A 72089-nucleotide genomic window follows, 5' to 3' on the forward strand; every position below is an offset into this window, starting at 1 on the left:
GGCACATAGTAGACTCAATAATTATTTATTGAATGCATTCTGATGGGAGTTTTCTTAATTAATGGGCAGATTATTTGGTAACAGTTACGGTTGTATGTGTGTTTGTGTGCATGCACATGTATGTGCCTGCAGGTTTGAAGTTGCCTGCCCAGACTTTTCTCTTTTTTCCTAGTTCATGCCTAGCATAATTAGGTTCTTTAATCTTATTTGCATTTGGCGCCACAGAATAATACAAACGCCCAATAGAGCTTCATATGGTGAATGGCTTGTCAGGACCCAACACTGTTGATCTGTAGTAAATAAAGCCTGCTTTAATTGGTGTTTTATTAGGCTACAAAAAGAAGTGGTGCCCAGGCTTGTCTGTGCATCTCATCATAATCACGTTGGGTGATTCAAAGCCTTAATGCTGGCTCTTTCCACAGAGAGGCTTACTCTTCTAGGTCAGCGCTGGGGCACAGATGCTTAAGTTGCTCTGAAGAGTGTGATGTGTTTCTAAGGGAAAAAACTGCCGCTCTACAGAGTCTTTCCTCCCAGAACATCCCTGCTATAGGTTAAGGATAAGAAGCGTCTCCTGACTTGTTCTCCTGCCTCACAGGCTGTAATTCCCCCGACCTTGCCGTTGGTTGCAGCTCTATCCTCCAGCTCTGGTTTGAACATCTGCTTTCAATCTTGCTTTGTTCTCTGGTTGACTCGAATGCCTTTATGATTGGTTTCCAAGCAGAATGTCCAAAGGATCTTGAAGAAGTTCACTTCCTGTGTATCTGAAGCACACATTATTTGTGTTAAAGTTGAAAATGCAGTTGCTAAATAACTAAAAGCACATGACTTTATGACATAAGGAAAATCTAAGGAATTAAGCTGTCAGTTTTCTCATAAACTTGTGTGCTGTTTTTATTAGGGAAACCGTCATTGAGAAAGCAGAGGCTGTCTCACTGGAAAGACAGACTGTAATGACTGGGGAGAGGCCCAGAGAGCTTTAAATTAGAGGCCTCGGCTGCTCACTTCACATAGCTCCTGTCCAACACGTCTGTCCCTTCAGGACTCAGGTAAGTTCTCCCTCAGGTTCAGCTTAAGAGCCTGTGCTTTGAGAATAAGAATGTTTGCTGGTTTGAAATAAATATGTTTTATTGTGTATAGACTCTTCTTGCGGCGATTTTATTTACTTCAGTGCCCCAATGGCCAATGTAGTTTATCTTCTCCATCTTATTTGCTAGTGATTTAAATCCTCTTATTTCTGAGTAAGGACTCCCTACAGAGAACTGAGACTGAGTCTTCAACAGTGAATGTAGGCTTGTGGATTTCACATCAGAAGTGAGACTTAGAGTATAAGGCTCTCAGGAGCTTTATTCATTGTATTTTGCTTTGGGTTTCTTTAAAAGACTTTATGAAATAAATGTTGAAGAAAACATAAAGCTTATTTATACTCCACTTCTTTATTTTTGGTGAATATTAACTTCTCTTTGAAAATTATTTTTTATGTGAATTAATAACAGTAAGGTTAGCTCATTGAGTAAATCAAAAACAATGCAGAAAAGAAAAGTATTGAATGTATTAAGAAAAGAAAACCACATTCACCTAACAATCCCCACCTTACTCCACGGCCCTTTAGGAGAAAATTCAGTCCATAGTATACTTTTTGTGGGGGTAGGAATCAGGACATATTAGGGAACTTAATATGTTCTGCTCTGGACTAGACTTTGATCTGTTCAGAAACAGGAAATGTCAGATAAGAATACAACTGTTGTCGTATGAATGAATCCGGTTTGGACAACAGTGCTTGAATGTGAGGCCAGTGAGGATGCCTGTGCTTTGAGAACTCTGTTTTACCACAAGCTGGGTGCTTGGGTAAGGTGCAAATCAGCAAGTCAAGGGCGGGTCTGTTCAGAGAGCTTATCATAAGATGTGGAGGTGGGAAGCAGACTCCGACTGTGGCTAAACAAGAGGAGAAAACCATTAAGGCATTACCTACCTCCTGGGGAAATGAGAACTGAAAACCACTGAATGAAGCTTAGAGTCCAGCTGATTTATGTCTTCTGTTATGGGAGCAGAGGTAGGGATTAGGTAGCAGTTCTGAATCTCAGTGTTCTGGATAGGTGATCATAGCATAAAGCAGCCCAGTCCGGATGCTGTGTTGATTGTTATTGCTGTTCTAGATAGTTTGGAAACCATCATGGACTCACTAGACGCAGCAACGACACAGTTTGGGTTTGATCTTTTCAAAGAACTGGATAAAACAAACGATGGCAACGTCTTCTTTTCCCCCTTGGGCATCTCCACAGCCATTGGCATGATCCTCCTGGGGACCCGAGGAGCCACTGCAGCCGAGCTACAGAAGGTCTGGAACTTCCTTTGCTCTTGTCAAGTTTCCAACCAAGTGGAAACTTGGTTTTGGGGTTGAAAATGTGCTCATCTTGACTTGTTGGCCAGAAACTAGATGAGGATGTAGAAGAGTTTCAGGTCTCTCCGAGAAGCCCTCTTCCCTCTCTAGATAGCACAGTATCATTTTCTTTGGGTGGGAGGTGTGGTGAGTGGCCTTGTCAAAAGCCACTATTCTTATATATAAAGAGAGAATATGAAATTCCAAAGCCACTGGGATCAGCTTTTTAATTTCTGTTTGGTCTACCTGACATATCGAAGTTGACTAGGCTCCTCTGGAGATTAGTGGGCAACCTAGACATTTTCCTGACTCATCAAGGAGATGATACCTGGGTACCCTTGAAAAGACTTTGCCAGCCTTCCCTCGGCTATGTGAATTTTTTCCTATATTCTGATAATAATGACAGAGTTTTCTTTCTATCAGGTACTTTACTCTGAAAAAGGCACAGGAAGCTCCAGAATAAAGTCTGCAGAAAATGAGGTGGGACATGTTTCTATATCCTTTGGTGTGATTACTTTTTAGGTGTAGGATCAATGTAGGAAGTACTAGAAAAAACATACCTCATTTACTATCAAGCAGTAGTCACTAGAGTCAAATATTTCTAGGCATGTGCAACTGAGACATGTGGTAACTTCCAGAGAACTTCTCCACACAATAGTTCCTCAGACTACACAGGTACCTCATCTGGGGCAGATGCCGTTATCCTGGGTGGAGAGATTCATGACTGGGTGCAAGTGTCCTTACAGTCCATATACCTGCCCTCTTCCAGCATGAGCCAGTTCTGCCCCTTCCCTAGGAGTTTTTGGGAGCCGAGGAAATGAAGAGTAGAGGTACTGACCGTGACAAAGACATTGGGGATGCAGCATATTCCAGAGGCAGCTGGCTCAATCTCCTTATTAGTAGATGAATAAACATGAGTGAAGTCCAGTGGAAGGCTTGACATGTACTACTAGTATGGCATGGATTCAGAATGTTCTAAACCCTTCTGCTCCAAAGTGATGTTAAAGTCTCAAGATGGTGTAGGAAGGTAGAAGGATAATGCAGTGAGTACCTGTATGAGGCACTCACTGCATTTCTATGAGAAAATGACCATTACCAATCCTTGATTCCCTTCCCTGAACATAAACCTCTTTCTTGAATGTGGAAACTCTATTCTCTTGTATTAGGAATTTATTATCTTAATGCACTTCTTATTTTGCTACGAATGGCATCTTTTGCCATCATATTGCAGTCCTAATGGGTTCATTTTTAGAGCTATTTCTTTATTTGTTGTGTTAATGGGCCTGCTAGAATTTCTAGTGGTAAATATTTTATTTGTATAATATTATACTTAGTCATGATACTTTAAAATTGAACACATTTGGTTTACTAATATTATGTTAGTTTAAAAAATGTTATAAATGATGTCAAAATGTTTTTCTTGAACATTTCTTTCAAGTTTTAGTATCAAATTAACACTAGGCTCTTAAAATGAGTTTATTATGTATTTTAAGTATATAATATTTTATCAGCTCCTTAAAAGTTTTACGCACGTATAAAATTTGTTTAATTGCTTTCATCTTCCCTCTCTACATCTTTAAATTTTTGTCCCAGTTCTTAGTTTTGCCCCTAGTTTCATGTACTTTAAAAAATGCAACTAAGCCCCAGCGTCCACTTTGTGCTGCCCATACACTCATGAATATGGTGCCATCCACTGGAAATTCGTGACTCTAGAGAAGGCTGATGCTCCCTTCCCTAGAATCGGTCAACTGTCAGTAGTTTCTGAGTTAGGGCTTAAGGTTCTTGAGCCCCTCCCAACCCTGTGCTGGAACCCCAACAGGCTTAACCTCTTGTGACTCTTGTGAGCAGACAACCACAAAAATTGTGGGTTCATGAGAACAGAGGTCTTGTCATTTCCTGAAGACACTTTTGTCAAGGTCCTTACCAACCTCTGGCTCTTTCAATCTTCTGTGGGCCCTGGGCCCTGGGAGGAGACAATGTGATATAGATGTCCATTTATGACTGAGCACTTATTCTCTGTACTTTGATCAGTCATTTGTTAAAATTTTTAAAGTGTGGATGTATTTGTATAATTCAGAAACTCACCTAATTCATTGGGTAGAATTTGGATTAAAACTATTTTTACCTTTGCTATTTCTATTTTTATGTGGTTAAGGTTTATTTACTTAGTGGATTTCTTATTAAAGAGTTGTTTTGATTCCATTCTCATTTCCTTTAGTGTCTAGTCTCATTTCATTTTGTGTCTAGTCTATGAACAAAACATCTTACCCTTAATATCAGTCTGATATTTGAAATTGATGATCATCTAACATCTATCACATATAACGCTCTACTCCTGTCTGCCTTCCCTTTATGTACCAAAACACAGTTTAACCTCTTTTTAGATTATATATTCATATGCTTAAAAATCCCCTACCAGATTTTAAAGTGATTTTTGAACTGTAGGATTCTATGTTTTCTGTATAATTACTGTTATAAGACAATTTTATATTTTCATGTGATTTTATGTAGTTACTTGTCATCTTTTCTTCTTATCAGACCCCCTACTTTTATTTAACTGGGAAAGTATTAATTTCTCCCTTGCTTTTGAAGGACAGTTTTACTGGATATGGTATTCTTGATGTATTCTACAGTATTCTTTTCTTTCAGTATATTTTAAATAGCATATCAATCCTTTCACAACATTTTTTTCTGAGAAATCTGTCAGTATGATAGATGCTCCCTTGTATGTAACAAATGTAACAAGTTGTGTACACTGGTTCTGGTTCTCGCTAGATTTTTTTCTTTTCTTTTTCTTTTTTTTTTTTTTTTTTACTTTTTACAGTTTAGTTATGGTGTGTGGCTTCAGAGGTCTTTGTAGCTTTGTCTTGCATGGAGATCTTTGAGCTTCTGAATGTCAATTCTTGTTGAGAGCCAGGCCAATCCAAGACTTTCTCAGAGGCCCCTATGAAAAGGTAGCTAGTTCTGTTTCATTCTTTACTTTCTCCTCCTGGTCTCCATCTTTTTTTCTTTTTCCCCTTTCTTCTCTCCCTTTCCTTCTTCTGTTCTTTTGTTGAGACAGGGTATCACTATATATTCCTAGTTGGCCTGGAACTTGCTATATAGACATGCTGGCTTTGAACTCACAGAGATCTGCCTACTTCTGCCTTCTGAGTGCTGAGGTTTAAGACATGTACCACTATGCCCAGTCTGGGATATACATTTCAATAAAATTATTGAATTGCACAAAATATACTAAACAAACAAGTAAACAAAAACACTTTTCTGGGGATTGTCTGTGCGAAGCTTGTTCATGTAACACAATCAGAGATTTCTTAGTTGCTACTTAGGCATTCTTCCTGTTGATTTCTAGCGCACTGCAGGCTCAGCGCAGGGTACCTTGTTTGTTTCATAGCTTAAATTTAGATGAGACTGAGTCCAGTCCTTCCTGTGCTTCCCTAGAAGTCAGAATACTTGGCATGTTTCCCTCTCTCTTTCTCTCTTCTCCTTGGGTCAGAGTCAGAAGCAGGCTCAGCTCTGCAGTATCCATGCTGTGCTGCTGGAAGGTGCTGTGGATGTGAGTTCCAAGGATTTCCCTGTTGTTCTCAGCTTTACACTCACTTTCAGATTACAGGGACCTTTGAATTAGTTTGAAAATTTCCCAAGGTGACTCTGTTAGCATGAAGTCTCTTTGTCAGAGGCTTGGGCCATGTATTCTTCCATATGGCTGGTGTTATTCCTTTGTGGTTTCCTTAGTAACGATTTACATATGGTGGATGTCGTCAGACTGTATTCAACTCTGCTATGCTTTAATGACTGTAGAAAATTCTAGGTTTATATTTCTGGTAGCCATTGAAAGATTCTCTTCTCATATTCTAATATTACTATTGGCAAGCTGGCTTAGTTGACATCCTTGACAGTGATCTACCAAATAATTTTCCATTTTAAAAAATTTACCAGTATTTGTCTAATCATGGACTTCTTTTATTTACTATAACTTTGACTCACTGTAATTTCTGATTAAAATGTTTATGCATTTCATGGTGCTCTTTCAGGAGTCACTTATGCTTCACCCACTGTGTGGGTCCCGTGATTGAACTCAGGGCGTCGGGCTTGCTGGGGGGGGGCAGCCACCTTCAGCTGAATCATCATGCAGTGCTTTCGTGAGCTTTGACATAAAACAAGACATAAAAATGATTCTGCACAATTTCTAATATTCTGTTGATAAGCTCAGCAAAGACTTTTGTTTTCTCTTTCTAATTTAACTGTTTTTCTCCTCAAAATTCAGCATTCACAGCTAATTAAGATTTTTATATTAAAAGAACTCATACTTTTCATTATTTGTGAAAATTCTCAATCACTTAATTTTTGAATAACATAGCTTCCCCATTTTCTTCTTCATTGCCTTTTAGAAAATGCTGAAACTATTCTATTACTCAGATTTCTTAATGTCAGGCCTATTTTCATCATTTTTGTCTTCTGTGGAACTTGAAGACAGTTGTTTGGAGCCATCCTCGGGTCACCAATTGGCACGAATGAACAGCACTGACAAGCTGTCTAACCGTGTGGTGCACTTTAAATGAGAATCAAATATTGATTTATAGGAGTTGTAGTTAATCCAAGCTGAAAGCTATACACCATTACTTGTTTCTTGAGTATATTTTTCCCCTCCCTTTTATTGAAAATAGACTCTTTTCTCATACAATATAGCTTAATTACAATTTCCCCTCCTCTACTCCTTCCAGTGCCTTTATATCTACTCTTCCATCTGGGTCCATGTCTTTCAGTCTCCTACCAGAAAAGAACAGGCTAAAAGATAATAACAAAGCATAACAAAATAAAATATAGTAAAATAAAACAAAATCATCAGTCTAAGTCAAACAAAGCAAACAGAAGGAAAAGAGTCCCAACAGAAAGCACAGGAATCTGAGATCTAGTTGTGCACACACCCAAGAGTTCCATAACAATACTAAACTGAAAGCCGTAATATATATGCAGAAGACCTGGGGTAGACCATGTTGTCCCTAAGTTTGCTGTTTCAGTCTCTGTGAGTTCAGGTGGGCCTTGCTCAGTTGATTCAGAGGGCTTTGTTCTCATGCTATCCTCCATCCTCTCTGTCTCTTACACTCTTTCCATCTCTTCTTCCCAGGGCTCTTTGAGCTCTGAGGAGAAGGATTTTTTTTGGAGACATCCCATTAGGTGCTGAGTGCTCCAAAGACTCTCTCTCTCTCTGCACATTGTTTAGCCAAGGGTCTCTGTATCTGTTGTCATGTGCTACAGTAGGAAGCCTGCTTCTCCAATAATGAATAAGGAACTGATATATGTGTATAGTAGAATGCTATTAGGAGCCATTTTACTGTTTCTCTTTTAGACCAGTAGTATTTGGTTTTATCCTAGGTCTCTGGGCTATCTAGTTTCTGTTTTTCGGATCTCCCAAGTGTCAGCTATGGCTTCCATTTTGTAGAGTGGGCCTGAAGTCAAATCAGACATTGGTTGGCTACTTCTATAAGGTCTGTGCCACCATTACCCTAGCATATCTTCCAGGCAGGTTAGATTGTAGGTCAAAGGTTTTGTGGCTGTGTTTGTGTTTATGCTTCTCTTTCGGTAGCATACACAGTACCTTCCCACACTAAGGACATTAGAATGCAGGGGTGAAGTTTCCATGTAGGCACCAGCTCTACTTCTCCACGTTCAATGATTTGTATGGGTGTTGTCCCTGCCAATTGGACCCAATGTCAGTCAGTGTGCAGAGAGTGCTCCATTGTTTTGGCAACAATCTATGTTCCTTTGGGATTTCCACAGGACACCCTTAGCCAACGACTGAACTGAATGCAACCGAGTGCTGATACTGGAAGCCTTGTTTGGTGACAAGAGATGGCCAGTTGGGACTCTGTCTCTCCTATTATTAGCAGACCTCATTAGGATATCCTTCACATATTTTAAGGAGTTTCCGCCGCACTAGGTTTCCATATCATCCCTCAAATGCCCCTCAATTCCATCTGCCTCTTCCTGCATCCCCTCCCTCAATCCTATTTTGTTGTAGCGAGAGCGGGGCCCTTTGTTCCATCCCTCCCGGCTAGCTTACACCTGAAATAATAACACAGAAGCTGTATTCGTTTAAACATTTCCTGGCCCATTACTATTTTCTCCCTTTGCACCTGATCCTTCTGTTCCTGTCCACACCCACATCCACTACACTTGTAAAATCTGTTCAATTTTTCCATCCCAGGGTGATCCATGTGCTCCCCTAGCTCCTTCTTCTATACGTAACCTCTCCCAGTCTTTCTATTGTAGGATTATACGTTGCTTATCATTTATTTAATGGCTAATAGTCATATATAAATGATTACTTGCAATATTTATATTTCTGGATCTAGGTTACTTTACTTAGGGTAAATTTTCTAGTTCCATCCATTTGTGTGCAATTTTCATGATGTCATTTTTTTAAACAGCTGAGGAATACCTTATTGTGTAAATGTACCAAATTTTCTTTATCCATGTTTCAGTTGAGGGAATCTAGGTTGTTTCCAGTTTCTGGATATTTCTTCTTTTCCCTTATTTGCATGTCAGTTTAGTCATAAATGACTCACTAGGAAAATAGTGCACAATCAATTCTTAATTCCCAAAGGGTGTGATGCACATGACCTGCTCACTGCTTGCCCCGATCAACCCAGGCAGCAAGAAACTGATTGCTAGTCACCTAGCCTTTCATAACAGTAAGGAGGCAGCAAAGGTCAGCCCCATAGAGACTGCCAGAATGGTGGGGATATGTATTTTCAAGTCAAATGCAAAATTTAGCTATCTATTACTTTTTCTGGTATAGTTGTAGACAGTTGGGGTGTGAGCAATGAAAATAAGAGACACCATAAAGAATTAAATAAATATTTATGCATAATTTTGTACAAGAAAATGACTTTTTAGTTCTCATGTGGAACCAGGAATAAATCCCCCTTTAAAGCTAAACTGTACCTCTCTGCATCCTCTGTGAACTAAAGCAACCAGAGCCCACACGAGAAGCCAGGAGACAATGATCTGCTCTGGTCTAAGAAACTGTTCTGGCTTACCCGGCTTTGCCACACAGTGCCTACAGCACACAGTCAGAAAGCTGGTACACCCTACAGAAGATAGCCAGAAGGTTTTGATAATTATTTTTAAAAAAACAGTGACAAATTTCATTTTACTTTGGTTTGCAGCTCTCATAAATGATCACTTTCTTCATGAAAAATTATTTTAATATCCTAGTGTCAGTGGAGAGGAATTATCTAGGGAATCCTTTACATTTCTCAAGTATTTAGAGTCTGTGAGCAGATAAAAACAAATGTACGAAACACTTAGTGAGCTGTTACATTTGAGACCCAAAGTAATAGCTGGATCAGAAAACATAGATTAGTGGTAATGGAAGCTTCTAGAGGCTTTTCATGAAGCTCAGGTTGGGTTTGACTTGCATGTATGTTTGTAGGGAGCCAGATATCCAGAGATCAATGGACATTTATATTTCTCTGTCAAATTTTCTCATAGAGGAAGGACTCTAGCCAAATCCTTTTGGAAGAGAATCTAGGCTTGCTTTTGGCAAGATAACACACTGAGTTTTTGTTTTGATTTTGAAGATTGAGAAGACAGAAGAAATACATGACCAATTCCAAAAGCTTTTGACTGAAATAAGCAAATTCCCTAATGATTATGAACTGAACATAAGCAACAGGCTGTTTGGAGAGAAAACATACCTCTTCCTTCAAGTAAGTTCTGTTATGCATGCCACATCTATGTGTGATAGCAACAAATGGCCAATATCCTGTTTAGGACTGAGTTCTGGGGCCATGCTGACAAGTTGGCTGTTGCCATGGTCCTATTTTACTAGTCTGTCTGGACTGCTCCCCAGACATGCAGTTCCTTTTGGAGTCCAGAAAGCCTATACTTGGCTTTTGCTTTAATCACATGGCACCTGAATGATAGTATGTGGAAGTGATAAGAACCATCTTCCCAGGACCTAAACATTAACATTTTGACATCAGTTTTCCTAATCAACAGACACATTTATTAAGAGGTATTTGTACTTGACAAATTCTTCAATCTCTTTCTATTTCTTCCCCATCTCTCCTAAAGAAATACATAGATTATGTTGAAAAATATTACCATGCATCTCTGGAGCCTGTTGATTTTATAAATGCTGCAGATGAAAGTCGAAAGAAGATTAATTCCTGGGTTGAAAGCCAAACAAATGGTAGAGTATGGATGGGTTTTTCACCAAAAAGCACACTTCTTGATTACCAGCTATGATGAAAGTCTTGGGCTTCAGGCTGCATAGATGCCAGATGAATGAACTTTGGGAGGAGCTAAAGATGGGTACAGGCAAGGATAGGCATAAAGTTTGGATGGGGTACTGCAGGGGATGGGATGGTCTTAGCATATATAGAGAGATGCAACAGTGGAAAATTGTTCGCACAAGCTGTGAGTCACACTTTCCAGGGCTGGCATCATGTTTATCATTACTTTATTCTTTGTATTTACCATTACTTTGTTCTTCCTTTCTGAGTCTGGAGTCCCAACTGTGAATGGCATTGAGCTCCTACTCTCTCTGTTAAGTGAGGCATACATAACTTTTTCACCAAGACTTGTCTGTACCTACAGCTAGGATTACTCAGGCCTCTTGCCTACTTAAGCGTCTGATAGGGATGATTAAATCTTCAGACATCTCCACTGTGAAGATTTGATGACTATCTTTTCCATCCTTCTTTTATCATTTTCAATTATAAATAAAATAGATTAGAAATATTAGAAAAACATTGAGGGAGAAATAGGGAGTGCCTACCATTTTCTAGTACCACTGTTAATGAGATTTGCCGTGATGATGAATTTTTTTCTTTGTATTTTATTTAAAGAAAGAAATTAAACAACCAGAAAACAAGGGTATATTGAAAGGTTGGCTGAACAGAATTTTTCAGTATTTAGTGTAATGTGAACTGAATAAAATGCAAGTTTCTGGGACTGAGGAGATGCTCAAACAGCATGAATACTACACTTTGGATTCCCAGAGCCTTTGTATGTAGTCGGAGACTGCTTGTTTGTTTCTCGGCCTCCTAGACCTGAATATTCCCATAGAAACTATATTAATTACGGCACTGTTTGGCTGGTGTCTCAGGTGTATTCCTAGCTAGCTCTTACATCTTAAATGAACCCATTTCTATTATTTTATATTTTACTCCTAGGCTCATGGTTTGCTAACTCTTGCTTCTTGGGCAGCTACATGGCATATGCCTTCTTTGGCAGTGACATGTCATCTCCTTGACTCCACCTACTCTCTCTCTCTATCTCTTCCAGCCTGGCTGTATTCTGCCCTGCCATAGACCTAAGCATATTTGTTTATTAACCGATAAGAGCAACATATATACAGAAGGACATCCCACATCATATGTAAAAGCTGAGCATAGTGGGATGTGTCTGCAACTAGCATTGGGAGTTACAGGGTGGAGAGAGGTGAGCCCTTGCTGGCCAGCTAACCACTTGAATTGGTGAGTTTCTAGTTCAGGGATCACCTTTGTCAAGGTGGAGTGTGATAGAAGAAGACAATTTAATGTTGAACTTGGGGTGCACAGGTCAGAACTCCCTCTCATACATGCACTTTAAATCTGTTTCTTTTAAATAATTTCTGAACCACAGGTGAGGATTCTGTTGAATAGATAAGAATAATAGCTAAAACAGAATGCTTAAAATATGCCAGGTAGTGATAATAGGTCCATATTAAACCATGTTTTCATTTCAGCAATACCGTGAGGCATGTTCTATTTCTGTTTGATAAACATGGAAACTTAGGCACTCACAGTGTAAACAAGTTGCCTAAGATTCCTTAGCTGATAATAAGTACAACTGCACGGGAACAGAGACAATATGAGGATTTCCCTGCTGACTCTGCCAGCAAATCCTTGGCGCACAAGGCCCCCGGGTGCTGACGTGGCTGCAGTGCCAATGGTCCTCCAAGTCCACCCGCATCCATATCTATGATTTGCAGGACAGACCACTCTTTTCTGTTTTTCTGTTTTCAGAAAAAGTCAAGGACCTATTTCCAGAAGGCTCCTTCAGCAGTTCCACCAAGCTGGTGCTCATTAATACAGTTTATTTTAAAGGCCTCTGGGACAGGGAGTTTAAGAAAGAACATACCAAGGAGGAGGAATTCTGGCTGAATAAGGTATGGTTCTTTATATATGTGTCTGCTTACTTCTGGCACGTACAGTCTAAAGTCATTTGGCCAAACGCCTATTCAGTAGCTCAGACTTTGTGCTTATACTATTTTCAAGAGCTATATGATTTTCTTACTGTTTTTATTTCTGATTATTTGCTGCAGAACACAAGTAAACCTGTTCAGATGATGGCTCAATGCAGCTCCTTCAGTTTCACCCTCTTAGAGGACCTTCAGGCCAAAATTGTGGGGATTCCATATAAAAACAATGATCTCAGCATGTTCGTGCTCCTGCCCAATGACATAGATGGTCTGGAGAAGGTAAACCTTGACACCTCCTGGCCTATATCATGTTTTTAAGACTCTGTATTGCATCTCTTGTACCTGGGAAGCCTGGGAACATGGCTTCTGAACAAAGTTTGATGCCTGGCTGTGTCACTTTGGAAGTATTTCTCACTTTGTGCAGTGACTACCCACTGATCTCTATTGAGAAACAGACTTGTTGAGAATAACTAGAATGCAATTGTGTTGAGATGAGCTAAATGAATATTTTAAGTTATATGGGAGTGGTTCTAAAGAGTCTCAACCATTCTGAGTAGTCATTAGTCTCTATGAAGTCTTTGCCTGGAAAAAACCATACATGCATGAATACAAAGCTTTTGCATGGAGTTCAATAAATCCCTTGGATTTTGTATTTCTTCTTTTGATACTTATTCTTGACGTAGGTCTATCCACTTTCTTTTCAAAACAATGGCATGGCTAGTGTTTTGTATCCTGGACACCAGGAATGTGTAGCTTCAAATACTTATTCTTTAAGTTGTTTCCCAACCGTAAATTCTCCAAACTGTCTGTTTCTCAGCATTCACACCTACAGCACTGACTCCGTGGGACTTGATCTGTGGCATTTTGTTGTGTATGGAAGTGCAGCCCAGATGTGTGGAGGACACAGAAACACTCAGGAAAATTACAAATTGAAAATACTTTGAAATAATGTGAAACATGTATTGAAGCTTTGCACACATGCAGTCGCGCGCGTGTGCGTGCGGACACACACACACACACACACACACACACACACACACACACACTAATACAAAAGCCCCTCTCTGGGCAATGCTGAAACGAAGTGAATCAGAAGGAGAAAATTGGCTTTGCTAGCTAAATCAGTAGTTTCAACATTGAATACAGTAGTGTGCCTAGTTTGAAATTTATAATAAATGTTAATTTTCTATCTTTAGAATTTATAAGCATGTATTAGAATGCTTTATATATATTAGAAGTCTGTAAGGGAAATGGATAATGTTGACTATTGTTAAAACATAGCAACTTGACATAAGTGTTATCTAACTTTATCAATTTATGAGAGACGTGGTGTGAAGTTAAATACATATAAAATAGACATCCACTGTGAGTAATTACATTTGTACACATAGAAACTAGAAGGGAGCAGAAATTGAAATGCAGAATTTTAAATACCTTGCTTTTAGTTTGAAAAAAATCACTTCATGCTATTTATAGGTAACACAATACAGGAAAATATACTAGAGAATATAAGACCACAGTCTTTTTCGTAGACAACAGACAAATGAAAATTCTGTTTGTTATTAAAAGTAGTGCTTTCTGTCTTTCTGGAGCCAGTGTGAGGTTTTTAAAATGTTCTTGGATTTACCCTTCATACTCTAGATAATCGATAAACTGTCTCCTGAGAAGTTGGTAGAATTGACTAGCCCTGGACACCTGGAGCAAAGGAAAGTGGACCTGCGCCTGCCCCGCATGCAGGTGGAGGAGAGTTATGAACTGGAGCCCGTGCTGAAAGGTATGGGCCTGTTCACTGCCTTCAGCGAGCATGCGGACTACTCAGGAATGTCTGCACGCTCAGGGCTGCAGGCCCAGAACTTTCTGCACAGATCCTTCTTGGTGGTGACCGAGGAAGGTGTCGAGGCCACTGCGGGCACCGGCATGGGCTTCATGGTCTTGTCAGATGGAGGCTGCGAACTTGTGCACTGTAACCACCCGTTCTTGTTCTTCATCAGGCACAGAGAGTCGGACAGCGTCCTCTTTTTCGGCAGGTTTTCTTCTCCTTGAGACGATCATCCTAGGACATGGCTCCATCAAGCGGCACTCGAGGTTGACAGACCGTGGGATTCATTCACGTTCTCCAACCTCAGGCACAATAGCAGCGACAGCGTATTTTCATGTTTTGTTTAAAAGTGACCTCATCGTGTGTGCTACGCAGGAAGTCCAGCGTAGTTCTCCCCTGATTTCCTTCGAAGGTCCATGAGTACCAGGAACATTTTTTTTTTTGATAAAAAGTGTGGACTCTATGGGGAAAATTCAGGGTTCATCCAGTTCTAGTATTTTGTCTTATTATAATACATAAGTAAAATAAAGTAATAACTTACTCAACTAACGTGTTTCTTTTTTCCTTTCCTGATAGATACTAAGGCCTTGTACTCAGAAAACAGAATTTAGAAACATGTCAATGAATATACCTCAAATGCTGGAACAAATGAAGCAACAGTATGCCAGACAGAGAGATTTCCTTATTTTCATCCTCCATGATAACACTATATCCCCCACATTCATCTCAGAATCATTTTAGTATTAGAAATAATTGCGAAGGTAAATGTACCTGATCAATACTGCTACCCAGTCATTCTTTCAAGCTTTGGAAAGTGAGTATTTGGACTATTCTTTAGAAGAGTAGCCCTTTCATTTTCTTTGTCTTCTTAAATTTTTCTGTTGGATTCTTGAGTGAGGGATGGCTCTGGCCAGATGATATCTCCTTAAATTTTTTTTCTTCTTTAATTCTTGAGATTATAATTTAGTATGTCTCCCTCTCTTCCCTCCCTCCAAATACTTAGATATACCACTTCTTACTCTTTTTCAATTCTATGGCCTCCTTTTTCATTAATTGTTGAATACATATATGTGCATGCACATAAATGCACATTCCTAAATACAATCTGCTTGGTCTTTATAACGCTACTCACGTATGTTTTCATGGTTGTCCCTTGGGTGTTGGGTCATCAGTTGGTGGGCTGATTATTTCTAGCTCTCCAAGCATCCATCCTTTGACTGGAGTTCTTTAGGACTGAGACCTCATGGGCTTCTCCAGTCCACTTTGATGTGTTTATTGGTAACCAGACGCCATTTTCTTAAAGCTGCTGTTGAAAACGTTTTATGTATTTTGCTAACACCACATTTCAAATATGCTTCAGGCTTAAACTTTATCAGTTTTTAGTAAGACCACATTGCTGGCTTATTTTAAACATTTTTCTTGAGCTATCATTACACATTGATTTTTTTGGTCAGTTCTTAGAGTTGCTCAGGAATCATTATAAGCCAGTTTTAGAATATTTCCTTGATCTAAAAAGCTTCTATGTAGCTGCCTTCACCTCTAATCACAGGAAATCACTCCCTTCTCTGGCTTTGTAGCTTCTCAATTTCTATGTCTCATATAAACAGACTCACAACAGATATATTTCATGCCTGGTTTCTTTCATCTTGTAGAATGCTTTGTAGTTCATATTTTTGTAATACTGCTGATTATTAATTTTATTCTATTGCTGAATGGTATTCTGTTTCAAGGAAAAGATTCATTTTATTTATCTATTTGCCAGTCAATAACTTGCTTATTTCCACTTTTGCAATGAATATTCATATTAAGGTGTTAGCATGTATACATTGTTTTTTAACTTCTCTTGAGTAGATTGTAAGAGTAGATTTCCTGGGTTCCACAATAAGATGTTCGGCTGTTTCCCAGCGTCAGCATCATTTCCCATTCCCAACAGAAGAGTATGAAGCTCCTGTGTTTCCCAGCGTCAGCATCATTTCACATTCCCACCAGAGAGTGTAAACTCCCAGTGTCTTCACATGTTTTCTAGCATCAGTATTTTGTCTTGATAGTTGGAGTCTTTCCTTTGGGTGTGAAATGTTCCACAGTGATTTTTCCTTGCATTTCTCTAATGATTAAAGTGAGCATCCCCTCAGCATGTACATTTGACTATTTGTATGACTTCTTTGCTGAAATGTATAGTGAAATTATTTGGTTATTTTAAAAGGTAGCTTACCTTCTTGTCGTATTTTGGAGTTGATAAACTTCTCATATTCGGGATGTACGTTCTTTATTAAATACATAATAGGTGGGTATCACCAAACCCTATGGTTTCTTTTAATTTTCTCATCGATGCCCTTTAAAATATATACAATCTTTAAAAGAAATAATTTAACATAAAATTATGCAAACACATTCATTAATTTCAAATCATTTTAATATCCCACAAAGAAACTCCAAACACAATTAACAGACTCTATTTCTTTTTTCTATTTTTTCCTTTTCTTTTTCTTTTTTTTTTTCGAGACAGGGTTTCTATGTAGCTTTGGAGCCTGTCCTGGAATTAGCTCTTATAGACCAGGTTGGTCTCGAACTCACAGAGATCCGTCTGCCTCGCCTCCCGAGTGCTGGGATTAAATGCATGCACCACGACTGCCTCGTGACTCTTTCTATTTCTTTGTCCATTAACTAACAGAAGCAATCGTTCTTTGTCTATTCTATGTATTTGTCTGTTCTAGATATGCAACATAACACTGTATAATAGATGGTCTTTTGCTATATGATACTTTGTTGTTTACCACAACAATTTAAGATTCTCCCAAGTCATTGCACATATCAGTGCTCAGTTCTTTATTATGTTTAAAATTTTATACAGATGTATTAGGCTTTGTTTAGCCATTCATCAGTTAATAATCACTCATTTTGAGTTATTAGCCATTATTAATAATACGGATAGGGACATTTTGTGTATACTTTTTCCCTCATGGACATATATTTCCATTTCTCTTGGATTATGCTAGGCCATATGTTATCTTTATGTTTACCTTTCTGAGAAAATGCTGAATTACTCTACTTTACAATCCTGAAACAAATAATAGATATAATCTAGGCATGGTGGTGCACATCTTTAATCTCAACATTGGGTAGGCCAAGGCAGGTGGATCACTGAGAGTCACAGCCAGCCTGATCTATAAGTAAGTTCCAGGCCAGTGGGACACTATCTAAAGAAACAAAAATACAAAATAATTTAGTTTTCCTACAATACTTACAATCTTTAAATTTTAACAAGTCTATTTCAGTGAGTGTGACATTGTATCTCACTACAGTTTTGTTCCGTCCTTCCTTCCTTCCTCCCTTCTTCCTTCCATCCCTCCTCCCTTCATCCCTCCTTCCTTCCTTTCTTCCTCCCTTCTTTCTTCCATCCCTCCTCCATCCATCCCTCCCTCCCTTCTCCTTCCTTCCTTCCTTCCTTCCTTCCTTCCTTCCTTCCTTCCTTCCTTCCTTCCTTCTTTCTTTCCTTTTTGTCCTTTCTTCTTTCATCCTATTTTGAGACAGGGTCTCTCTACATAGTGCTGGCTGTCCCAGAACTCACATGTACTGGGATTGAAGGGATGTACCACCATTCCTGGCCTGTGGTTTCAGGTGTGATCAAAGACCAGCTCATCAGTCTTATTGCTTGAGATTACTTGTTTGGTATCACATCTAAGGAATCTTTTCCTAACCAAACAATGAAACATTTCTTTTTGCTTTATTCCAGAAGTTTTGGTTTTAGTTCTTCAATCTAGGTCCAGAGTTGATTTGTAGTTTTTGTATATGTGCTGTAGGGGGTGGGATTAGGGCCTCAGCTTGCTTTATTTGTTGCATATAGATGTGAAATTGTTCATTTTTAAAAAGGTAACCACATTGACATGGAATTTATTTTATAAATCAACTGCTTAAATATAAATTTTTTGCTTTAGTTCTATTCCGTTGATTTATATTGCTACTTGTCAGTAGTGAGTCTACTAATCCATGAATGTGAAATAGTTTTTTGTTTATTTAGTACTTTTATTTCTTTGATGAATATTTATAAGGAATAAATATGTGTATTCAGCACACATATCTTCTGATACTGTCAGAGGTGACATTTCTTAATTTCTCTCAATTGTTTATTGTTAACTTGTAGAATTATGAAAATTTCACAAATTGCTTTTGTCCTTCAATGTTGATGTACTCATGCACTGTTATAATTGGTTTTTTGTGGGTTTCAGAAGATTGAAAATTACTTTTCTAAGTGCTCCTCATTATTTTCTTTGCTACCCCTATTTTGTGGGGATTTTAATGACGTTTTGTAAAATATTTTCCCCCCCTCTATTTATATGTACATTAGATGTTAAATAAAGCACCTGCTTCTGGGAAAATACACTTGATCATGGTGTGTAATGTTATTGGATTCACTTAACTACTACCTGTTGGTGGATATTTGCATTTATGCTCGTAAGGGATGAATGCTCTACTTATATAAGGTTCTGAATCACTGGGACCAGGCATCTTAGGCTAAGCACGAGAAGGTTAAACCAGGTCTGCTGCTTCTACCATCCACAGGGTAACCTCTTCCTAGCCTATTAAAAAAGGCAGGGAGGAAGGAGAAGGGGTGATTCATCATCATTATTAGTAATCAACCTTTGCAAAGTGTAATGACTCAAATTGCAATAGGGACAGTCCAATAAGTAAACAGATGTAATAGGACTGTTGCCAGCCACAGTTGACACCCTGGGCTTCTGTCAATGCTCTGCTAACAGCTACACATAAAGGGTCTCTTCACTCAACACACACATTTATATATGGGCTCCCTTTCTTTGGGTTCCCAAGTATCTTCAATGAGTATGAGCATCTCTGTAAGTTGTAAGAAAGTGGTTTTGAAAAACCCCAAGTAATGTAGTTTGACAGTATACTACCTAACAAAATCAGAGGGCTTCTTGTTGCACAGATGTGGGTATCAGCTGGTGCTAAGCTGGTTATGTTGCTAATTATACATAGCAAGGCTCTTGGCTGGTCAAGGCTGCCAATTCTTAGAAAGGCTCTTTCTTGGTTGGTCAAGGCTGATTATCATAGCAAGGCTCTCAACTGGTCTATTTGATCATTGTAGCCATTCTGCACAGAAATCTACTTCGGAGGTGGGAATGGGCACTGGAACTTCATGAGATGGTTATGGGAGAAAAAATTTCTTTCCTTGGAGTTTCCAGGTGAAGCACAGTAATGTTGACTAAAACTAGGTATGCTTTTTCTCATCATTGAAAAATCTTTTCTTAATACTAACGGGTTTTCTTAATGCTAATGGGTATGGAAAGAATCACAAGGAGCATACAACCTCCCCAGATAAGTCTCGACAACATGGGAATATTCTGGGAGGTAGCTGAAGTTCTAGCTGCTTGGAGCAATTAATTGAATGCAGATTCATGTGTTGAAATTAGTGGCATGAGTGGCAGAACTAAAAATTTATAGAATGAAAGTCTTAGCTTCTATTTTTTCCCGGTCATAAACCATGTACACCCACAGAGGGAATAAAAGCAGGAAGCCATTTTCAAACTAAACCTCAAACATTTGCAACTTAAGTGATGTTTTCAAATGAAAATTCTTGCTTGCTTCCACTTGAGACAATTTACATTTTGGTCACTTCACATTTTCTTCAAAATAGTTTTGTTTGATTTGCAGTGAGAATATAGGATGAATTTGGAAACATCTACTGAAGGAAACACACTACCTAGATGTTACTTTGTCTGTGACATTTTTCAGAAGTTCCTTTCCCTGATTCCTCATGGATACAGCTAGAATTGTTCCTTCTTTATTGGTGCAGAGTTCTTTACTTGTACATTTTTACCTCCTGGGACACAGGCTAGTTGGTTGTATGTTTATCCCTTGACAAACTATTATGCTCTTGAGGCTAATAAACGTGCCTTATTCTCCATTTCCCAATACTTGCACATGGTAAATAGTACCAAATCATCCTTCTGACACTGTTTGCTAAAGCCCACTAAAAGAGTTTTGTTTAGAAAGGATTTAGTGCAGTTGGTCCAACTTTATGGATAACAATATTCTTGTAAAGGAATAAAAACTCATCCAAATGAGCTCTGAGCTTCATAGAGAGAAATAAGACCCATGGTGACTTAGGAATGTTCTTCCTGCAAGTCGATTTAAAACAATGTGTCTTGGTTTGGGTGGTGACGAGTCACACCCAATTTAGAGAAGTATTTGGGTCAAATATAAATGACTGGCCATTTTACATTCTTTTCAAGTTAGATCTTTCTGAGAAATAGGCAGAGTGGCTTAAAGAATTGGGTGCTTTGGAATGGGAGGATTATGACTGTGAGACAGGATAAAGATATGTTTCCAAAGGAAGATTCCAGAAGCTTATTAGCCAAGTCTGATTTCTAATTCTTCCTCTTACCATGCGTCATATCATCTAGTATGTCTCAATTTTGACATCCATAAAATGCCAATGACTCTAAAATAGCATATAGGGCAGTTTTGGAGGTTAAATAACATTATTTTCTCATAAGTATTATAACTCAAATGTGAGCATTTTCCATAGGGTCATGTATTTGAACACCTGATCCCCAGCTACTGTTGCTGATTTGGGAGGTTGTGAAGCCTTGAGGAAGTGGGTCTTCACTGGAGGAAGTAAGTTACTGGTGCTGAGTCTTGAGGAAATGGGTCCTCACTGGAGGAAGTTGCTGGTACTGAGCCTTGAAGTTTGATATTCAGACCCTACTTCACTTGAGGAAGTTGCTGGTACTGAGCCTTGAAGTTTGATATTCAGACCCTACTTCCTGTCTGTAATCTACCCCTTCCCCGTGGTCTCAATATGACATTCCTGCTGCAATGGACAGTTAAACTGTCAGCCAAGACAAACGCTTATTCCTAGAATTCGTTTTTAGTAGGTATTTTTGTCTGAGTAACAGTAAAGGTAACTAATACAAAAGGGCTTCAGAAAGTGCCTCGGAATTAATAAATACTCAAATACTAATTGCTACCTTCCTCTTTCATGTTCCTTCTTGAAATATTCACAATCTCCCTTGCTCTGTTATTGGCTATAAAAAATGAGTTTAGTAAAGTCTGTTAGTTTGACTTCCAGAAAGAAAACATAATCAACCAAGATGTTAAAGTAGAATTTAGAACAAAAACATTTTATTTAGACTATCTTAGAGTTGCAAATACAGTACAACAGGTTGCCAAACACCCCCACCTACTGTTCCTTAATTATTATGCTACATTTAGTGGCAAATAAGAAACATCATTTCTAGATTCCCTTGGCAGGCAGAATTTTAGGTCGAACTCTAGACTTCAGGCTTGTGTGGTAACCCATCCCTTCTTCCAGCTATTCAGGCACGTGGTTACCTAGCCATTACTGAGCAGGGGTTTTGCGAAAGTAATTAACATCCTGAACTAATTATTCTTAAGGTAAACTATCAGAATGGGATATAATCTTCAATTATACGAACTCTTTAAATATGGGTTAGACTTCAGAGTCAGGAGATTTGGCGTGAGTGAAATTCCCTTACAATATTTGAAGACAGCACTGTGCTTTCTGTCGAGCTGTTTGTACCCCATGGATTTTGTTGCTTTCATTACTATACTGAATAATCTGAACCAATCTAGTTGTCCATCAACAGATGAATGTGTAGTGAAAATTTGAATGTATATATACAAAATATATATGGTTTTACTTTCTTCTTAGTGTTGTTTTGATAAGTAGTTTTATGCTTTGTAAAGTCTAATTTAGTAATTTTTTTGTTTCACAATGTCTACTTTTCCACGTCTTATCCAAGAATTTTTTTAGCCCATTTCAACTTCACTATAACCCATGTTTTGCTTTTAGACATTCATAGTCTCACTTTTATGTTCAGTCCTATGGTCCTTTTGTGGATATTTGTGAAGGAAGGGTTAAGATTGATTGCCTTCCACATGGATATCTGGTTGCCCCAGTCTTCATGATTCAAAGGAACTTGCTTGAATGGACAGTTGCCTTGAAACTGTGTGACATGTGAAATGTGAGGTCCTCTTTGGCATGACTAATGCTTTTATTGGTCTCTGTTATTCAAGTTCCACCTCATGTCTCATCATGACAGGGGTTGTTCTAAAGCTCAGTTTGACCTCTATCAGCAGTTGTTCAGGCCTTTGTTTATGAGTGTTAGAATGGTAGGTATCTTTTCATGTTTTGTTCATGATTCACATTTTGCCTCATGTTTGTTATGAAAAAATATACTTGGATGCACTGATGACTCTTAGAAGTTGAAAGATCCTAGCAACACAAAACTGGTGGGATGTGACTGCTGAATGCTGAATGATGCTTCACATGGACCACAAGGGTATGAAGAGATTGTTATACACTGAGGCCTTATGGGGAGAACATAGACAGGCACAAGAACATTTGAGAAGCTCAATAGGGCCAACTGGTTTTGACTTCTACTAAGGTTAAGGTTGGAACAAAGGTGAAGTGTTTTTTTATTTTTTTTGTGGTCAAGGCTTGCTCTCTTTGAGTTTTTCTTGGCTGCCAATTGAGGGAGCTCCAGTACTTTCTTACCAACATTATGAAAAACAGGTTGAGTTTAGAACCCTCAATAATGCATCAGAAAGTAGAATCTGTTGTGGGTTTCTGCATCTGCTCCCATCAGTTGCTGAATGATGCCTCTCTGATAACAACTGGGCTAGGCGCCAATCTATGAATATAATTTCATTATTAATAATGTTTTTTTCCAGCTGTGTTTGTTTCTGTGCAGGGTCTCTGGGGCTATGGAACCTCTGGTTCCTGGCCTGTCAGGCAGTATCAGGCATAGGTTCCCTCTGGTGGGGTGGGTCTCAACTTGGACCATCATTAGTTGGCCACTCCCACAAGTTCTGCACCACCATGGCTTCAGCGTACGTATCTCACAGGCAGGCAGAGTTTGTAGCTTGGTCTTCCGGAAGCTTTGCCTGGTGACAGAAGATGGTGGGTTCAGGCTCCTAGGAGTCTTTGGTAGGCTCACTAGGGCAGATTCCAGGGACTTCCCACTATACTAGGTGTCCACAACACTCCTCCCAACTCCAATATCTCTCTCAGCATTCTTTCCCTCCAACCCACATTCCCTACCTGGATGCCTGATTCCCCCTGTTTCTATCCTCACAAAATCCATTTTATTTCCTTTTCTCTGGGATATCCATGCATAATCTCTTGAGCCCTTCTTGTTTCTTGGCCTCTCTGGGTCTGTGAATTGTAGCATGGCTATTCTTTACTTACAAGTGAGTACACATCATGTTCATCTTTCTGAGTCTAGGTTACATATCACTTAGGATGATTATTTTATATTTTCATCATTTGCTTGCAAATTTTATGATGTCACTGTTTTTTTTAACAGCTAAGTAATACTCCATTATATAAATGTATCACATTTTGTTTATCCATTTCTTGGTTGAGGGACATTTAGGTTGCTTCCAGTTTCTGGCTATTAAAAATAAAGCCACTATGAACATAGTTGGGTAAATGTCCTTAAGGTATGATGGAACATCCTTTTTTGTATATGCCCAGGAGTGGTGTAGCTGGGTCTTGAGGTAGATTGATTTCCAAGTTTTCTGAGGGACTGCCATATTGATTTTCAGAATGGCTGTATAAGTTTTGCCTCTCACCAGTAATGGAGGAGTTCCTCTTGCTCCACATCCTCTCCAGAATAAGCTGTCATTTGTGTTTTTGATTTTAGCCATTTTGGCAGGTGTAATATGAAATCTCAGAGTCCTTTTGATTTGTATTTGCCTGATGGCTAAGGATGCTGAACATTTTTAAAATGTTTCTCAGTCATTTTGGTTTCCTCTGTTGAGAATTCTCTGTTTAGATCTGTACCCCACTTTTAAATTAGATTGTTTAGTTTGTTGATGTCTAGTTTCTTGAGCTCTTTATATATTTTTGATATTAGCCCTCTGTCAGACGTGGAGTTGGTAAAAGTCTTTTCCTAATCTCTTGGCTGTCTTTTGCCTTATTGACAGTGTCCTTTGCCTGTTCAGTTTCATAAAGTCCCATTTATTATTTGTTGACCTTAGTGTCTGAACTATCAGTGTTTTGTCCTGTGTCAGTGTGTTCAAGGCTATTCCTGTTGGAGGAGACTGCTTGTTGATTTCTGGCTGCTCAGCCCCAAAATAACCACACAGAAACTATATTATTTAAAACACTGCTTGGCCCATTAGCTCTAGCTTCTTATTGGCTAACTCTTACATCATAATCTAACCTATTTCTATTATCCTGTGTATTGCCATGTAGCTGTGGCTTACCAGCAAATTTCTGCATGTCTGTCTCTGAGGGTGGCTCCCTGACTTCTCCCTGACTCTGTCTCCTTTCTCTCAACATTCAGTTTAGTTTTCCCGGCTTACCTAAGTTCTGCCCTTTCAACAGGCCAAGGCAATTTCTTTATTTATCAATGGTATTCATAGAATACAGAGGGGAATCCCACATCACTTCCCCCTTTCTGTTTAAATAAGGAAAGTTTTCACTTTAACATAAAAAATTTCACTAAACAAAACAGGTATCAAGCAAGAATTACAGTTGTAATAGTTATGTCTACTTTATCTTTTATCATATCTAAGGAAAACTATAACTATAAATTCTTCATTTCCATCAAAGACTCTAGAAGGGTGTGTGACATTACCTAAGGAAACAGGAAGTACATTATAAGCAATTTCCAAAACTCTAGAAATGACAGAGACATCTTGCTGCCTGGACAGTCACCCAAAGTTATTCTGTACCATTAGGGCATCCATCTTTAGCAGATTTTCCATGAAGCAGGAAATTTCAAAGACAGTTCCACCTCTATTGGAAGTTTGTCAGTCACTTTCTTCTGTGTCCTGCAGAATGTCTAGCAGACTCTTGCATGAAGCAAGAACCCCAAAGGATTGTTTCACCTTTATGCAAGTTCATCAGTCATTTCTCTGTTGGTTCTGCATGTCCAGTTCACATAGGAGTCCAGGCAAGAACAGTTTCTTGCCCAAATGGCTAAACAACTCCATAAGGGGCCTCTTTGATGCCCATCATCCTCTTGAAGTAGATTGGTGCTGCCAGGAGCAGATGTGTCTCATTGTCATGATAAGTTCTAAATTCTTAAAACATTTTAAATGCCATATTCTCTAGTCTTTGAAAGCTTTGAAGAATACCTATCTAACTGAAATATATTTCTATGTATCAAGAAAACCTAACATGACTATAAGCTTGATTATTATGACTATTAGCTTATATTTCTTAATTATACATTACATTTTTAAATGAGCTGCAATACAGTACCTTAATCAAGAGCAGGAATACACATAACACAAATTGACCTTAAATTTGTATCAATAAGCCAAGATTCATATCAATGCAAATCATATAACATATCCCCCTTTAAATATAAAGAAACATTATATTAGGGAATATGAGCTAATATCCCCTGAGCCTACATAATTTCTCCCAACCTCCAACCCTATACCAATTATAATCAACCCCTAAATGATGTCCCTAACCCTGAGAACAAACTTTGTTGGGAGAGGGAAGGTTGTCTTCTAGAATTACTTCCAGCTGTCATGGGGGTGATGCTCTTTCTATGAGATCCTGTGAAAGTAAAATGATGGTTAAGTTCCAAGAATACTGTCTGGTAAAATTGCGAATAGTCTCTGAGTATTCGGTAGGGTTTTTCTAAGGTTTCCATTTGGAGTTCTGGCCAGAACACTGTAAATAGTGCACTATTTCAGATAACCAAGTTGGAACCGTCTTGAACAGCTGGTACCCAAAACAGGTCTTATAGTAGCACTATCAGCATCATGACATCATATCAACCAGGTGGAGTTGTTGTTGGGGCCTCATCTTCTTCCTGGAAACTTCAAAAATCACTACAGGAAAATTTATTGTTCATTGTGGAAAATTTAAACATTACTTATACAGACATATGTATTCAATTAAAGGTATGATAGAGACAAAAATAGGTATGAAGAAAAGTATTTTTTTTCTAAATTATTTTTTCTTTCTGTCCCATACCTTGGCTCCTGATATGAAGCAGAAACTGAATTTTTATTGTAACAACATGCTTGTATTTAGAGAAGGACAGAGCCATTATTCTACTCCAAAGCCAACTTTGATTTTTAAGTGAGTTATGACTATTTTATTTAGTATTCAGAGATACTTTCCCTCAGATAACTTGTACTCATAAGTGATAATTCTCTTTGGTGATCCTATCTAGGCATTTTTTTCCTCTTTAGGCATTTAGATGTCCAGGGTCTCTTAACATTTTGAAGATGAGTATTTTCCTGCAGAAACAAGAACAGAACCTTGCCCCAACCCTTGTGAGGTTTTCTTACCACCTGATTGGTTGTCACCTCTGTGGATGAGTTGTTATTGCTCTTTCTCAAGAGATTTCTCTTTTGCAAGCCAAATCTTTATTAATTTTGATGGTATCTATAATGCTTCTTCTCCCATTGAAACAAGAGCAAAACCCCTACCCTGACATAGCACATCTCTTGGCTTCCATTGTGAAGTCAACACATCCTTGAAATGCACCAGCTTATTAAATTCAGAAGATTTTTCTTTTATCCAATGTCTCTCTGCTGCTGTTGTCTCTTTCTCATTAGCATTAAGAAAATCCAAGGTCAATAAAGCATTATGTAATCTATTTTCCATCCCTTTCTGTTTGTTTAACATATTCTTATAGGGGGCTGGAGAGATAGCTCAGAGGTTAAGAGCATTGCCTGCTCTTCCAAAGGTCCTGAGTTCAATTTCCAGCAACCACATGGTGGCTCACAACCATCTGTAATGGGGTCTGGTGCCCTCTTCTGGACTGCAGGCATACACACAGACAGAATATTATAGATATAATAAATAAATAAGTGTAAAAAAATATTCTTTATAGTTCAGTTTGATCTTTCTATAACTGTCTGACTTGTAGAATTGTTTGATATACCTGTAATATACTTTAGATTATAATAAACAAAAAACTGTTTCATTTTTCTTAGAGACATATGATAGACCGTTATCTGTCTTTATTTGTGCAGGTATATCCATGATGGCCATAACTTCTAATAAATGTGTGATTACTGAATTGGCCTTTTCTGAGTTCAAAACAGTTGCCTATTAAAAACCTGAATAAGTGTCAATAGTGTGGTATACATATTTTAATTTTCCAAATTCTGCAAAGAGGAACATATCCATCTGCCAGATTTCATTACTTTGAGTACCTTGTGGGTTACTCTCTGCATGGTGTGGGACAATTCTGTATTCTGTCAATTATGTTTTAAATAAATGCTGATTGGTTAGTAGCCAGACAGGAAGTTTAGGCAGGAAAACCAGACAGGAAGTAGAGGCAGGTCAAACAGAACAGGAGAATTCTGGGAAAAAGGAAGCCCATTCCTCCCAAATCCTGTCCAGACACAAAAGAAGCAGGGTATGACCTGCCCCGCTAAAAAAGGTACTGAGTCATGTGGCTAACATAGATAAGAATAATGGGTTAATATAAGTTATAAGAATTAATAAGAAGCCTGAGCTAATGGGCCAAACAGTTTATAATCAAATGTAGACCTCTGTGTAATTTCTTTGGGGCTTACTGGCTGTGGGAACTGGGCAGGACAGAAACCCCAACAAGCAGACCCTCATGCTACACCTGCAGGTAGCAGTGTTTGATTATAGAAAGAGGAAGTAGGACTTTCTTTATAATCTCTTTAGCTTGTTGTCATGTAATAGAAAACTCTTTCTTTAAACCTTTGCTATTGACATAATGTTCTTAAGAAATTCTTAGGCCTTAAAAATACTTCCTGTAGTAGGAGAGAGGGTCTGCTTTTGGTCCCAGGCTCCCTACTAGCTTAATCCCCAAAATAATCATGCAAAAAATGTATTCACTTAAACACTGCCTGGCCCATTATCTCTAGCCTCTTATTGTCTAATTCTCACATATTAGTTTAACCTATCTCCATTAATGTGTATCACCACGTGCCTGTGGCTTACCCGCATGAGTCTAACCAGAATCTGTCTTGGGCAGGAGAATGATGACATCTTCCACACTGCCCTTCTTTGCAGCATTCAGTTCAGCCTACCCCACCTAAGTTCTGCCCTATCAAAAGGCCAAGGCAGTTTCTTTATTCAACCAATGAAAGCAACACATAGACAGAATAACCTCCTACACCAACTTCCAATCAGTAATCAATCAATTTCTGCATTACCTAGTGCTAGAGGACCTGGTAGAACTACATAGGATCAGATGTGTGTTATGTATATAGGACAAAGCCTATTCCTGTTTATATCTTGAACCTGTATGAATAATGAAGTCAATTCTGTATCATCTGATATGAATTCAGTGGTTTCAATATATAAGACAATTCTTTCTGCATGTTGTGAATCAGTAATTATATTAAGAGGTTCCTTAAAATTCCTTAGCACCACAAGAATAGCATATAATTCTGCCTTTTGGCAGAATTATAAGGGCTTTCTTCCATCTTACTTAAATCTTCTGATTTGTAACCTGCCATTCCTGATTTATTTGCATCAGTATAGAATGTACAGGCTTCAGTTATTGGTGTGTTCTGTACAATGTAGGGAAGGAAGGACCCAAGTAGTTCCCTTTATAAGATTAATTCTATCACTTTTGGGATAATTGCTGTTAAAAAATTAACATAATCTCTTTGCCAAGGTTCATTGTCATCCCATATTTTTTTATATCATCAGTAGTAAAAGGCACTATAATCTCTACTGAGTCTATTTATACCTGTTAGTTGACAAAGTCTCAATTTTTCTTTTACAATTAATTCAGAGTCTTTTTGACATAAGTTTTTAATTTTTTTACTTGGTTTGTGTGGCTAAAAGATCCCTTCTAAGATAATATCTTCCCTTGGCATTAAAATTCCTGTAGGGGAAATTCTTGAAGGCAATATAACCAAAACACATTTAAGATTTGGATTCACTCTGTTCACATGTGCCTCCTGTAAGTTTTCTTCAACAACAATCAATTCCTTTTATACTTCAGCTGTTAATTCTCTGGGACTAGTTAAGTCTTTGTCACCATCTAAGGTTTTGTTTAAATAAACTATTAGATCAGGTGTTTTCTCAACAGTTGGTCATAGACTAGAAATATCTCCTGACAATGTTTGAAAGTCATTCAGAGTCCACAATCATTCTCTCCTAATTTTTGCTTTTTGTGTTCTTATTTTCTGCAAACCTATTTTATAATCTAGGTAATTGGCAGAATCTCCTCTCTATATTTTTTCAGGAGCAATTTCTAATCCCCATCTTGGCAAAACTTTTTTCACTCTTCAAAAATTCTTTCTAAAGTATCTATGTTTGAATCAGATAGCAAAATGTCATCCATGTAATGGTAAATTATAGACTTAGGGAATTGCTTCTGTATTATTTCTAATGGTTGACTTTCAAAGTATTGGCATAGGGTGGGGATATTGAGCATTCCTTGTAGGAGGACAGTCCACTGGTATCTCCTAGTAGGTTGAGAATTATTATATTATATTATTATAATATAATTATTATAAGTAGACACTGTGAAGGCAAAGTTTTCTGTCCTTTTCTTGTAAAGGTATAGTGAAGAAACAATCTTTCAAATCAATAACCACTTTGAGTGCCAATTTGTTGGAAGAAACTGCTTTTTTGTTTGGGCTGATTGGTCCCAAAATAAGCACACAGAAACTATATATTTAAATCACTACTTGCCCCATTAGCTCTAACTTCATATTGACTATCTCTTACATCTTAATTTAACCCATTTCCACTAATCTGTGTATTGTCAGTTTGCAGTGGCTTAACAGCAAAAAGTTTCAGCAAGTCTGTTTCCAATAGCTGCTCTATGTCTTCTTCTTGACTCTGTCTCTTTTCTTCCAGCATTAAGTTTAGTTTTCCCTACATATCTAAGTTCTGCCTATCAACAGGCCAAGACAGTTTCTTTATTCACCAATGATATTCATAGCATACAGAGGGGAAAACCATGTCATATTCCCTAATTTTTCTCTTATTAGGTTCAGTGTATCTGGTTTAATGCTGAGGTTTTTGATCTACTTATACTTGAGTTTTATGCAGGGTGATGAATATGGATCTATTTGCATTCTTCTACATGCAGGCATTCCATTAGAACAGCACTATTTGTTGAAGATGCTTTCCTTTTTTCCATTGTATATTTCTGGCTTCTTTATAAAAAAATTAGGTGTCCATAGGTGTGTAGATTTATGTCTGGTGTCTAGATTCAATTCCATTGATCAATCTGTTTTATCATGCCAATACCATTTGATTTTTATTACTATAGTTCTGTAGTACAGCTTGAAATCAGGGATGGTGCCAGGGGAACTCTGAAGAAGAGAGAAAAGATTGTAGGAGGTCAGAGGGGTAGAGGATACTACAAAACAGAGCTCATAGAATCAACTAAGCAGGACTCATAGGGGCTCCCAGAGATTGAAGAGACAAACATGGACCCTGTGTGGACCTGGGCTAGATGTTCCACTTACATGCATGGCTGTGCAACTTGGTGTTTTATGGGACTCTTAACAGTGGGAGTGGGGAGTGGAGAGGTGGTTCTGACTCTTTTGTCTGCTTTGGGACCCTTTTCCTCATATTGAGTTGCCTTGTCCAGCCTTGATATGAGGGTTTGGGCCAAGTCTTATTGTAACTTGTGATGTCATGTTCAGCTGATAACCCCGGGAGTCATATTCTTTTCTGAAGGGAAATGGAGGAGGAGTGGATCTGGGGAAGAGGGGAGGTGATGGGGGGTGGTTGGGAAGAGTGGAGGGATGAGAAACTAAGTTTGTGATATAATGAATGAGAGAAGAATTTAAAAAAATAGAGTCAGAGCAGCTGCCCTGGGATCTTGATTGTAGTGCAGTCTGATAACACACACCAAGGTGGACATTTACTGTGACCATTTTGTGACTGTTTGTATTTCCTCTTCTTCTTTCCTGGGCACTTTCATTACCTATAGTGTATACTTCCATCCTTGTCACAGCTGTGACTGTGGTTGTTTAGGGATTATAGCACTTTTAGCTGTGTGCGGATTTTATTTCTACATTCATTATCCATTCCACAGTAAGTACTTAACTGTTCTTTATGCTTTAAATAGTTACTTTTAAAAAATTGACCACAATATCTTTTATATTTGCCCACATATTTAATATTTTGTTTATTCTTCATTGTTTGAAAATATTTCAGTTTCTGTGTTTTCTTAATTTTCCTTTTCTTTTTCTATTGTGTGACTAAGTCTTGGGAGAAATTCAATTCACTTACTGATTAGAATCATAGGGTGAATTGACCTCTAAGGGTATTTAGGAGGGAATCATAAGGAATATGTCACTGGGAATTTTTTACATCATTTGAAAATCTGAATTCCTGAGCTTCAACATGAAAGAACATTGTGAAGGTAGGGGTAACTTTTGCAAGGTAGCTGGCAGCTCTGAGAGATCAAATCAATGTACGAGAATTAAAGCTGAGTATTCTGTGCTTGCATTTGTTGTCTATCGGTGAATGAAAAGCCCCCTGACACATGTACAAGTTTTATTTGTTAATCATAACAATATACTTGGGAAAAATTAAGTAAGGTTTTTAAGATTAAGGTTTAGAGTTATAAAACGCAGGCTGGATGGAAGCTGCACCAGCATGTTTATTATCACACATTAGCCATGCGCAAACTCTTACTGCAAGTGTCACTTTAAACTCCTAATAATCACCTGAAGGTGGCTGAAAATGCAGACTCTTCCCCAGGAGAGCACCATGTGATTAGGAGTTGTGCCTGTGACCCAGAGGGACAAGGAAGCTAAATGACCACAGCAACATGGGAACCCATTGTTTCAATTTCTTTGTTCAAATGAGACACAGAAGCCTGAAGATATCAACAGTGTAACAGAAAACCTTTACATCAGTTCAGTCTGTGCCGCTCATCTTTAACCAGAGTGTCAGGAACCTGCTCTTTCTTGCCCTCAGAACTCCTGGATTTTTTTCCCTGTGGGTTAGTAGTATTCTATGACTGAGAACAATACTTGACAGACACAACTGAGAAGAAGGAACTGTCCTTCCCAGTCCCTCATCAGGTCACTGAGGGAAGAGGTACTGGTTGCATTTTAATTTGTCTCGAATGGTGCTAAAAGCTCCTTTACAGAAACACCATAGTCTACGTAGAGTCACTGGATATTCCAGATGAAATCTTAAAGAGCCTGAATTTACTCAGAAATTCTAAGTGAGACAATAATTCACTTGTAATTAACCACCTCTTCCAAAAACATTGTTTTATGAAACAATGTTCACAATATCATGTCAATTTTACATAACTTTGGAGAATTTGCATTTCAGAAAATGATAGTTTTTGACTTCATCTTGAGATCAATAGTTCTCTAGAGATTAGCTAAATATATTCTCTGTTTTAAAACAAAACCAGGGAAGATGGCTCTTATGTGTCATGACAAGAACAGAGTGGACTATCTTCCCAGGTGAAGCTGCTCTTTCCTTTCCTTTCCTTTCCTTTCCTTTCCTTTCCTTTCCTTTCCTTTCCTTTCCTTTCCTTTCCTTTCCTTTCCTTTCCTTTCCTTTCCTTTCCTTTTTCCTTTCCTTTTCCTCTTCTCTTCTCTTCTCTTCTCTTCTCTTCTATTTTTTAATTTAAATAACATTTTTAAAATATATTTTACATACCAATCAGTTTCTGCTCTCTCCTCTTCTCCTGTACTCTCCCCTTTCCTATTTACTTCCTTCCCTATCCACTCCTTCTCTGTCTCCATTCAGGGTTTGTGCAAAACACAATGCATCAAGTGGAGGCAGGACTGAGCTCCTCTCCTTCTGTCAAGGCAGGGCCAACAATCCCGCAGGGAGAACAGGATACCAAAAGTCTGAAGCTGTCCTTTTCTACTTCAGAGTTCACACCATGAACATTCTGCTATGGAATCCCACGATATATTGTGCAATTTATGAATAAATAGAATCAATTTTATAAATACATTCTAATTCTGAGCCATATTTGTTACTCCAAAGATTACTAAAAATAAAAATCCCATTATTTTTGCTCGCTTGAAACACATACAAATGTCTTATAATTCCAAAGTCAAAACAGAAGAAAAAGCAAATAAAACAAAAATAAAATAAAACAAAACTTTTTGATGCTTATCAAGTTGTGCCCAGATAGCTGTGACCTCTCCCATGCAAGATCTTTTTCGCTTCTAAGCAAGTTTGCCCCCGACTCTGCATGTTCCTACTACATGTGGAACTTTCAGAACAATGAACAGGAAGTTGGATTTCTACTGATTTTGAAAGTCAAAGTTTCCCTGAACAGGACCACGGGGGAGGGGGGTAAACCTTTGGAACCAGACAGATTCATCAAACCTAACACCTTTCTTTAGCCAGTAAATGTGAGCTGAAGAAAGTGGGACTCCTTTCAAGTTTAGAACACAGGATGGGTGGATAAAAGATGAGAGGAAGGATTAGAGAAGGGCAAGCAGGTTTTTCCTGCTCTGTCAATTTGCATCCAAAGTAGATCAAAAGAGATGACTAGCGTCTTTTGCCAAAGCACTGTGAGAATGTGCTCATTTCCACTGAGCCCTGAACATCAGGGAGCTATTCCAGATTCTTTATTTCTGTGTGCTCTGTTGGGTTGCTGTAGTTTAAGCAATCCTCTACAGATAGGGTCTATTTTTCCACATGGGTACAGGCTACTATTTTTTCTTTGTAAAGTGTGCAAACTATGTCACACTCTACAGACTCACTGACTTTTTAAATGAACTTATCTAATATTGTTAAAAGTTAAGACCATTGGTTTTCTCTTATAGTTTTTGGGCTCAATGTTTCTAGTGATTCTTATCCATTCTGAGTTTGGATTTGAAATTTGGGTAGTTCTGTTTTAGTTGTTAAAGATTTAACCCCTTCTATTTTTATTTATTAAGAGCCCTTGTAAGGTACTTATGTTAAATTTTGTCACATAATTTTCTAGGTTATTAAGATGACCTACAGAGTGTTCTGTGGTGATGGAATTATGATGCTAGACATATTAAAAATTGCTTTGTGCAAGGTACTGCATGCTAGCTGTTATGTTCAAACCTGGAAAGCCCCCCCCCCAAAGCCAATAAAGAGACAGAGTCCCGTATGTAAAATCAAGGAGCCATAAAAATGTAAGTTCGCAAACTCGGTCTCTCTGCATGTCTAACATATTAGAATACACAAAGAGCCTTGAGCTCAGGTAGAGTTGGGTTTTTATAGTAGTAAAGGTAGGGGTGAAGGGTTTCTGAGGTTCAGGACTCCTGATTGGCTGACATTTGTCTATGGGTGTCTTGGTGAGTGTGTGCTCACAGGTGGTCCTATTTAGAGCAGTTGGAAAGCTAGGCATTTCCTTTGGATGGTCTTGTTATTGGGTGGTGCTCGGGTAATCTCAGTTTGTGGTTCTTCCTACAACCAGGTATTGCTTCAGGGTACATATTAATTAGGGAGTTAAGAAAATGTACTAATTTTACTTAATGTAACTTCAATTAATTTGTATGTGACTACAGCTGGCTAATGATTATTACATTGGACAATGCAGATCTCTAGGGATCTCTTTCCAGGGCTGTTGATAAAGTAAATTATATTAATATATTCCTAATTTATCTTTGCTAAAAATATTCCTTTGCATTGTGGTATTTTAAATTTTCTTTGTGTTGGATACTTGTCTCAGTGGTAGAGAACTTATCTAGTATGTAAGGCCTTGAGTTGATTTTTTGTACCACAATAAACAATAAATTCATAAAGTTTTCTTACTGTTAAAATAAAACAAGCATGTATCTGCATATCATCCCAGTTTAGCATAGCTGAGTTTGTTTTAAATATCTCCTTCCATATGATTAATATATTTCTACCTTATATTCATTATGTATGATTGACCTTTTGCAATTGAAAATACAGTAAAGTAATATAAGTTGAAAAAAATCATTATTTTATTGATAATATTTTCTATAAAATCACAAAACTTAGAAGCATATGAAGATCCCCAGATGTCTCCTAACGTCAAAGAAGTGTAGGTGTTTTTAGTTATCAGTTTAAAGAGAATGTATTGTTTCCTTTAACTCATTTAAAAACAGATCATGAACAGATAAATATTAGTTTAAAATAAACAGCCCCTCATCTTTTCACTGAACATTTTTCTTTCAGAGAATGCTTATATGGGTATATAGAAAGAAAAAAAAAACAGAGACATTCTGCATAAACCACTACATCTCAGTGATGATTCTGAGATGGGAAAGCAAAGCAAAGCAAGAGAAACTGTTGTTTCCAGGTCTCGATTAACTACAGCACCTCTGCTAACTTCCCAGAAGCAAGGTAGAGCTACAGCCTTAAGGAGAAGACATTTTGCCAAAGAAGAGGATGCTGTTCATCTTCTTGTGCTTGATGAGGAACAGGAAAGGGTGATCACAAGAGAAATCTTCGGTTATCATTGCTGATGTTAAAGACACTTCTACCCCCGTGGCAGCTGCAGCTTCTGTCCCCTCTTCATTTACTTCCACAAAGGACTTGTGTAAAACTTTAGACACCACGAGATCTTGGTTGTCACTGATGCCTGAGAAGTCGGCCTTCTGTGCAATGAAAGCATCCACCATCCCCATGTGTTCCAGTGGAGCCGGGAGGTCGTACTTCTCTTCCACTTTGAATCGAGGTAAGGATAACTGCACCTCTACCATGTCCATATTCTGTGGGCTTGTCCACTCTATTAACTTATCAGCGGTGAGATTATCTTCAAGCTATAAAAATAGAAAAAAAGAAAATGCTGTGATTAACTAAAAGCCTATAACTCATATGAGCAATGAATTAAAGGAAACCTTTAGCCATAAATATTATGAAAGCTGTATTATATAAATACAACACATACTGATGATTTAATATAGATATTATTGATTTAGATAATTTAAAATTAGATATTATTATTAACAAAATTCAAAAACAATATAATCATTTTGTATAGATTATTATTTATGCTCCCTATGTTACTTTTAATAGATGTATCTTTATATTTTTCTGACATCATTACATTCTATAGTTATTATATAATACTCTAAGTTTTACATTTTTATTCAAAATATTCATAAACATTATCTACATTGTGGTTTATTTCTTTCAACAAGATTTGACTTGTTCCCTATTATTGTCATGAAGTTGATATTTAATGTGTATAGCTCAACTTAATTACAATTAAGCAAGTCTTCAGTATGTTTCAGATTGTATGTAATATAGGATGAAACACAATATCTCCTTCAAAATTTTTTATTATTTTTATGTTTAATTATTTTCATTAGTGTCTTATTTAAATTTGATAGCTTAGGAAAAAAATAGGCAACAGAAGGAAGAGTAGGAGACACAAGCTTCACCTTCTTGAGGCCATTGGTTTCATTTGGGAGAAGGATAAACATGCTCAGCTCTTTGCCTTTGTATGGTATTTCCAGTATCTTGGCCTGCACATCCTCCAGTCTGTTAAAGTTAAACTCGTTTGTTTGTATCATCATCTGGACAGATTTACTAGTTTTCTGTAACAAATCAATGCATCAAACACATTCAAGGGAGACATAAGACAGCATAGACAATATTGTTGCGATACCAAACACATCAACATCCTCTGAAGAGATAATTCTTATATTTTGTGAAGTCTGAACAAAAGTTTCTTTAGTTGTTTTTAGTTAAACAAAGTTACAAGAAAAAAAAACCCACAAGACTTATTTTATTTTGTACTTTCCATGGTACCACTTACATTTGAATTGAATTATATACACATCACTATATGACATTATATAAGTAAACTTAAAACAGTACCTCATTAAGCCAAAATTTTCCTTCTCTAGTATGCTTCTCATCAAATTTGTGATCCCACTGTCCTTTGAAATACACTGCATTCACGAGAACCAGTATAGTGCTACTGCTCAGGCTCCCATTCGGAAATAAGTCTTTGATTTTCCCTGCCAGGGAAAGAACAAAATGCTTATCACCAAAGTAGAAGGAACTTGTCTGGAGGATGCTCTATGAGAGTTCACTATTGGTCACTTATCGCTTATTCACCCAAGTCATTAACTGAAGGACTCACTGACTTGTTCGTAAGACACAGCCTTCCTCTCGGTGCCTTGTGATTTACTTGGGATGGACAGCTCTTGTCATAGGGAAGAAATTTAGGGTGATTATGGCCAACTCACAGTGAACACTGACAAGCTGTTTTGATCCACTCTAGCACCTTGTCTTTGTTCCTTACTCTCTCTGTAACTTACTTTTTTTTTTTCCAATTTAAGGCTTACTACCCAAAGTGTTACTCTACCCAAGGCCTGATTGTTCTTTTATACAAATGAGAAGAACTCTATTGTCTGAAGTGCATTCCTGGTAATGCCAAACACTACTCAAGGTGTGTCCTGTTAACTTTCATGTTGGACTTCCTGCAGGCTTGGCCTACCAAGAGAGTGAGATATGGGATACATGTCTACAGAGAGCAAGTTTTGTTGAGATTTCTGCCCAAAGTGGTGAAGACAGCATGATAAATCCTTTCAGAAGCTCAAGGTGCAGACATGCTCTAAGATGAGAAGAAGTTCCTTGTTCTCTTGACTGACAAAAGAGAAAGGGACTTCTAGCATTTTATCTTAGCTTTCCAGAATTGGCTATGACTTAAAACACTGATAAATCAAAACAAGTCTGGGTGGAGTCTTCAGATTCTCAAAAATATCACTAACTAAACTAAATGTAAATGACTCTCCTGTGTCCACTGGTTGGGTTTTTGCTAATTTCTCCATACTTTACCCTGGCTCACTTCACATTTATGGAAACCATCCCATCATCCCTGGTACTTTCTCCAGTGACCCTTCAATACAGTACCATTTGTTTGACTTTCTACCCAGGAATTAATCTTCTTTTCGCTTTCTCCTGCAGCATGTACAAAATCAAGTGATTCCACACTGGCTTGGTAAAATTTCCTAATGTCTTCCAAAAATTCCTTTGAAATGTGAAGGAATCAAAAAGAATTAAGAACAATTTAGATATAATTTAGATTTCATTATTTGTGATACTACTACAATCTGATAGCAGACCCTGACCATACCTGATATTTTATGAACACACAGTTTTTTTTTTTTTTGACTAAGGTAATAATATGTAGGCAGTGTGAGAACACAGTGAAGGCTGGTGTAAGAATGTCAGTGAAGGTCAATACTTTATGGTAAAGGAAGACAGAAAAGATTTCATAGTAATAAGGCAGCTGATTTATTTCTGAGCTAGCTTACCACTAAGTTCAACCATTACATTTCTCATTTGATTACATCTTCAATGCAGGAAATGCTATATTTCCTGGTACCTTCCCAATTCTCTCCAGGATTTCCCCAAGCCTGCCCATTACAGAAACTTTCCATTTCTCAGAAATCTCCTGATGTACTCTCTGTGATTGAGTCAGCACTGGCTCATTACTAACATCTCATGACGAGATCTGCTTACCTACATTCTTTTTCATGGGACTGTTCCTGAGCTTATGCTTAATGCATACAGTACTAGACTCTTGGACAATGCAGTGGCTTAGAACTGTGACTATGGGGCTGGTGCTCCCTGGGCAAATGTTGCCTCTGTAAATCTGCCTGGTCTCACTCTTACATATGGTCATTAAGAGATGTAAGACCTAAGATGCAGATTAAAGGTATGCAAAGCCAGGTGCAACTTACCTGGAGAAAAGGAAACTCCTTTGCTCCATAGATACCGTTGGCAGCCTTCAGGTCATAAGCACCATGGGATTTGTTTAGTTGAGTCATCAGCTTTTGAAATTGGTGATGGACATTTTCTGATGTTTCATCCTTCAATGTAAAAAACGGGTGTTCATTGAATCACTCTGCTAATGTAAGTACTAAATTCAAAACAAAGAGCCAAACATCTGTAATCTCAAACACAACTTTTTGAGTATTCTCTGATAACTGTTGTATTTTATCTTAAATATTCCCAATTTACATTCAAATTCTTCCAGAAACGCCTTTCTTCTTCTTCTTCTTTTTAAAAAATATTCCAATCTGCTACTTTTGAACTAAATATGCTTTCAGGCTGTCTTGACTTAAGTTGTCCGATGTTTGAAATTCTGTGCATCTGTAAGATAGTATGTGCCCACCGTCCATTTAAGGATTAGACTACATGTTAGTAATTTAAGACTGAGTGCAATCTAGATGAAAACAAAGAGGTGCAGAGAACTTGATGACCTCTTTAAGGAGATGCTACAGCTAAATTATGAATCTAAGTATCTTTGAATCAGGATAGCTTTCTTTTCCAGCTAAGAGGTTAGCCTGGTTAAGGTTCTAAACCCATATAGATGTGAAACAATCATTTCCAAGATGTACTTGAATATGTGATTGTTAAATTAAGATAAATTGTAACATTATTGTGATAATGATAATTACTGTTATCTTACAATAACAATAGCTAACATTCATTACACTTTCTTATTTACTTCAGGTCAAAGGTTTTTGTAAGTGTTTGCTTGTATGTATTGAGTCATATTCCTTTTTAGTTCCACTTTACTAAAATGCGGTCCCAGGGATTCAGGTTGTTTGTGCTTTGCTCATGTTCTCCATTTGTGAGGTGCGGAACTAGAGCTGAAGCCAGGCCATCCTACTCGAGATCCAACACTGACCTTCTGTGCTTAAAACAAAATCATGCACATTCTGACTACGAGAAAGAAATGTGGCACTACTCTGTGTTTTTATATCTTGTTTGGAAATTCCCTTACAGATTGATTTTTTAAGTTGTGAAATGTTCATTTAAAATTATAATGCTTCAAATTATAAACACAAATGTTCTCCTTAAATTATCATGTTAGAAATCTGCAGCTCCTCTAGGCAAGAGGTGCCCTGGACTCACGTGACAGTCTGCAGATTTCTCTGCTGTCTTCTTTGTGGCTCCACTGAATTGAAGAACCTGGAAGATATGGCAAGTGGGGCAGAAAAACTTCACTGAAAGTTCTGTCCAACTCCAATGAAACAAAAACAGAACAAAATCTGGAAAAACAGGTGAAAAAAATGAAAAAAAAAATCCTCTAAACTTTAGTACAAGAGTTTGTACGAAACACCAAAAGTTGATTCACCAGGCATGTGAATAATGCTTATCTGCTTGTTGCCCAGGAAACACCTCAGTTCACCCCTCAGCGTTGAGACAATCCACGGCTTTCATCAGTGTTCTCCACGGTTTATGCTCACTTCTAATTGTTGGGCACATGAAGGCAATCATCCTCCCCCAGCACCCAAAGGCTGTCCAGGAATGGTCTGGACCATGTTTGGGAAGGGTGTGTCCCTCCCATACTTCCGTGCTCATTGCCATGGCAATGACTGATCAGCTCCTTGTTCTTCATCTCAGACCTCTGGCTTTGTCATCATCTATCTGCACATTAACAGTGTGATGGAGAGACAAGTTCAAACTGGTCAATGAAATGAAGCTTACACCTACCTTCTCAATTTGCTGTCTAGTGTTTCCTTTGGCTCCAAGCTGGAGCATTCCTAATGCTGTCATGATACTGATCGGGGAGTAGAAGATGTTGTCCTTTGTTTCCCTGAGCTGCTGGTACAGCTCAAGTGTGAATTTCGTGGTTGCTTCAGCAAGCAAATGCATGGTGATCCTAAGGTCCTAGAGCAGCATAAAGTCAGTGCAAAGTTTAGAATGACTCACTAAATGGACCTTCACTCTATAATGAGCATTTCTTAAAGGAAACGACACACCTACATTATAAGATTTTGGCAAATAAAATTATTATTATTTTTTAAGCCCTCCACAATGTACATATTCTAATCTTCTAATTAGAATTCAAAATAGTGTGTTTAAGTCTTTTGCAAACAGCTAACAAAGAATTCTTTCATCTTTCCTTCCTCTCCGGCTGTGTTCAGTCTTGGCAGAAAGGTTTTATAATGAATTCCAGGGTAAAGATTTCCATGGCTAGCATCCAGTTAGCTGTCTAAAATCACATCTCAACTTTTCCTTTAAGATGCTGTAGTTACCAGATACAGTCCTTGCATGTTCGAGAGAATACATACGTTCATTTGAAAATAAATAGAATATACATGTTTACTTGGAAATAATTATTTTTAGATAAGTAACAAATTAAGGAGGCATTTAACTTTTTCTTAGAAGAGCAAGAGAATTAAAACCAGGAAAAATATCACATACACATGAGATGAAACACATCATTGTTATTACCTCAAAGGTAATTTATATTGTTTAGCAATAGTGGCTGGAAAGCACTTACTTGTGTTTCTGAAGGAAGAAGTGGGCCGGAAGGATGCGTCTGTGTGTGGCTGATGCTGAGATCTGAAATATATAGCTGTCTTCTTGCCACCACTGCCTTGTCATTTCAGTAGTACTTCAAGTAAATCAACTTCAGATTTCGTAACCAGGTTAACTTTTCAAGCATGCAAATTTGTGAGAAAAGACTGCCTTAATATCTTCCCACTCTACTTCCCTTCTCCACAGGACACACTCTGGATAGAATTTTAACTGTTGTTACTCACTGATTCATCAGAACTGCACATAGGTACTTTTTTAGGGAAGATGACATTACTTTAAAACTTTAACCTTTCTGTGTTTCTGACCACTCTGTTTTTCTGTGTGACACCCTCTTCAATTATTCCAATAAAACTACCTTTATTTTATGTTGCTGAATTGCCTTTAGGGCACACTTTGGATACCAGATAGCAAAAATGCTTACCTTAGCAACCTTTTCTTCATGAAAGATTCATTATTCCTGTTAATTTCTAGAGTAATTATTCTCTGCAAAGAGAAAAGTAGTTCTAATTCTAGTCCAGTGAAATGCTGAAGATAGATTCTGGAGAGCAGGGTTTTTTTTTTGTCTTTTTAAATCTCTCCATGATACTCTGTTTTGCTATGGTCACTTTCTAAGACTCCTGAAGCCACTCCGGACTTTTCTATTGCTTAAGGAAGGTGAGAAAGTTATTTATCTTTTTTTTTTATTTCCGAGACAGGTTTTCTCTGTAGCTTTGGAGCCTGTTCTGGAACTAGCCCTTGTAGACCACCAGGCTTGTCTCGAACTCACAGAGATCCACCTGCCTCTGCCTCCCGAGTGTTGGGATTAAAGGCGTGAGCCACCACCACCTGGCTTATTTATCTTCTTGTACTGACATTTCAGTAAGTGGCAGAGCAGTTGAGACAAATGAGTCCATTTGAATGGCAGTTTCCTAAAGTTTTATGTAAGAACGACCAGCAGAGTGAGTGCTGTCGACCAAAGCAAGTTGTCTTGAGTTGAGAGATGTAACCTCTCCCTCTCACTTCATTGATAAGACACCAATTTAGCCTCATAAAAGTCCACATCTAAAGCATGCATGCAATAATGGAGGACACTGAAGTGTATTACTAAGTTATTTTTGTGAGATGTCACTGACTATTCAATGTAGATATTTATAGCTCTAAATTCAAAACAACTCTCATTGTATTCTACAGAGACTAATATGTTGTTTTTCAATTTTCATTTGATAGTATGGATTTTTAAATTTCTTGTAACATGAGGGGGTCTGGTTTGTTTGTGGGATTTTCTGTCCTGTCTACCCCCCCCCCCAGCTATTTAGTTCCAAAGTAAAATCACACAAGAGATCTCTATAAGTTATAATGCTGATTGGCCCGTTAGGTCAGGCTTCTTACTGGCTGACTCTCACATCTTGATTAACCCATTTTTCTGATCTATGTTAGCCATGCGGCTCAGTACATTTTTCAGTGGGGCAGCTCACATCCTGCGGCTTCGGTGGTCTGGGCAGGAGTGGGAGGAATCAACTTCCTCCTCCCCAGAATTCTCCTGCTCTCCTTGCATCATTTCCACTTCCTGTCTGTTTTTCCCGCCTATACCTCCTGCCTGGCCAATCAGCGTTTATTTAAAACATGATTGACAGAATACAGACAATTCTCCCACAATTTCTTAAATTCTTTGGCAACCTATTAATTGTTCAAAAATGTTTTATTCAACATCAACATGTTTATGTATTTTCTATCTTTTTCTTGCTGTTGTTTTGCAGTTTTACTCAACCATTATTCAACAGAATATAAGATGTTATTTTAATATGCTTGCATTATGAACACTGACTTTATGACTTCTTCTGGAGGAACTCAATGGGTGCACAGAATGTACATCCTGTACTGATTTCTGTAGATATCTGTTAAGTTTCATGAAGCAGTTCCAAGGTCAGCAGAAATAATAACAAAGAGTTGAGTCAAAATTAATGAAATGGAAACTGAAAGAACAATGAAAAGGATCAACGAGGCAAAGGTTTTGTTCTTTGAAAAGACAAACAAGTTTGACAAGCCCTTTGCTAAACCAGTCTAAGACAGACAGAAGACTCAATACAAGTTCAGTGATCCTGCTGAAGTCCGGATGATCGCTGGGAATGTTTTAAAAGCTTAGTGTCTTAGAATTTCTATTTTGGTGAAACACCATGACCATCAGCAATGTGGGGCAGAAGGGTTATTTTACTTCCACGTCCATATCACAGTCACCGTCGAAGGGAGTCATAGCATGGATGCCAACGAGGCAGGTGCCTGGAACCCAGGGCTGATGCAGAGGCTGTGGTGGAGTGCTGCTGACTGTTTTGCTTTTATGCCGGGGCTGCTCTACTTCCCAGCTCTGCTGTTTGGGATCATTATCCTATCTTTCTGGCACTTCCAGATTGCTGGGACCTTCTGCTGCTGTTGGATTTCACTTTTACCTGTAGCCTCTCCTGGGATCTCTTCAGGTACTCTGGTCCTTACACATGGTCCTGAGCCTCAACTTCCCTCCACAACTCCTTCAATCATGGCCTTCTACTGCAACTGAGGCTGTGCCTTCACCCATGGCCTTTTCCAGTGCCAAGTCTCAACTACTCTCCATACACCTTCATGCCTTTAAAACCAGTACCTGCTGAATGATGCTTACATATTACTACATTTGGTTGCAAGCAGAAGATACATCATTGTCTCCATCTTGAACTTCAGTTTATGTGTGCTGACCCTAAGGAAAAATACCCAAATTTATGATCCTCAGGGATGCTGGTCTCTTAATCCCAGTTAATTCTTCAGCTACAGCTAAGCATACAACACAGATTTTTTTTAATACAAAATATCACCCAAACAGCTCTGGTAGAGTCTTTTGGGGACTTTTTAAATTTCCCCTTGAAACTTCACTTACCAGACCCCATCTCAGCGTTATCATCTAAGTTCTTACAATAGCTGATTAAGCACTAAAAACTCAATGATTTTCCAACCCAAGTTCCAAAGTCTTTCAACACTGACATTCCAATACACTGGAAAATTTAGAAGAAATAGGTAAACAACACACACACACACACGACTTACTAAAATTGAACAAGAAGATTTAAACAACTACCTAACTACCTAAATAGATCAGTTCTAAGCAATGAGATTGGAACAGCAATGTGGAGTTTCTCAACAAGGAAAATCTTGGGACTTAATGGACTCACTGATGAACTATATGTATGTATGTATGTATGTATGTAATTATGTATATATGTATGTCTATATCATAAAATAACCTCTGCTATTCCAGAAAATAGGAATGTTCCACGGGTTGAAGAGATGGCTCAGTGCTTAAGAATGCTGGCTACTCTTCCAGAGGACCCAGATTTGATTCCCTTCTCTCACATGGAAGCTCACAACCATCTGTACCTTCCATTTATGGAAATCTGAAACCCTATTCTGAATTCTGTGAGTACTGGGCAAATAGTCAAAGGATCCATACACATAAAATAAAAGTAAAAAAAAATAAAAATAGAGAATATTTCGAACTCATTGTATGAAGCCAGTATTAATTACCCTGATATAAAGACTGGGTAAGGACAAATGCACACACACACACACACACACACACACACACACACACACACACACGGTGGAGAGGGAGAGTCTCACAATAAAAAAGTATACTGAATATTCCATGTAATAACTGTCAAAATTCCAACAATAGTATTCAAAGAACTAGAAAAAATCAATCCTAAGATTCAAATGGAAGTATAAAAGACCCATAAAAAAGAAATCATGAGCAAAAAACACATCAGACAGAGGTCTGATCTCCAAAATATACAAAGAACTCAAGAAATCGATCATCAAAAGAACAAATAATCCAATAAAAAAATGGAGTACAGACCTAAACAGAGAACTCTCAACAGAAAAATCTAAAATGGCTGAAAGACACCTAAGGAAATGTTCAACATCCTTAGCCATCAGAGAAATGCAAATCAAAGCAACCCTGAGATGCCATCTTACAACTCTAAAAATGGCCAAGATAAAAAACACTGATGACAACCTTTGCTGGAGAGGATGTGGGGTAAAGGGAACACTCCTGCGTTGTTGTTGGGAGTGAAAATTGGTACAGCCCCTTTGGATTTCAGTATGGTGATTTCTCATAAAATTAGGAATCAATCTTCCTCAAGCCCCAGCAATACCAGTTGTAGGTATATATCCAAAAATGCCCAATTGTAACACAAGGACATGTGTTCAACAATGGTCATAGCAGCATTGCTTGTCACAGCCAGAACCTGAAAACAACATAAATGCCCCTAGAGTGAAGAATGGATAAGGAAAATGTGGTACATTTACATAATGGAGTACTACACAGCAGAAAAATAATGACATCTTGAAATTTGCAGGCAAATGAATGAATCTAGAAACATCATTTTGAGTGAGGTAACCCTGAACCCAGGCCCAGAAAGACAATTATCACATGTACACATTCATAAGTGGTTTTTAGACATAAAGCAAAGAAAACCAGTCTACAATCCACAATCCCAGAGAACCTAGACAACAATGAGGACACTAAGAGAGACATACATGGATCTAATCTACATGGGAAGTAGAAAAGGACAAGATCTCCTGAGCAACTTGGGAGCATGGAGACCATGGGACAGTGTTGAAGTGGAGTGGGGAGGAAGAGAGGGGAAAAGAGAAAAATGTATAGCTAAATAAAATCAATAAAAAAACCACAATGGAGATATTGTAATACCCTAACCTTAATAATATCGATAGTAAAAACACAGCATGGTACTGGCTTAGAGAGCGAACATGAAGGCCAACACAATAGAACAGAGGACTCAAAAATCAATGCTTGCAGCAACACCCGTTTGAATTTTGAGAGAGGTGCTAAAGACACACTTGAGGAAAGATATGTTCTTTAGAAAGTGGTGCCAGGAAGACTGGAGATCCACAGCCCAGGGTGTGACTTTGTCGTGACCTTGCCTTCTACTCCTCTGTTTGAATGAACAACTCAAGCCAGATTTTATGGGAGATGCCTGGACTCCCAGCACTTGGTGAGTGGAGTCAGGAGACTCAGGAGTTTAGTCCGTCTTGGACCAATTGGGGAACTGGAGAACAATCTGTGTAATGAGACCTTTACTCAAGAAAAATAGTAACTTAACATGGAAAAAGCCTTTAATGCAAGATATAAAGCTTTCAAAATACAAAATGAAAACAGAGAAACTGGGTGTGACTTTCTAAGCAGGAACACAACTGCTCATAAGGAATAAAAGGATTGTCTTTCAGGAAACAAACAAGATAATACTGGGCAGGGTTTGTGAAAGAAGAAAAATTTGTTTTGACGGCAGTGTTGGTGGGAATGTAAATCAGTGTGTAGGTCTCTTAAGACCTACACCTCAAATTATCATGTGATCCTGCTATACTGCTCATGGGTATATACATGAGGGAATCAAGGTCAGCTCACAATAGAGATACCTGAATTCCCACGTTTGCCATAGCACTATTAATGACAGACAGATAATGAAATCAATCTGAGTATCTAACAGTTAATGAATGGATAAAGAAAATATGGTACATATATGTAATGGATGAATAAATATTAAGGATAATAAAATTATGTCTGTTTCAGAAACATGTAAGGAACTGGAGATTATCACGTGAAGTGAAATAGACTCAGAAAATATTACACATTTTCAGAGAGAGAGAGGGAGAGAGAGAAGGAGAGATAGAGACAAAGACAGAGACACACACACACGCACACATGCACACACACACACACACCCACAGAGAGAGAGAGAGAGAGAGAGAGAGAGAGAGAGAGAGAGAGAGAGGAGGAGACAGGATTCCTGGGAATAGGAAGAATAACTCTTGGTGATAGAGTAAATACAACGTGTCTATGTATAAAATGTTGTAGTAGAATTTATTATGTTGTACAATTAACATATATTAATAAATACATAACTAAAAGAGGAAATGAGAAAGATGAGAATAACAGGAAGAGTCAGGACTGTCCTTGAGTGTCACTGTGAAGTCTGTTTTCTCTGGAGTCCTGTTGTCTGCATTTTAATAGATTTCTTTTTGATAAGCTAATATTAGTGTTTGTTGGCTTTATTGAGATAGAGTATACATTTACTTACTTGTATCTTAGAAGTTAATAAAATAGGTGAATTGGTCAGTTCTCACTTATCAGATGGCAAACTTGAAGCAAAGAGTGATTAAAGTCTGGTTTTGTAGCTATGGAATTACTCATGAATATTTTACAGTAGATGATCAAGCTAAGGAACCGAAATGGTCATCTATCACTGTACACCATGTAAAGCCTTCACATTTGTAAGGAGCACGCTTTCTCTTGTCCAAGTGATTAGACTCTTTCCTCAATACCCTGAAAGCTTTGCTCCTAAATCTGAGGAGTCAGGAGTGGTCAAGAAGTTCGTAATTAGACCTGTCTTCTATGAAGTCACATGAGACCTGCTGGACTTGCTGACATCCTGCAACAACTAGAAACATGGTGCATGGAAAAACGAGTGGGATGGAAGTAGGATGATCTGTGAGTGTGGAGCCCAGAGCCACAATAAAACCCTGCCCAGCTCTATTCATCAGCTTTGCCACCCCATAAAGACAGACTTAACAGTCTACTTGTGAGGTAAAGGGAGTTTACTCTGGCTCACACTTCTGGAAGTTCAGGTCCTACACTGGGAATTCCATTTGTTTGGTCCCCTGGTGAGGGTAGTACAGCATGGTGCTGCAAACTGCTCGAATCATGAACCAGAAAGCAGAGAAGATGAAGAGTCATGATGTTCTCTGGGAGGAATTATGCAATGATCTAGAGACCTCCTGAAAGGTGAACACACTAATGATTCATGGTACTTCAGTTACCACAGAGATGAGACTTACATATAGACCTTACAGAATATTCACCCTTCAAACTACACTATCAGTCTTTGTTTCTAGGATGTAGGAAAAATGAGAAACTTTAAGAGGGAGGAGTCATATGGGAAGGAAATAGCAGTTTTCTTGGGATATTTTATAGCCGAATGGTGCCTCTGCCAGGAAGAGGTGTTTTCACTGGGAGTAACTCAGTATCTCATTGACTTATTAGGATGCACTTCCCTGATATGTAACTGCTAGACCATAAGACTTGTCAGTTTAGACTGTGTACCTTGGTGGGCTCTGGTATATTCACAAGGTTAAGTGAAAAACACAATGTCATTCACAACAATTTTATCACCTCTGGAAAGAAATCCACATCTTATTCTTCCTGCTCCCTGGGTGATAAAGAGCTCTAACACACTGCCTGTCTGGTTTTGCTAATTCTAAACAGCGAATGTACGCAGGATCGTGTAATATTCATCCTTTTAGGAGCAGTTTCTTCTACTTGCTGTAGCTTAACTTGGGTCAGTGTATTACTCTTTCATAAATAGCTTTTGGGGACATATCTTTTTTTTTCTGTGAATACCTCAAAGTATAATTGCTGGGTAGATGGCTCAGTAGGTCAAGTGTTAGTCACACAATCATGCAGATATGAGTTCGGGTCCCAGCAGCTATGCAACAGTGGGACTCTGTGGTGTTAATCCCGGAACTGGGAAGATGGAGACAGGTACACTCCAGTGCACAATGGCCTGCCAGTCTACTCAAAGTGGTGAACTCTATGTTCAGTCAGAGAATGTCTCAAAAATCCATCTGGAAAGCAGTAAAGGAAGTTTTCTCAGCCTTGACCTATGGTCTATTCACATGCATCCACATGTCCTGCAGCCATTCAATCCCAAAGAAACACACAGAGGTCTACATGAATTATAAACTGGTTGGCCTATTAGCTCAGACTTCTTATTAACTCTTATAACTTACATTAGCCCATAATTCTTGCTTGTGTTAGCTATGTGGCTTGGTACATTTCATTAGCGAGTCATTTTCATCTTGCTTCCTCCGTGTTTGGCTTCCTCTATGTCTGGGTGATGACTGCAGACTGAACTTTCACCTTCCTGGAATTCTCCTGTTCTCATTGCCTTGCCTCTACTTTCTGCCTGGTTGCCTCGCCTATACTTCCTGCCTGGCTACTGGCCAATAAGCATTTTATTAAAAATAATACAAGTGACAGGACAAAAGATCACAGCACTTCTCCCTCCTCTCTTTTTAAAAACAAGTACTCTGAATCTAATATCCTTTGTTTAGCTTTGTCCAGACTGTAATCCATAACATAATGTAACCAACACTCTAAACAAAGATAAATATCCATAATCCATTTTTTTCGGGAATGTAGACATATATTTCCAGGCTACTTCCTGCTGATTAGGGGTGCTGATAATTTTAAGGAGACCTAAAAAAAATTAGAATTATGGTCAAGTCCTGACTGGAATATTCTGTGGGGCTTGATCATCTCAACCAGCAGTCTTGAGGCTGTTCTGGATGTAGAACTCAGAAATCTGAGCTATCCGCTCTTATCAGAGATTTCTCAGGGATTCTTCCTTGATCAAACCTTATTTTTCTTAATCCAGAATAAATCCACAGCCTCTGGTTTCCTGTGGAAACAAAAGCAAAACATTTTCTCCAAAGTAAAATACCTTTTGTCTTTAATTTTGTAGTCAAGGCATTTTACAAATACATATGTTGGATTAATCCAGCAACATTTATAATCAAATATTTTTTCACAGCTTTTTCTCCTTCCTCAGCCATCAAACAATTTAAAGACAACACAATAACATACAGTATCCAGACTCTCTGTATTTTTATATTTATATGGCTTTATTTTAAGCTCTATTTCTTTTGTTTTTATTTTTAATTTTTGGTTTTTTGAGACAGGGTTTCTCTGTGTATCTTTGGCTGTACTGGAGCTCACTCTGTAGACCAGGCTGTCCTTGAACTCACAAAGATCTGCCTGCCTCTGCCTCCCAAGTGCTGGGATTAGAGGTATGTGCCACCACACCTAACTATTCTCTTTCTTTTCTATTTTAAGGACTTTATCCTTTTTCTTTCCTTTTCCAAGCCTACATATAGTTTTAAACATACTTTAAACCATTTAGAGTTTCTTTATCTTTAAATCTATCTTTACTGTTTATCTCTCTTTTCCTGACCATATGAGTCTTTACTTTGCTAAGTATTTGGCTAGGATTAAAGCCTTGGCTTTGACGGCTGGATCCAACCCATTCCTTAGCTTTATGGGAGCCTAGCTTCATGGTGGAGGTACTGGCTGGAGCCATGCTTATTGCCACAACTCTATGGAGTTCCAAGGTCCCTGCCACTACCAAGAAGCATGCTTTAGGTTATTCATAAAAGCCATTTAAGTGTTTGATGGTGGGACCTCTTAAAAGAGCTGCAAGGCTTTTGCACCTAAAGCTGAATCAGGAAGTCTCTCTCTTAAATGAGATGTGCTTGTCTCTAGCAAATAGACCTCACCTGAGAAAACACTGCTACTAAGAAACCATACTTAGCTCTGCTCTTTTTGTGTCTATAATTACTTCCCAAACTCTCTGAGGTTTTAAGTGGATTTAGCTGTCCTCATCGGCAACATTTGTTGCCTGGGGGTGCCAGATGATGGTGGAAGATACAGAACAATTCCACACTAGTTCAGAATTACGTATAATAAAGGGTCATTTCTTTAGGGGAGACTCACAGATCACTGTCCTAGATCACAGTTCTCTGAATGAACAGGAACAGAGTCTAGCATCTGGAAGCGAGAGCCAGAAGCAAAGAGAGTGAGCACACACTTTACAGTTGTATTTATAGTATAAGAGACCATGCCCAAGTGGGCTGATATCTTAAAGGCTACTGGTTGAAGGAGCAGAAGGAGCTCCCACAGCACACATGGGTGAGCACAACCATGCACCTACACACATGCATGTAGGCATACCACACACACACACACACACACACACACACACACACACACACACTCACACTCACAAAATATAATAATTAGGTCATATAGCAACTGCATTTATAAATATTTCTAAAAAAGTGTTATATTCTTTCCTACAATAGCTGAATCATATTTTAAAATTAAATTTGAGATTATTATTAAAACTCTTTTCCTTCCCTTTCTTTCATCCCCCCACATACTCCTATACACTCTCTTTCTAATTCATGGTATATTTTTTGCTGTTATTGCAGGCATTTTTGTATATGTATAAACACATATACTCCTAAATATAAACTATTCAGTCTGCATAAAGTTCTCGATATTGTTTTCATGGAGAACATGGTGAACACCAACTCTTCTGCTCCCACTTTCACCCATTGCTTTAGTTGTTTGTGTAGGGTTGAGGCCTTATAAACTTTTCCTCAATCACATCCTTTCCAATAGAGGTTTCTGGTGTCTATACATTTCATCAAGACTTGTTAGTATCATGTGCCCTTTGAAATATCAGCAGTGAGAGAGTGGCCTTAGCATGCCACAACACTACAGAAACATTCATTCACACACACACACAAACAAAAAACCTTGAAGAATGTTGATTGGACTTGGGGGATATAAAGAAGAAAGATAGTAAGGTTTTCAAAATGCAACATTTTATATTTTTGCTTATTCAAATCCCAAAATATGTTTTCAGATCTCATTTATCAATAAATATGTGTTAAATCCATGAATTGGGGCATGGACTAACATAGTATAAATTAACTAAAGGATTAGTCCAAAAATGGAAGAAGAGGAGGAAGAAGAAGAAAATGAGGAGGAGGAAGAAAATGAGGAGGAGATGGAGGAGGAGAAAGAGGAGGAAGAAGAAATTTACCCAAGATGAGGCATTCCACACAGGAAGAATATGCTCTTAACCAAGCAAATCTCCATCTACAGCTACCAACCACAAGATAAAAACGAGTCTTCCTCCATGAAGCAGGATGAGTTTACCTGAATCCAAGAGAGAAAGTGGTCCAACTTTGCCACAGTACAGAAAGACACAGTTTATTCTGGAAATGGAGAAAACACTAAAAAAATATAAGCTAAGGTAAACTGAGGCTTTGAGGGGTCAATCTTTGGTAGAAATAAAGTGGGAAGAAATAATACTAATGGCAAATGTTTAGGAGTTTTCTTAAATTTAGACGGAGCTGGGTTAGTTGAAATGAGAGTCCATTCCATGCAATTATTCTGTTCCGGGAATGATCCTGGGAACCACAGACAGTGCTGTGATCCTGATCACACAGCAATCCTCAGGCTCTTTTGTGTATGAAGAACTGCTAATTTGTGACTACTGCTATTTCACAATCTAGCTTCACTTACTTGGCTGCAGGAATCCAGGATTATTTAAATCTATAGGAGGTGCATGTTCAGGATCATCCTACATTGTGACAAACTGCTAGGTTGGCTAAGAAATGTTTCCTAGGTCATTTGGAAACTTTCCAGTGAAAGGCGTGGAGTGTTCCCAGCATTGTCTGTTGCAAATCAAAGAGAAATTTTTTTTATGACTTCCTTCTTACGGGGAATATGCTTGGGCCTGCCTACTGGGAAGTGCTCAATGGCAGAGGTTCTAGAAGCACTGATAGCACCTTGACAATTGCTGCCTCCATAGGTCTCTCTCCAGACACGGTTTGGGCATGTGTGTATACCAACTCCAGCCAGATCAGTTAACTTTCTTTTTTATTTTCCTCAGAGGGTAAAGAACATTAGTAAACTGAAAGGGAGTTTGAGAATTGTGGCTATAGGCTGCGCCCTGGTAGCAAAGGAAAAAACCTGACTCCCAGGACGATTTTTCACAGCTCTGACACCTTATCTATATTTATTTTGTGCATAGGTCCTGACTTTCATGCAATTTTTATCATATATGTGTAACATTGCTACAGGAAAGGTGGAGAAAACATTTCTCTTACCAGTTATAGCAAGACTGCTACAGGAAAGGTGGAGAAAACATTTCTCTTACCAGTTATAGCAAGACTGCTACAGGAAAGGTGGAGAAAACATTTCTCTTACCAGTTATAGCAAGACTGCAAATAAAATGATTTTCTTTTACTGATTTCTGCCTTCTAACTTTTTTAGAAATACAGAGAGCTAACGTGGCAGGTTCAGTTCCACATCTAAGTTTCTGCTAACCTTTCTATTCACAATGCCGTGGACAGCAGACTTGCAGCTAAATCCAACACTTCATACTCGCTGACTCACTGTAAATCCTTCCTTGACTCCTCTTGACCCTTTTACTGCCAAGAACTACAGTCCTTCTCCTTAAAGCTCTCTTTCATCTTTGATTCATGCGAAATATGAATTTACCCCAGTAACTTTGTTAATGTCTCTATGTGTCACTGTCCATGTGCCAATTATCCAGGAAACACAATGTTATGTAGCCATTTCCTCTACGTTGCAACATTTTATTCTTGGGAAATGGTAGAGGCTTGGAAGACTCAGGGAGCTCCAAGGCCCAGAAAGCTTATGAAATTTATCAGATTTACAAGGCCCTTCCCCAAGGTTACTTAATCTTTAAACTATTGCTGGGGATAGGAGACTCTCTCTGGTGGAGGTGACTGCAGTTCAGAGCTGACTGCAACCTGATATAGCTTTTGTGAGTCTTCACCCATTCTGGAGTGGACCATTCAGTGCCTCAACTGTCTCTGAGTTACCCACACTACCGTAACTCCAATAAACTCATTGGTCCACCAATCTAGAATTGGTGGCAAGTGTCTTTATATACCGAACTGTCTTACTGTCCACAGAATTATTTTTGTGTCTCATGTAAAAGTGCTGTAAAATAATTGTTTGTATAAACCACCACATGAGTAGAATACTTCTGTAGCTCTCCATTATAGCTTTCAGTTGGAAGGGAACACTCACACACTGTTGGTGGAATGCAAATTAGTCCTGTCATTGTGGCAAACTGTATGGAATTTGCCTACAAATTAAGAAATAAAACTTCCATCTGGCCTGGCATTTCTACTTCTGAGTATATATTCAGAGGAAGTGAATTAGGATGATGAGGCATTGGTTATTTTCTGCAGCATTTCATAATATGGAGTCAAAGTACCTGTCTCTCAATGGATGAAAGGATAAGGAAGATAAATACTGCATAATATCCATCCAACAGGATACCGTCCATCCTTCAAAGAACTAAGTCTGTCATTTGCAGCAATACAGGCGTGCCGCCTGGAGATGTTAAGTGAAACAAGCCAGATCCAGAAAGGCAGAGATGCCATAGTCTCACTCCTAAGTGGAATCTGGATACTCTATCTCATAGACACTGAGAGTAGAATGGTGTGGCTGGAGGCCAAAGGCTCTGCAGAGCAGGATGGAGAAGGGGTGGTGAAAGTTTGATCCATGGTGACTACGTTCCAGTCATGTAGGAACAAAAAGCTGGCGTACTAGTGCACAGTGCAGTGACTACAGAAAACCATGTAGGGAACTTTTTCAGAAGACAAAAGGAAGAATTTTACGTAGTTTCACTACAATTATGATGACTGTTTTAGGATATCAATATATTTAACTTGATATGAACATTTTATGCAGTTCGAATGTATCAAACATTACATCACACCTCACAAGTACAAACAACTTTTATGTTTTAGGCAAAAAATATTAGATTATCAGGCAATAAATTAATAATGACCAAAATAAAACAACAGGCAAGATCAACATAGAATCCATAGTTAGGACCACGTAATATCCATTAGGGTATTAGACTGTACCAAAGGCAGCCAGTAGCAGCAGAATGTGGATATAACTCCAGGAACCCATGTACTGGGGAGGGGAGTGCAGATTGGTGTAGCAGTTATAAGAATCCATATCAATGCTAAAATAACCACCACATGATTTAGTAACTCTGCTTCTGGAAACCCACAAGTTCCGAAGGCAGACACTTAAAAATATGGGTATGTAGGAGAAGGCCGCTTGTTCATCCCAGCTGCCCGGCTAGCTTAGCCCTGAAATAACCACACAGAAACTATATTATTTAAATCATTGCTTGGCCCATTAGCTCTAACTTCTTAATGGCTAACTATTACATCATAATTTAACCCATTTCTATTAATCTGTGTATCACCATGAGGTCGTGGCCTACCAGCAAAGTTCCAGCACATCTATCTCTGGCAACAGATCCATGGCTTCTCTTTGACTCCGCCCTTCTTCCTCTCAGCATTCAGTTCGTCTTCCCTGCCTACCTAAGTTCTGCACTATCAACAGGCCAGGGCAGTTTCTTTATTCATTAACGTATAAGAGCAACACACAGACAGAAGAACCTCCCATACCATAGGTGTATACCACTGTTCACATGTGTATTATTTGTAGTTGCAGAACAAATGACCCAGCTGCAGTTTATACATACTCTGAAAGGAATATTATTCTATCTTAAAAGGAATGAGATAAAACAGGTAGGAATCCCGAAAACACTTTGTTAAGTAAGGTAAGTAAGAAACCAAAGGAAAGTTTTGTATGAAGCTACATAAATTGGAATCCAAAGTAGGTGGATCCCAGATGGAAGGAACACAAATGATTGTCATGGCTGAGGGCAGGAGAAGGTGGATACAGTTATTATTAGAAACTACTAGAGTTTCAGTTTGGGTCAGACAGTGACTTGTTAGGTCTCCTCCAGAGAGCCAGACTGTGACTGTGCAGTCATTTTGCCTCCCACCCCATTCTGCATCAGCCCCTCTGACTTTCTGGGCATGGCCCTGTCCCTACCATACCTCTCCTCAGGCCCTCCAGGCACAGCTTCCATCCCTGCTGTCATCAGACTTCAGTAGCCCCAACTTCATAGAATCTGTTTCTGAACTCACTGCCTTTTCTCTATTGCTGCAGTGGTGGGGTGAAGAATCTTTTCATGGGTTTCTCTGCCTCTCCTAGCTTCTAACTTCCATCACCAATTGCTTATGGTCATGGTGTTTTATCACAACAGTAGAAACCATAACTAAGAAACCTGACGAGTATTTATATATATACACTAAGAAGTACCAACATCAGCAGAAAACATTTAGTCATTTTACATTTAAGGACAAAGGAAACATACAGAATATTTGGTGGGCTTAAAGATACTTCCCTTTGCTCCGCAGAGGACCCTTAGTCAATGTGACAAATGTGCACATTACTGTTAAACCATAACTTTTCTTGGTCTCTAAGATGTCATGTTAATATTAGAGATCATAATATAAAGCATATTCCAAACCTGAAAAGTCTTATAATTTCTGAAATTTAAGCCTTTTCAAAGTTCTGCCTTTTAAAACTTCTAAAGCCTCTTTAAAATATCCAAGTGTCTAGAATTTTAAATTCTCTTTAAAAGTTCAAAGTCTCTTAATTGCAGGCTCCTGTAAAATAAAAATTAAATTAGATGAGTCTGGGACCACCGAGGGAGTATAACAGAACAAGACGTCTGCGGGTCCTCGCATGAATCTGGAACCACCAAGGGAGTAGACATTTTTGGGATGAATCTGGAACCTCCAAGCCAGAGATCTTTGTGGGCCCGGGTCCAAGCCAGGGACCACTGCAGGAGAGAGTGGGCCCAGACCAGGGACATTTATGGAAACAGGTCTGAACCAGTGACCTAGGGCAGAGAAGGCCCAAGACAATGAACTCAACAGGAACAGGTACAAGGGAGCAACCACTGAGAGTGTAGGCCGGAACCAGAGACATCTGCAGGTCAGGGCATGAGCCTAGGACCTCCGAGGGAGTGGGCAGGAAACAGAGACCTCTGTGGGTCTGAATGTGAGCTTGGGATCAAAGGGAGTAGGCTAGAACCAGAGACCTCTATGAGTCTGGGTATGGGTGCTAGTCTGGGACTTCCGAGGGAGTAGACTGGAGCCAGAGACCTTTCCAGGATCAGGTTCAAGCCAGGGACCTCCATAGGAGACCAGGGACATTTATAGAAACAGGTCTGAGCCATCGACCTAGGCCAGAGCAGGCCTGAGACAGTGAACTCCACAGAGGCAGGTATAAGGGGGTATTTGCTGAGGGAGTAGGTCGGAACCAGAGACTTCTGTGGGTCTGGGAATGAGTATGTGACCTCTGAGGGAGGAGACAGGAATCAGAGACCTCTGTAGGTCTGGGTGTGTGTTTAGGTCCACTGAGGAAGAAGGCTGGAACTAGAGATCTGTGAGTCTGGAAGTGGATCTAGAGCCTCCAAGGGAGTAGGCCTAAGCCAGGACCTCCACCAGAGCAGGCCCAAGGCAGCAACCTTGCAGAAAGATCCCCAAGCAAACAATCTCCATGGGAGCAGGCATGAATGACCCCTGGTATTGCAGAGGGAACCTCAAAAACATTGAGCGACCTCCAGGAAAACGGAATGATCAACAGGGTGAATGGAACCATTGCCCTGACTGCACCACAAGGAGCAACCATCTTAACCTTGGATTCACTGGCCCCTGGAAGATAGATCACCAGAGTCACAGATAGCCCAACTACACCAATCAGAGGAAAGACAGGAAGGCAAGGTACGAACACATGCAACACCACAAAGAGAAACATGACACCTGTAAAAACTAGTGGCCCTACAATAGCAAGACTTGAACAATTAAATATAGATGAAGCAGAAAAAAATAACCTAAAAATAACTTTAGAAGTATGTTTAAGGTCCTTAAAGAGAAAGTGAGAAATTCCCTCAAAGAAATGGAGGAAAAGACAAACAAAAAATTGGAAGACATCAACAAATCCCTTAAAGAAAACTAAAGAAAAGACAATCAAACTTATTAAAGAAACTATTCAAAACTTGAAAACTGAAATAGAAACAGTAAAAAACACAAGCCTATGGAATTATAAAAACAGAAATCATAAGAAAATGATCAGGTACCACAAATGCAAGCACAAACAGCAGAATACAAAAGATGGAAGAGAGAATCTAAAGACCCAAAGATACAATAGAGGAAATAGACTCATTAATCAAAGAAAACATTAAATTTAACAAAAGCTTAACAAAAATTTTTCCAGGAAATATGAAACACCATGAAAAGACAAAACCTAAAAATAATAGGTAAGGAAGAAGGAGAATATGTCCAACTCAATAACACAGAAAATACATTCAAAAAATCATAGAAGAAAAAATTTTCCAACCGAAAGAAAGATATGCATATGAAGATACAAGAAGCTTACAGAACACCAAACAGACTGGGTCAAAAAAAAGTTGCCTTGCCACATAACAATCAAAACAATAAACATACAAAATTAAGAAAGGATATTAAGAGCTGCAAAGGAGAAAGGCCATGTAACATATAGTGGCAGACTTATCAGAATTACACCTGGCTTCTCATTGGAAACAATGAAAGCCAGAAGGTCGTGGTTAAGCGTTATACAGACATTAAGTGATCACGGTTGCCAGCTCAGACTACTATACCCAGCAAAACTTTCAATCACCGTAGAAAGACAAAACAAGATATTTCCTGACAAAACCAGATTTAACCAATTCCTAGTCACAAACCCAGCACTACACAAAGTACTAGAAGACTACTCCAACCCAAAGAAATTTGCTACATCAACAAAAACACAGACAATAGATGCTATCACAGCAGCAAATCCCAAAGATGGAGAAAACACACAAAATGACATTACCAACAATGAAAACTAAAATAACAGGAGATAACAATCACTGGTCATTAATATATCTTAATATGAATGAACTCAATTCACCTATAAAACACACAGGCTAACATATTGGATATGAAAAGAGAATTCATCCTTCTACTGCATACAAGAAACACCTCAATCTCATAGACAGACATTTCCTCAGAGTAAAGGGTTGGGAAAAATTTCCCAATCAAGTGGACCTAAGAAACAAGCTGGTGTAGCTATCCTAGTATCTAACATAATAGACTTCCAACTAAAAGTCAGGTAAAATTCTTCACAGACCTCAACAGAACAGTATTCAACTCCATATGGAAAAGCAAAAAACCCAGGATAGCCAAAGCAATCTTGTACAATAAAGAAACTTCTGAAGACATCACAATCCCTAACTTCAAATTCTACCACAGAGCTACAACACTGAAAATAGCCTGGTTTGGCATAAAAACAGACAGGAGGACCAACGTAACTAAATTGAAGACCAGGAACTCAATCTACATACCTTCAAACCCCTGATTTTTGACAAAGTAACAAAAATTATCAAACGGAAAAAAAGAAAGCATATTCAACAAATGGTGCTGGCATAACTGGATATCAACATGTAGAAGAAGGAAAATAGACCCATATCTATCACCATGAACAAAACTCAAGTCCAAATGGATCAAAGACCTCAACATAAAGCCCACCACTTTTATTGAACCTCATAGAAGAAAAAGTGGGAAGTGTACTTGAATTCATTGGCACAGGAGAATAAATATAACCCCAGTAGCTCAGACACTGAGAGAAATAATTAATAAATGGGACCTCCTGAAACTGAGAATCTTCTGTAAAGCAAAGGAAAAGTCAACAAGATAAAATAGCAGCCTAGAGAATGGAAAAAGATCTTCACCAACCCCACATTGGTTAGAGAGAGAACTCAAGAAATTTGTTACAGAACAACAAATAATCCAATAAAAAATGGAGTACAGACCTAAACAGAGAACTCTCAACAGAGAAATCAAAAAAGGTTGAAAGACACTTACGGAAATGTTCAACATCCTTAGTAGAGAAATGCAAATAAAAACAACTCTGAGATTCAATCTTATACATATAAGAGTGACCAGAATAATAACAAAAAAAAAAAAACACTGATGACAACTTATGCTGGAGAGGCTGTGGGGTAAGGAAAACACTCCTCCATTGCTGGTGGGAGTGAAAATTGATACAGCTCCTTTGGATATCAGTATAGCGATTTCTCAGAAAATTAGAAAACAGCCTTCCTCAAGATCCAGCAATACCACTTTTGGGTATATACCCCAAAGATGCTGAATTGTACCACAAGGACGTGTGTTCAACTATGTTCATATAGTATTGCTTGTCATAGCCAGAACCTGGAAACAACCTAAATGCCCCTTGACCCAAGAATGGATATGGAAAATACGGTACATTTATACAATGGAGTACTACACAGCAGAAAAAAATGACATCTTGAAATTTGCAGGCAAATGTTGAAGCTAGAAAAAAATTATATTGAGGTAACCTTTAGCCCAGGCCCAGAAAGACAATTATCACATCATAAGTGGTTTTTAGACATAAAGCAAAGAAAACAAGCCTACAATCCACAATCCCAGAGAACCTAGACAACAATGAGGACACGAAGAGAGACATATGTGAATATAATTTACAAGGGAAGCAGAGCAGGATAAGATCTCCTTCATAAATTGGAGCATGGGGACCATGGGTGGGTGTTGATGGGGAGGGGAGAGAAAGGGTTGGGAGCAGAGAAACATATATAGCTCAATAAAATCAATAAAATAATATAAATTAAATACTTTCTTACTCTGGGAGTGAAGAACAAGAGCACAGTTACAATCTAAACACAGCAAAAATAAACTTCAACTGTATTAATACTCAGTGTTCAGTTTTGGGAATTTACTTACAAATTATTGGGCTCCAAAGGTGTTAGAGAGTCACTCTTTTCTGATTCTACCATTCATAATCACTTACCTTATCTTCTAGACTCAAGTCAGCTCCACTCTATACCTGCTGCTTTTCTGGGTAGTCATTCCATGGTACTGACAGCTCCAAAATGCTGGGTTCACCAGTTGCAACCTGACCATATGTTCACCAATAGTATCTCCTAGAATATGTTCAGGGACTCTGACCCTGTTTCAGGTTATTAAGCCTCAACTTTTTTCCACGATCCCTTTATTTGTGGACCTTCTACTACAAATAAGACTTTTCTTTACCAATGGTGCCTCATGGTCTTTCTTCAAGGTCTCTAACCAGGTGTGCCACACAGTGATAAGTCTCAGCTGCTCTCCATGACCTCTTCAAGTCTTCAAAATGAGTATCACCTTTGTGACTTAATATTTCCAAGTTTGATTGTAAGTGTGAGATATAACCTCAGTCACTTCTGGGCCAAATATTGGAGTGCTGACCCTGAAGAACAGCTTCTCAGAATATTTTGCCTCAATGATGTTGGTCTTTTGTTAATTATAGCTGTTTCTTCAGCCTCAATTTATAAGTATCAACTGTTCCAGTTAAGTAGAGCTTTTACTTTAGTCTCATTTCAAACATCAAATTACATCATAAAATGTTTACTTTTTCTACTGGACATTCTCATTATATTTTGCCTCAGAAAGTGGGTAGTGTTTATGTCTTCTGCTACAATTTTCAGACTCTGAAGCCTGGTGACCTGTCTCAATTGGTGGGGCATTTGACACCAATTGAGTTCCATCCTTGGAACCCATGGTAGAAGGTGAGAAGAGCCCCTTCAAGTTGCCCTTCTATGTCTAAATACATGGGTATGTGCACATTCATGTATGTACATGTATGCACACACATACTCAAATAAGTAAAAATGTAATAAACTTAAAACTCTATGTTTGATGCAGGACCAATGGATACAGGGGTGTGCTTTATTTGTGAAATAAATAAACCCATCAAACCTACTAATCTCTAACAAAAACTACTTAGATGAACATAGAAATTAAAAGAGCAATCATAAAGTTTATCAAAGCATTTAAGGAATTGAAATAACTAGGGTAGCTGAAGAATAACAGTTATATTTTAGTGGTTAAAGAGGGGGGAACTCACACTATAAGAATGGGAGGACCAACTTCCAATTGGTCTGGCGGGCACTGCGCAGAGAGAACATGCACTTGGATCTCCCAATTTTTCTTCCTGGGGTCCAGGTCGCTATGCCCCAACTAGATGTGATTGCTTGAGAGTTTTCACATTGGTTACATCACTATGAAAATAAGTATGAAAATTCTCAAAAATTACACATAAAGTTATTATATAATCCAGCCATATTATGCCTTGACATATTTCCAAAGGAGTTGGTATCCCACCACACAATAGCCAGGGAATGGGAATAACCTAAATGTCCTTCAACAGATGAATGGAAAATGGAAATGTGACTCATGTAGAGAATGTAATACCATTCAGTTGTAAAGACAAATGAAATTTGTAGGTAATGGATGGAACTAGAAAATATTATATTGAGTGAGGTAACTCAGAAAGACAAAGCCTCATGTTCTTTTTCACTCCAGATCCTTAGATGTGGGTATAAAATAAAGAGTAACTAAAGAAACAAGGAAATATAAAGGAACCACAGGTTGAGAGGTGGGAGGGGGGAATGCTGGGATATAGGTGACAGACATGAAGTAGGAAATGGAATAATCCAGAGGAGGAGCTTCAAGTGGGGAAGAGAGAGATCAGCAAGGAAGGACAGACAAGGAACAAATGATAAAGTCTCGTTGAACCACATTATTTTATGTTAACATAATACATATATGTGTTTGTGTACACACACACACACACACACACACACACACACACACACACACACCCTCTTTAAATCAAGTTAAGCTATTCGGGCTGACAATGTTCCTCAAAAGAACCATATACTAAAAGAATCCTTAGAACTGGGTCCAAGAAACCTCTTTGGATGGTTGGTCAGTACAATACAAGTGCCTCCCCAAACATTATAGATTATTAGATATTTATTTTTAGATTGAGAGAGCAATTCAGTGAACACTGAATCAGCCCATGTTTATTTTCCATATGCTTATAAACTCCAATCTGAAAGAGAGGAAGAAAGCAAAAGACAGTTTTTTCATGATACAAGGAACGAAGTGATTACCATCTTACTACCCAACACACCAAGTAACCATACCTTAGGTCAAGATATCCTGTTAGTAGCTACACCTTAAGTTAAATCTCCTGTCAATAACCCTGAAGGAACAAGAATAGGCCTGAACTCTCTGACCTTTGGTCAAGGTATAATGGCTTCACTTCTGTGGGCTCCCATGTATTTCTCCATTTTTTCCTCCATTTTTAATTAGTTAATTAATGCCTATGCTTCTGCTACAGGACAGATGACAGATGACTAAGTCTGTTTTAGGCCCTCTTCTTCCTCTTTCCAGACTTACTCATCATTGGCAAATGCATTCTCTCATGCACGTCCTGTCTTTGGATGCTTGGCGGGGAAAAAAAATCTTATCCATCATTGACTACTAGCCTCTATTAGTAAATATTAATGATAAGGTTAAGAGAGGATGTGCAGCTAGATACTGTGCATCTTTGAGTCAATTTTCCACCAAGAAGGTGCACAAATAACTAAATAATCATAATCAAGCAGATAATAATTTGTGATGCAATGTGATATATGTCCACAATATTTACCAGTATCTCATCAGGGAATAAATCCTTGAGGCTTGCTTTTTAATAACTTATGCAAATGGATGTCACTCATATTGCAGAATTTGGCAAATTAAGATATGTGCATGTGACAATTGATACATATTCAGTTTTCTAAATGGCACTGCACAGACTGGAGAAGACACTAAGCATATGATAACACATTGCTTAAAGTGTTTTTCATATATGGGATTTCCTAAAACTATAAATATGAGCATATTAGCAAATCATTTCGGCAATTTTATTCCCAAGGGAATACTGAACCTAAAATAGGCATTTCTATTATTTCTCATTTCTATTCTCATTTCTATTATTGAGAATTATATATAATTCTCAAGGACAAGGAATTGTGGCATGTGCCCATGGCTCCTTAAAAACCCAACTTCAAAAGATATAAATGCCCTCGGTCTCCACATAATGCTTTAAACCATGCCCCCTTTACTCTAAATTTCTTGAGTGTGGATACCTGAGAGCAATCTTCCATGGATAGATTTTGGCATGATGGCACCAGAGGGACCTTCACTAAAGCAAAATGGAATAACCCTTGCACTGGATTATAGATTATTGTTGTATCACGTGGTTGCTTCCCAGGGGTTGAGTCCATATTGCTGAAGATATGGCACACTTAGAATATAGGACTTAGAGTGTTTAAACTGGATCTCCCATTCTCTTGTGATCTAGCTTCCATGATTCCAGAGAATACCTATGGCAACTCACAACCATCTGTAACTTCAGTTCTAAGGGATCCAACATCTTCTTCTGTCCTGTGTGGCCACTTGGCTGCTATTCTAGAATTTTAGAAACTGAGGCAGGAGGATATTGTGTTTGAGACCAGGCTGGGATACATAATGAAACCTGTCTCAAAAAAAATCAAAACAAATCACACCAAAACAAAACAAATCAGAGAAGACCTTTAAGTTTTGAAGTATAATAAATATCCAAATGTTAAGGAGCTTTATATCTGTTTTAATATCATGGATGTGATATGGCTTGACTTACTTGATGTTGTAGCTTTTATTTAAAATGGTACAGTTCAAAATTTGTCAAAAGTCATGACTTCTGCTATTAGAGTACTGAAAAAAATTTTAGAAGTTAGGCAATATGGACATATATGTGTGCATATGAATACATTCTGGCTGTCTGATGTGGGATTCCCCTCTGCATGCTGTGAATATATTTTATTACCTTTGGTTAATGAAGAAGCTATTTCAGCCAATGGCTTAGTAGAGTAATGTCAGATGAGAAATCAGAACAGAGATAGATAGAGAGACTAGACAGAACCTAAGAGACACCATGTAGCTGCCAAAGAAGACAGAAGCCTGGAACTTAACTCAGTAAGTCACAGCATTGTAGTGATACACAGATTAATAGAAATGGATTAATTTAAAATATTAGAGCTAGCTATAAATACACTTGAGTAATTGGCCAAACAGTGTTGTAATTAATAAAGTTTCTGTGTGACTATTCAGGTCTGGGCAGATTTGAAAAAAAGAGCAGTCTCCATTTACAAATGTTCTTATATGTATGGATGTATGTGGATATGTGCATATGAATAAGTTCTGTGTATTCTTATGTGCATGCATATATGTACATGTATGCATCTGAATAATAAGTTGCAGGTGTTCTTTATGAAGGCTTATAGATCACTCACACTGCTTTGCCCTCTGCAAGGCAAGAACAAGTTTCTGTCTCCCTCAACACCCAGATTGGGTAAAAAATCAGGCCTAACTTAGAAGCACTGAAAGTCAAGATTCAGTTGTTCTTCTAAAATTGTTTCCAAATATTTTATTGACTGACTCTTTCCAAATATTTTATGAACTCCCTCTTGATTCACTCCAAAAGTTCTGAAATCTTACTTGTCTCTCAAATTACTTGCTCATCTCAAAACTTTCTCATCTAAATTTGACATCCTCGATGCTTTGCTAATTACAGAGAACAAAGGAGTATTTACTTGTTTGGATTTATTTGGGTTCTTGCTGTCATCTAATCTGTAGTCATGCATCTTGCCTTCTCCTTGTTCTTTTGTTTGTATTTTCTAGATTTTCAGGAATCATACCTTATTAGGTATAAATCACCTTAAAGTTGTATTTTCATCTTTAGTGTAAATCAAAGGATTCCCAAATCTTCAGATAACTATCCTACCAAACATTCTTTTAAACTTCTATTTGTCCCTTATCATTCATAGTAATTCTTGTATCATCTAAACTCTGAAAGTCTAGAATCAGCATCTCTTCTTTTTACTCTTTTTACTTGATTTCTTCCTCAAGTATTTAATGAGCTCCCCCCCCCGCCAAGTTCACCATAGAATTCCTAGAACTACAAGGTCACAACCATTTCACAATGTCAGGAAAATATTTGTCTTATATGTTTTGATTTGTGCTGATGGTCTTGAAGTGGTGGGTAGAACCACTGGCAATGTAGTATGAAGCTGAGATTTGTCTCCAAACTGGATCAAGGCCATGGGTTCTTCATGGTCACACACATAGTACATTAAGTGTCATTTTCCACTCTGGTTCATAGTGAAGTAGAAAAAAAATTATTAATTGTATTGAAATTCAACTCCTTTTTTACATTTAAATGTTGGTTATTTTTTATGTCAAGTAGATATAAGCTAGAGACATTTGGATAGTAGAACTCTCAGCTAAGAAAATGCCTTCATAACATTGATCTATATGTAAGTTTTTCAAGCATTTTCTTAATTAGTGATTGATATAGGATGGCCTAGCTCATTGTGGATGGTACCACCTTTGGGATGATGGTCTTGGGGTATATAAGAAAGCAGACTGAGTGAGTCATGAGGAGCACGGCAGTAAGCATCATCCCTTCTTGATTTCTGCTTCAGTTCCCACATCCAGGATTCTGTCTTAAGTTCTTACCAAGACTTCCTTCCATGATAACCTGAAATATAAAATGAAAGCAATCCTTTCTTCTCAGGTCAATTTTGGTTGTGATGCTCTATCACAGCAATAGAAAATCCACAAAGACAATACATATATTACAGTAAGAGGACAACTTGCAAGAATTTGTTCTCTCTTTCCATTGCGTGGTTCCCAGGATTGAAAGCAATTCAGAAGACTTGGCTATAAGTGCCTTGATCCTCTGAGCCATTGCACTGGTTTCCAAATGTTGATAAGATGAAATTGCGGATAGCTGTATGTTTCTTCTTCAAAACTTTGAAATACAGATCCACAAGAAGTTGCTCAAAACTGTGTAAGAAAATCTTATGTACTCATCTATTAGGCTTTCCTCATAGCAATGCTTTGTATAAATAAAAAAATGAGTAACTGATGACATTGGAGTTATCCAAAAGGCTCTTCTGAGGAAGAATGTAGGAAACCTGGAGTTAGAGTTCAACAGGTGGTTAAGTCTGGGAGGGACATGCATTACAGAAGAGAGAAAAGTGATGTAGACTGGGTAAAGAGAAGAAGGAATAATGATTCCTTCAGCTATAAACTGAAGTTTATAGCTATTCATTCAGCTATAAACACAGGAATACACAGATGGGAGATGAAGCTATGAAGAGCATATTTTCCAGTGACAAATATGATCTGTGCCTTGGTGAGGGCTAGTTGTTTTCTGGAGCTTCAGGGCTATTGAAGGGTTTGAACAGGTGGGGATTTTTTCCCATCTGTAAGTTGTTGCTTTATCTTAGTCATCACGTCTTTTGCCTTATAGAAGCTTTTCAGTTTCAGGAGGTTCCATTTATTAAAGGTCCATTTATTGTTGCTCTCATGTTTGTGCTACTGATTTCATATTTATGAAGTGGCCCCCTGTGCTATTTCAGTCAAGGATACTTTTCATTTTCTCTTCTATCAGGTTCAGTGTAACTGGATTTGTGTTGAGGCCTTTGATCCTCTTGGACTTGAGTTTTGTACTTGGCAAAAGATAAGGATCTATTTGCATTCTTCTACATATTGACATCAAGCTATGCCAGCACCATTTGTTGAAGATATTTATTTTTCTGCATCGTATCATTTTGGCTTCTTTATAAAAAAAATCAGGTGTTTATAGGTGTGTGGATTAATGTCAGGGTCTTCAGTTAAATTCCATTGGTTCATAGATCTGTTTCTATGTTACTATGAAGCTGTTTTCATTACTATATCCCTGTAGTAGAGTTTGAAGTCAAGGATGGTGATGCCTCCAGAAGTTGCTCTATTGTACAGTATTGCTTTGGTTATTCTGAGTTTTTTGTTGTTTTTTTTTTCCACATAAAATTGAGTGTTGTTCTTTCAAAGTCTGTGAAAAATTACATTGGGATTTTCATGGCAATTGCATTGAATTTGTAGATTGCATTTGGTAAGATTGCCATTTTTATTATGTTGATCCTACTTATCCAAGAGCTTGGGTGACCTTTCCATTCTCAGAATGGAAAAGGATCTTCACTAATCTCACATCTAATGGATGGTTGATCTTCAAAATATATAAGGAATTCAATAAAATAGATATCAAAATACCAAATAATCCAATTTTAAAAATGGGGTACAGATATAATCAGAGAATTCTCAACAGAGGAATCTGAAATGACTGAAAGATATTCAAGGAATTGCTCAACATTCTTCATCAGGGAAATGAAAATCAAAATGACTCCAAGATACCATCTTACACCTATGAGAATGGCTAAGATAAAAAATACTGAGGACAGCTTATGTTGGAAAGGATGTGGAGTAAGGGGAACACTCCTCCACTGATGGTGGGAGTACAAACTTGTACAGGCACTTTGCAAATCAGAAAACTGGGACTCAATCTACCTCAAGATACAGTGAATCCACTGGGCATATACAAAAATGATGCTCAATCATACCACAGGGACACTTGCTCAACTATGTTAATAGCAGCAGCATTCATAATAGTCAGAACCTGGAAACAATCTAGATGCCCCTCAAACAAAGAATGGAGAAAGAAAATATGATACACTTACACAATGAATTATTACTCAGCAGTGAGAAACAATGACATCATGAAATTTGAAGGCAAATGGCTGGAACTAGAAAAAAACATCCTGAGTGAGATAACCCAGACTCAGAAAAACAAACATGGTATGTACTCACTCATAAGTGGATAGTAGATGTAAAGCAAAGGATAACTGGATTACAATCCACAGTTCCAGAGAAGCTAGATATCAAGGAAGACCCCAAGAGGTCCAGATGGATTACCTTAGGAAAGGGAATTAGATAAGATCTCCTGGGTAGACTTTGGGTGGCAGGAAGAGTGGTAGTGGGGAGGAGTAGGAGATGAGAACATGAGGGAATGGGATGACTAAGATGAAGGAGGGACAGAGTGGAAGAACAATGAAAGAGTTTTCTTAACAGAGGAAACTTTTATGGGGTTATGGAGAAACCCAATGCTAGGGAAATTCCCAGGAATTTACAAGGATGACCCCAGCTAAAACTCTAAGCAATGGTGGACAGGGTGTGTGAACTGTAATTAGATTGGTGAATATCCCAGCTGTCATCATTGAGCCTTCATCCAGTAAGTGATGGAAGCAGATGCAGAGATCCACAGCCAAGCACCAGGTCAAGTTCTGGGAATCCAGTTGAAGAGAGGGAGTAAGGGAGGTCAAGATCATATTGGGGGAAATCTAAAAAGACAGGTGAAACAAGCACATGGGAGTTCATAAACTCTAGACCTACAGCTGTGGAACTTCCACAGGACAAAACTAGGTCCTCTACATATGTAAGACAGTTGTTTAGCTAGGTTAATCTGAGGGGTCACTAGCAAAGGGACCAGAATCTTTCCCTGGTGCATGAGCTAGTTCTTTGGAGCCCATCCCTATGGAAGGATACTCTGCACAGCCTTAATGAAGAGGGGAGGGTCTTCGTCCTGCCTCAACTTAATGTGTCAACTTTGTTGACTCCCTGTGGGAGGCCTTATCCTATGGGAGAAGTAGATGGGTGAGGGTGGACTAGGAGGGAGGCTGACAGGGGAGGAGTGGTGGGATGAAGAACTGTGGTTGGAATGTAAAGTGAAATTAAAAAATAAAAACAGGTGAAGATATGAATGAATCTGCACCTTGAAGTGATAACCATAAATGAACTTTGAGGATGGAATCCTATTGGGAATGTTTGCGATAATGTGGACCAAGAGATTCTGATTTAATGAGGTTGATGGAAGGAAGAAGAGAACTTCCAGAAATGGAAACAAACATTCCCAGACTGGGTCATTAATAAGGTAGGCAGAAGAGTAAGGAATTCCTAGGGTTGAGCTGACTCAGGCAGCAGGATTTAGTGTGCATATAATTCACATACTTCATTTTGGGGCATTTGAGCTTTAGGTCTCAAGACATACACAATCTTAGATGGCTGGCATTATAGGATTAGAATGTGGAGAAGCAGTAATGTAAAGTATTGTTGGGAGCAGGGTCCTTTGTTCCCACTGCCAACTAGCTTCCACCTGAAATAATTGCACAGAAACTGTATTAATTAAATTAACGATTGGCTCTTAAGTTCTAACCTCTTCTTTGGTAACTCTCACATCTTGATCTAACCCATTTCTAATAATCTGTGTAGTATCACAAGGTCGTGGCTTACCGGGAAAGATTCTAACCAGTGTCAGTCTCAGGCAGGAGCTTCATGGCATCCTCTCTGACTCTGCTTTCTTCCTCCCAGAATTCAGTTCTACCTCCCTGCCTACCTAAGTTCTGCCCTATCATCAGTCCCAAAGCAGTTCCTTTATTAACCAATGAAAGTAACACAAATACAGAAGGACTTCCCACACCATTTCCTCTTTTCTGTTTAAACCAAAAGGAAGGCTTTAACTTTAACATAGTAAAATTACATATAACAAAACAGGTATCAAGCAAGAATGACCATATTTATATCTACATTATCTTTTATCATAACTAAGGAAACTATAATAATATCTATCTATTCTTCAACTCCATCAATGGATCCAGAAGGATATAATATTACCTAAGTAAACAGGAAGTACATTGTAAGCAACTTCCAAAACTCTAGAATTGATAGAGACATCACACTGTCTGGACAGTCACCCAAAGTTTTTCTGTACCATTGGGGAATTCATCTTCAGCCTACAGGCCCATAGTATCCAGCAAACTTTTCTATGAAGCAGGAAATTCAAAGACAGTTCAGTCACTTTCTTCTGTATCCTGCAGAATGTCTCGCAGACTCTTTCATGAAGCAGGAACACCAAAGGATCATCTAACCTTTAGGCAAGTTCAGCAGTCCTCTCTCTGCAGGTTCTTTGTGTCCAGTTTATGCAACAGTCCAGGCAAGAGCAGTTTCTTGGCCAAATGGCTAACTAACTCCATAAGGAGTCTCTTTGATGCCCATCTTCTTCTTGAAGTAGCTTGGTGCTGCCAGGAGCAAACATATTTCATTGTCATGAAAAGCCCTAAGTTATTAAAACATTTAAAATGCCATATTCTGTAGTCTTTGAAAGATATGAAGAACGCCTATCTAACTGAAATATATCTCTATATACCTAGAAAATCTAACTAACTTGACCACAAGCTTGACTATTATCAATGATTATTCATTAACAATCTATATTTCCTAATTATACACTGCATTTTTAAATGAACTACACAATCACAATATCTTAATCAAGATCAGAAATACGTATACATATAACAAAATTGACCTTAAATTTGTATCCATAAATCAAGATTTATACCAATGCAAATTATTTATATCTGTATCATATCCCCCTTTGAATGTAAAAGAACATTTATAAACAATATTTGGGAATATGGGCACAATTTTTTTCTCTCCAAACTTCTTTGTACTGTGTGGGGGTGCTGTTAATCAGGTCTTTCATGGTATATCCTGTGTGCTAGGTTCATTTCAGTCAGCAGTTGAGTAAAGTAAGTTTTTAAGGGTGTTTACAGCAACTTTTAAGGAGGGCATGGTCTATCATACCATATTTTCTAGAAGCAATCCACAGGGTTTCATCTTCTGTGAAAACAAAAGAAGAACCTCTTTTCCAATGCATCATATCCTTAGACACAAATTCTGAAGTCATAATACCTTTATAATATACATGTTGGTTTAGTTTGGCAGCCCACAGAAAGAGATGTGTCTCTGTACTTAGCTTCTTTACAGTCAAAAAATTTAAAGAAAACACAATAATACACACAATCCAGACTCTCTTTAAATTTTCCATTTTTATGTGGCTTTTTTTTACTTTCTTTAATCTATTGATTATTTGTACTCTATAAAGACTTTACCCTTTTTAAAGCATTAACTTTATTTTAAGACTCTGTATACTCTTTTTCTTCTCTCTCCCAAGCCTCTGTACATTTATTCAACATTGTGACCCATTTAGAAGTTGCTTATGTGTGAATCTGTCCTATTGTGAATCTGTAATTCTTTACTGTCCAGGAACACTTTTGGTTTGCACTTTTAAAATGCTAAGCTATTAAGAATCTAAGCTGCGACGTTCCCA

General features: G+C 38.2%; 2 protein-coding genes across 4 annotated transcripts; one reads left to right on the forward strand and one right to left on the reverse strand.

Moving 5' to 3' along the window:
* The first annotated feature begins 487 nt into the window (after positions 1-487).
* Serpinb13 (serpin family B member 13) lies at positions 488-14936 on the forward strand. Of its 3 annotated transcripts, XM_085688407.2 has the most exons (9): positions 488-1046; positions 2154-2335; positions 2801-2857; positions 9964-10092; positions 10460-10577; positions 12397-12539; positions 12696-12851; positions 14214-14346; positions 14564-14936. In XM_085688407.2, the coding sequence occupies exons 2-9, from the start codon at positions 2171-2173 to the stop codon at positions 14809-14811; spliced, it is 1149 nt and encodes a 382-aa protein (XP_085544533.1). In that variant the 5' UTR covers positions 488-1046; positions 2154-2170; the 3' UTR covers positions 14812-14936. The 3 variants fall into 3 exon arrangements, with proteins under 3 accessions (XP_085544533.1, XP_085544530.2, XP_085544532.2); XM_085688404.2 differs by having other exon boundaries at positions 500-1046; positions 14214-14750; XM_085688406.2 differs by having other exon boundaries at positions 500-1046; positions 2158-2335; positions 14214-14750.
* Positions 14937-35237: 20301 nt separating this feature from the next.
* Positions 35238-41704, reverse strand: LOC125406676 (serpin B4-like). Its single transcript, XM_048443729.3, has 8 exons — positions 41553-41704; positions 40760-40936; positions 40178-40234; positions 38998-39126; positions 38165-38282; positions 37124-37266; positions 36685-36840; positions 35238-36060 (listed from the first exon to the last, which is right to left on the reverse strand). Exons 2-8 carry the CDS (start codon positions 40919-40921, stop codon positions 35656-35658), a joined length of 1170 nt encoding a protein of 389 aa, XP_048299686.2. The 5' UTR covers positions 40922-40936; positions 41553-41704; the 3' UTR covers positions 35238-35655.
* Positions 41705-72089: the final 30385 nt, after the last annotated feature.

This window comes from Myodes glareolus, chromosome 5 (assembly GCF_982192425.1).
Source record: "Myodes glareolus chromosome 5, mMyoGla1.1, whole genome shotgun sequence".
Lineage (NCBI taxonomy): Eukaryota > Metazoa > Chordata > Mammalia > Rodentia > Cricetidae > Myodes > Myodes glareolus.

Excerpts from the sequence above, each read along its gene's own strand:
- Serpinb13 (XM_085688404.2), top strand. The coding sequence starts at position 2,171 with ATGGACTCACTAGACGCAGCAACGACACAGTTTGGGTTTGATCTTTTC. Across the intron at positions 2,336-2,800 it reads CTGCAGCCGAGCTACAGAAG|GTACTTTACTCTGAAAAAGG; the intron begins GTCTGGAACTTC and ends TCTTTCTATCAG. Across the intron at positions 12,540-12,695 it reads AGGAATTCTGGCTGAATAAG|AACACAAGTAAACCTGTTCA; the intron begins GTATGGTTCTTT and ends TATTTGCTGCAG.
- LOC125406676 (XM_048443729.3), bottom strand. The coding sequence starts at position 40,921 with ATGCATTTGCTTGCTGAAGCAACCACGAAATTCACACTTGAGCTGTAC. Across the intron at positions 39,127-40,177 it reads AGAAATCTGCAGACTGTCAC|GATGAAACATCAGAAAATGT; the intron begins GTGAGTCCAGGG and ends TTTACATTGAAG. Across the intron at positions 36,841-37,123 it reads GAAAATTTTGGCTTAATGAG|AAAACTAGTAAATCTGTCCA; the intron begins GTACTGTTTTAA and ends GATTTGTTACAG.